Source organism: Papaver somniferum, chromosome 2 (genome assembly GCF_003573695.1).
Source record: "Papaver somniferum cultivar HN1 chromosome 2, ASM357369v1, whole genome shotgun sequence".
Taxonomy (NCBI): Eukaryota; Viridiplantae; Streptophyta; class Magnoliopsida; order Ranunculales; family Papaveraceae; genus Papaver; species Papaver somniferum.
Genome location: NC_039359.1, coordinates 41,442,444 through 41,514,532, shown reverse-complemented (window position 1 = coordinate 41,514,532; position 72,089 = coordinate 41,442,444). Strand labels below are relative to the sequence as shown.

The 72,089-nt window shown below is 40.3% G+C and overlaps 3 protein-coding genes across 3 annotated transcripts; all 3 read left to right on the top strand.

The window, feature by feature from the left end:
• The first annotated feature begins 46,901 nt into the window (after positions 1-46,901).
• Positions 46,902-47,356, top strand: LOC113350880. Its single transcript, XM_026594983.1, has 2 exons — positions 46,902-46,956; positions 47,049-47,356. The coding sequence occupies exons 1-2, from the start codon at positions 46,902-46,904 to the stop codon at positions 47,354-47,356; spliced, it is 363 nt and encodes a 120-aa protein (XP_026450768.1).
• Positions 47,357-51,560: 4,204 nt separating this feature from the next.
• On the top strand, positions 51,561-52,067 carry LOC113350879 (ethylene-responsive transcription factor LEP-like). The gene has a single exon (XM_026594982.1). It carries the CDS (start codon positions 51,561-51,563, stop codon positions 52,065-52,067), a length of 507 nt encoding a protein of 168 aa, XP_026450767.1.
• Positions 52,068-62,437: 10,370 nt separating this feature from the next.
• Positions 62,438-63,253, top strand: LOC113353161 (disease resistance response protein 206-like). The gene has a single exon (XM_026596848.1). It carries the CDS (start codon positions 62,504-62,506, stop codon positions 63,092-63,094), a length of 591 nt encoding a protein of 196 aa, XP_026452633.1. The 5' UTR covers positions 62,438-62,503; the 3' UTR covers positions 63,095-63,253.
• Positions 63,254-72,089: the final 8,836 nt, after the last annotated feature.

The window sequence follows — 72,089 nt, the reverse complement described above, 5'->3', positions numbered from 1 at the left end:
TATTTTGGGGATTTTTGGATATTTGGTTTGCATGTATAAATAGGGTTCTTGGGTGTTGTTTTTGGGCATGCCTGGGCTAGCCAGTGCTTCACCCAAGAGGACTGGAATAGCCAGTGCCTCAAGGGTTAGTTCATAATTTAAATTATTTTGTAAATTTCAATTGTATTTGTTCACCATGTCTAGTATGTTCTAATTTACTTGCCAGGGCTTAGATGAAACTCTTGATTGCATGCTAGGATAGTTAGTATACATGTTATTGTTCTTGTGATGTTTAAACTGAAGTAGGACTGATAATTATCCATTTGAGCTAATTCACCTGTGATCAGCTGTGCTGTAAGAAGACAGCTGATGCTAGGGGTGAAGTTGTGACTGTGGTTAAGAAATCATTCCGTTTGAAGGACTGTATTGAATTGCCTTAGGAATGATAGTTAACTACTTGAGCCAAAATACCTGTGATCAGCTGTGCTGTAAGAAGACAGCTGATGCTAGGGGTAAGTTAGCAAGGTTAGTTAGTAAATCACTCATTGTAGTCTTCTCTGAAAGAATAAGACATAGATTGCATAAGAATTTCCTTAGTTTAGGATCAAGATGTGGAATCAAATGCCTTAGTATCCTCATAGTCTACCATCTGTAGCTGTAATCATCTTCACTGCCTTTGGCTCACTGCCACTGTCACTCTTTGCTTCATTAGTTCACTGCTTAGATAATTAGCTTAGGAAACTTCAACTCACACCCTAGTCCCTGTGGATTCGACCCGTATTTGCACAAGCTACAATAGACACCGTGCACCTGCGGTTAACAAGTAGGCTTCCTCTTTGCTCTTATTTTCTTACATCCTTAAAAGCCTACCATCTATCCTTTGAAAATCAGAGGTTTAATCGACCTCAAACTCCTCCAAATCACGATTGCCAAAACTGTTCTTTAACTGCACTTTTTCCCCGCCAAAATCCTGGTTTTTAAATGTTGAAGATGGTTTCCCCTTATCCAGAGTAGGGGTGCGATTAGAAACTGCCTGGAAATGGGATGCCCCTTAGTAATTAGGTTACCCCTTATCCAAAGTGAGAGTCCGAATAAAAAATGTCCTCAGGGTGCTTTCCGACAACTTTTCGAGCCAATTTTTTCCAAAAATGTTTATTGTCCAAAAATACTTACAAATAAATAAAACACCATAATAAGTACAAAAATGAGCCGTAACAATATATAGAATCGAGACAAATCGGACACAAAAATGTGTCTATCACTTGTGTAGTACATAAGATTTCCTTGCAATTGAACAACTCTCTAACTAGTTCATTTGAGTCATTTGAACTAGTTATGGTGAAGAAGAATATGGTTGATATGAAAGTGATCATATGGCTAATCATTTGGTTAACTATTGTTGAACCAACTAATGTACAAGTTTGGGTACGGTTACACAAGCTTAGAAACGTGCATTTCATTTGTGTATAGCAAGCTATGTTTTCGATCTAACGGTTGATAAATATTAGCTTGAATCTGATCAGGTTTCCATCTAACGGTGAATATTGAATGCTTTGTTACCAAGCTAACATTGATTGCAAACCCTGATTTGAAAGACTTTATAAGGGAGAACTCTAGCAACTGGGACACCTAATCCCCACACATTCTGTGTGATACTAGTTGTGCTAAGCTAGAGTCGATTCTCCTTTAACCTTTGGTTTCTTCTTCTAAACCAGGTTAACGACTTAAAGACTTCATTGGGATTGTGAAACCGGACCGATAATACTTTCTTGTAGTTGTGTGATCTGATCTTGATGTTTCTATCGTACGAGTACAATTGCAATAATTGGCTTGAGATTTCTATCTCCGATAGGCAAGATAAAAAGTAATCACAAACATCTTCGTCTCATCGTTTGTGATTCCACAATATCTTTTTTCGCTGCGTCGATTAAGACTATTGTGTGGTGATTGATAATACTAGGCTATTCTTCGGGAATATAAGTCTGGATTGTCAATTGGTTCTTGTTCACTTTGATTTATCAAAAGACGGAAAAAAACTTATAGGTATATTCATGGGAGACGGATTTATCTATTACTGTAGACTTTTCTGTGTGATACAGATTTGTTTATTAAAGTCTTCGACTTTGGGTCGTAGCAACTCTTAGTTGTAGGTGAGATCATCTAAGGAAATCAAGTACGTAGTATCCTGCTATGATCAGAGACGTAGGAGCATAACTGTACCTTGGATCAGTGTGAGATTGGTTTGGGTTCAACTACAGTCCAGACCGAAGTTAGTTTGGAGTAGGCTAGTGTCTGTAGCGGCTTAATACAGTGTGTGTTCAATCTGGACTAGGTCCTAGAGTTTTTCTGCATTTGCGGTTTCCTCGTTAACAAAATTCTGGTGTCTGTGTTATTTCTATTTCCGCATTATATTGTTTATCTTTATAATTGAAATATCACAGGTTGTGCGTTGTTCAATCAATTAGAATATCCGACCTTTTGGTTGTTGATTTAAATTGATTGACACTTGGATATTGGTCTTTGGTACCATCCAAGTTATCTCTCTTTGATAAAGACTCGCAGATTTCTATTTTCTTGAGTATAGATCAAATCGAGAGATTGAGATATAAAACTCTTTGATGTACTTTTATCTAGATTGAATCTGACTGTCTAGTTGATTCTCTAGAAAGTATATTGGAGTTTTTCCATAAAGATTGCTCAGCGAAAGATTGGGTGTGGTTGTTAGACCCCCGCTTTTTCAACACATATCACTGTTCCAAGCTATTTTCGAATGATAAACTTGAATCATGATTTGGTTCCGAACGATAAATTTTTCTCCAGCAAATTTGATCAAGTATGAACAAATGTTCATTAAGCTTAGTCATTATAAGTCGAGAAATTCGTAAACTAAATAATTAGTTCTCGACTCGAAATTCTTGTTTATGCAAGCTAGTCTAATTAGTTATGCGACAATCTTCTCAAAGATAGTAAAGTGAATATAACTTGAGAAATAGGTGGTTCAGTCTTCACTTACCTTTTGTTTATGAAGTTCTCCAAAATCTTCGGTTGATCTTCGCCTTCAAATGGTAGAACGCAAATGGTGACTGGTTCGTTTCTCAACTCCTCTATCCTAGACCGAGACTTAACTAATTGTATACTAGAAATCAAGATATAGTTTTGATAATTAAATTTGACAACAAGCTTGATATAGAAACACTTGTGAGTTCCACCGAGCAATGCTCTAACAATAGAGATTAAAGTTCACCACTTATTCCCTGGTGGCGATACAATCAAGGAAGTAAGTCGTTCCGAAAAGACATTTTACGGAATCCTGTAGCAATTTATTCACAAAAGTTGTAATCATGGAGAGATCAAAAACTGCATTTCTCAAAATAGTTCACTCATCTTTTGCAAGAGTTAAAGAGCTGAACCTATGATAAAATATGAGATATATATTCTAATTACCAAAGAATGATAACAAAGAACAAATTTCACAAAATAGCAATACATACACACATATATATGTAATCCATGAAGATTACGTATTGCAAGTCTTCTTCCAAAATAAAATTTAATTAATAAACTTTAAGCGTGTAAGGTATGATAATATTTGGAATAGCTAATGTAACACATAAAAACTACTCTAAAAACTAGTGTTCCTCCTTAAAACAATAAGAGTAAAATTCCTACAAGGAGTTAACTAGAGAAAGATAGACCATCTCTAAGAGAATGTGCTAAGAACTTCTTCTCATTGTTGAAGAATTCATTAATGATCGAATAATTCAATTCTGTTGCATCTTTAGAGATATCAGTTAACTCACTAGGCTCAGTTTCAAGACTACACATGGTATTTTTCCACAGATTAAGCTTTTGTTCATAGCGAGATACCTCTTTCAAAGAGTGATAGATCTTTAACAATAAATCGTTTCTCCTGGTCACGAACTCTTTCACCTAGGCTCTAAAATCATTGTCAGGGTAACATATAGACAACAAACATGTAGATGAGCAAGAATCTGCAACTTTTGAAGACTTTATTTTCTTGGTTCTTGATGATGTGATTCCTTCACACGGAATAACATTTACATCTTCAACTACATCCTTCTTCGTAACACCTCTAATAATAGGGGCCAACCTTCTTTGGGAGTTGAAATATATATATATATGTAGAAGAGAATCATAAAATCAAGATTTAAAAAAAAAACTGTTAAAATAAACAAAACATTCCAAAGAAAGTTCGTGACCCAGTATACCATCGGTTCCGGAATTCAGTATTATGCCCTTAATACCTTAGAAACAAAGAACACTGAGAATCTTTACAGTTAAAGAACTGTAAAATACAATATAACACGAAAGATTGTGACAGACTTGAGTAACCGTGACATCTGAAAACATAGTTCTCATGATGCAAATTTGTGTAAACCTCATATTCTCAAGCTAATATTGTGAGGTTGCACTCATCACTAGAATTAAGTAGTGATGGGGTGAGTAGAAAGCCTACCACTGAAGACAATTGACATAACACGGTGTTGATGGTGGTTTTTAGCTTAGGGTTAAAATCGTAAAACCGCACATCTGATATGACGTCACTATGACCATTAGCACATTTATTGAATCGATCAGCATGCCTACGTAAGAATTACCGGGGTACCTTTTTTTTATGTGTCGTGTTCCACGGCAGAACCCTTAACATTGACCGACATCATCTATGCCAAACCCTAATTCTCATGCTACCACGCCAAGGCATGCCAACCATGTCATCCGCACCACTGTGCCAATGGCATGCCATTCCATCCACGTCTACCGCGCCAAGGCATGCCAACCAGGTCATCCGCACCACTGTGCCAATGGCATGCCATGCCAACCACGTCTACCGCGCCAAGGTATGCCAACCATGTCAGTCGTACCACTGTGACAATGGCATGCCATGCCAACCACGTCTACCTCGCCAAGGCATGCCAACCATACTAGCCGCACCACTGTGCCAATGGCATGCCATGCCAGCCACGTCTATCGCGCCAAGGCATGCCAACCATGCCAGCTGCACCACTGTGTCAATGGCATGCCATGCCAGCCACGTCTACCGCGCCAAGGCATGCCAACCATGCCAGCCGCACCACTGTGCCAATGACATGCCATGCCAGCCACGTCTACCGCGCCAAGGCATGCCAACCATGCCAGCCGCACCACTGTGACTATGGAATGCCATGACAGCCACGTTTACCGCGCCAAGGCATGCCAGCCGCACCACTGTGCCAATGGCATGCCATGCCAACCACGTCTACCGCTCCAAGGCATGCCAACCATGCCATCCGCACCACTGTGCCAATGGCATGCCATGCCAGCCACGTCTACCGCGCCAAGGCATGCCAGCCGCACCACTGTGCCAATGGCATGCCATGCCAGCCACACCACGCCATACCATACCATGTCGGCCTTCCCTAGACAGCTACCAAAACGAAGGCGTGCAATGATCAACGTCCACCCTTCCACCTTAGATGCAAATCTTAGCCGTCCAAGGTCGCCAACCAATGCATGGTAACCTTTGGAACCTGACTCATTTTTCGTTAGCAGATCCAAAAAATCGAGTAAGTCCTGCCGAGACAAAATACATGGTTTACTATTTCAAGATTTCACAGGAATGATAAAACCGATAGACATGTTATGTTTCATCCCATGTCATCTACCGACACGTAATGTTCACGTTTCCATATCTTCCCTGGGATGTTTGTGTTACTTACAATCATAACCAAAACATCATTATTCTAAAACAGTTCATTCCAAATAATAATCCAAAACCCTCAGGGGAAATACTTGTCTATCAACCCAAAAATCCAGAAAATCAAAACCGTAAACTAGGCGTTTCATTTTCCTTTCAAAAAAAAACTAAGATAAGAAGTTCAGAAGACAGAAATGCATTCAAGGAAAGTTTTTCAAAACGGCTTGCTCTTCTTAGCGAAAGCCTCCTTCGTACTTTGGAGAGCCGCCCGTTTCAACTTCAGCTTCCTGGACAACTTTTCGACTTCCGCTTCCTGCTGTTTGACCGTATCTGCAGAAGGACCTTCGGCTGTTTCGACCAGCAACTTTTCAACCTCAGAGAAACCCTCGACGAACCAGGGAGCATTGAACTCGAAATTTATGCACATGTCAAGATGGAGCCTCCAGCTTGAGATCACATCCTCAGAAACAGTACAGCCAGTCACGTTGCACATGTCGTCAATTGAAGACAACGCTTCCTCCACACACTTAACCAGCGTAAATCGACTAGTAATTTTCTTGGTCGTGGCGATATGTCCGTAGCTCCCCATATCTTAGTATACAACGCCGCATATTTGGCTGGCACGCTAAATCCCCTAACCAACACATGATCCGGATGAGGAACCAGGTATGGAAGGTTGAAGATGGCCGCGGCTGCATCAGCGACCGGCAAGGGATTCCTAATGACAATTGCATTTGCGAACACTGGGGTGCTCTCCATTGTCTGAGTCACAACGACGTCTTCACCTCGATCAACCTCCATTTCAAGGTCGCCCGGTGCAGCTGCCACAGTTGGAGACAAAGCTGTATTTCCACCAACCTCCGTCTCTGGTTCATCTTCAGAAACGGCTTCCCCCTGTGATATCACGTATTAGATGATTTTCCAAAGAGAAGAAAGAAAGAAGGAAGAAGGAAAAACATGTAGAAGACTCACTGATCCTCTTTCAGACCGGCCAAAAGAAGATTCAGCGCTACTGTTGGAAGAACTAATCTCGTCGTCACTATACTCCAAACTTTCTCCCTTCTCGGATTCCTCTTCACCACGAACAGGTTCAGCACCGCCACTTCCTTCCTCGAGAAACGTTGTTTTCTGACTACTAGCAAGTTTGGTAAAGGCGTTCACGCTGCTGAGACCCTGGGCAAGGCACGAAGACATACACTTAGAAAAGAGACGAGGATATACGCAATCCAACTAAAATCAAAGAGAAAATCATACATACTCGCATATGAGACGAACTAAAAGTCGGAAAAGCCGCTGAATCTGACTGGGAACCATCTTCACGGCTTTTAGACCTTCGCTCCTTCACTTGGGCACTGTCCGCGTCCGGGCTAACGGATTTTCGCTTGGTTGAAGAAGGATCCCTCAGCAATGGGTGCTCCACTAAAACCGCAAGAGAAGGCTTACCGCGACGGTTTTCTACCACATCATTCACAAACCCATGAATAACAAGAAACTCATCATGCCAGAATATGTTATATTTGGAGGTTGTTGATGGATTTCGTTCTGCGAGCAGAAAAGGGAGGCTTTTACCCGACACAAGAACATTAGCATCGAGAACAGTTGGCAACGAGTTTTCTGGAACAACTGGCTGATGAACGAGTGGGACCCCTTGGTCAAAACCCATATGCCGAGCCACCCTATCGATATTGTAAGATACTTCTTTACAAGATCCCCGAAATAATGACGGCACATGACCAGGCGTGCAGCTTCGCATGAACACCATCTCTCCAACACTCATATCCTCTTTATCAGAAGACAAGGACATACTCGGAGTAGGAGCAAAGGTATTTATCTGAGTTATGGACGCATGCACCATAGCCCATGGGCAAAAGTTGACTGTGTGCGAGTTGTCAAGGAATCCAACCCGGTCTGAACCAACCTTTGGGCGCCTATTCGACCAGTGCAGTATCCTAGAGCCACCCAAAGACTCGGGAAGTAAGGCCAACGGTTTTGGAGCATAATTTTCGAAGTGCTCCCACAACCACGCTTGGAGAAAGGCGGCATGAATATACAAATCCACTTTCATGTAGCCATTTGAAGCGCACATGTCCGCGACCAGTTGATCCAAGTGTGTGTACATAGAACCAAGAAACAAGCCGCCAATAGGGAGAACGACATCTTTTGCCAATTTTATGGCAAACTTGATAATTTACTGTCTTATCTCTTTCTTACCAGAGCCGCCATCGAAAATATCCCTGGATAACCAAAGAGCCAAGAACGTCGCGACATGAAGCGTACTATTCTTCTGATTTGGCTCCAACTCATTAGGAAACCACTGAGATACCCACCAGCCATAGAACCACCTCGTCTCGTTTTCTTTTCGGGCAAATCCTTTTGATTTTGCAACCGGAGCGGCGCACATTTCTTCTTCATCTATAGACAATTTGACATCGAGGTTTCCTATTACGGGAAGGTTCAGCAGTATGGCCACGCTCTCTAAGGAAATAGTCATTTTACCCCACCTGCATATGGTCGTGTGAGTGTCCGGACACCATCTGGAAATAAAGAAACCAAGCCTGGAGTATCTTTCCTAATTTGAAGCACTGCGGAAGTCGCGACAACATCAATAATCTGCGCCTTGGTCAAACTGGCTTTTACACATTCCTGGGTCATCATGAATCGCATCCATTGCTCAAAGGGACGCAACGGACTCACACAGATTTTAGAGTCGATGGGAGAAGCAGAATACTCTTTCCTCTGAAGACAAAACCTTATTACACCTCCTGGCCGAACCGACCGGGCCTCTCCTTCACTTTCCAGACCAGTCAGAAAAATTGACACATACTTGGGATGATTCTTCCTAATTGTGTCGGATGTTGTAAAGAACTCATCGTCTATGTTTGGCTTGGAATTGCCAACATCTTTCGCTACGGCAGAAAGTGACATCCTAACGAAAATTCTCTCACGCTACTTTCACCTTAGAGATAACTACAATGGAACAATACGAAGAGAAATTAATACGGAAAGCGCATGGAAATTATTTTATCAGACACAGGAGATCCATCCTGAACGTAAGACAATTTGCTGCAAAGTCATAATGTGCGTAGACAAAGAAATGAAGACTGACAGACCCTGCATCACCACCTCATGCCATGGTCGTACCCCGCAACGGGATGTTGGCGCCCGGCCGAGAAGGCGCGCCCCATTATGGGAACCACGCACACGGACACACGAGGAAAAATGAGAAAACCCTAGAAGCTAGGTTTTCACGGGAAGGGAATGACAATTACTAGCTCATGCATGCCTACTTTGCACAGTAATTATCGCGGCCAACATTACTACGGTATTCACACCTAAATGTTACTACAAGTTCATACAAAGCATATCTACGGCTAGGATTCATACCAACACAGAACAATATTTCCACAAGTTCATGAAAAGGTACGACTACGGATAGGGTTTACACTAACACAAGAAAACAAGAAAAACAAGTTAAAAAGGAAGTGCTGGAAGACATACCTGGGATTCGCTAGTCCGCTTTACTACTACCACATGGCCAGAATATAAAAAAACAAAACAAAGGTGTGAAATAAAAGGAGAGGCCGACCCCTTTTATAGGCATAACACTTAGGAGTTTGAATAAGGAAATGACTTCATATTTGAGTCAAGTAAGGAAAAGAGGCAATCGGGCCCACAGAGACAAATCACCACCGTTCCAAGCCGTTCACGCATGCCTTGCCTCACCGTCCACGCCATTTCCTTGGCCCCACCATTCCAAGCCGTCAGCGCCATTTTTTTGGCCCCACCATGATAAGCCGTCCGTGCCATTGCCTTGGCCCCACCATGCCAAGCCGTCCTCGCCATTTGCCTTGGCCCCACCATGCTAAGCCGTCCGTGCCATTGCCTTGGCCCCACCATGCCAAGACGTCCGCCATGCCTGCCTCACCAAGCCGCGTCATGCCTTGCACCACCGTGTCGTGTCATGACTTGCCGCGCCAACACCAACAACTCGCAAAGCCAGCGTCACGATGTTCCCTAACCCGACCAAGGTGATGCATGGCCAGACTAAGCCGACAATATTCACCTCACCACTTCAAGGTCTACACCACAAATAGAATCTATTCTAGGCCTCCAAACACAAGGATCATGAAGTCTCCTTACCTCTCGAAAAAGGTTGGTCGGACCTTCCTGACCATCTTTTCACGACTTGTCGTTTCGATTTTGTCCTAGCCTGTCACCATCTTATGCTTACCTCGCAACAATGCTCCCGTTCCGAGCTAAGCAGGGGACTTAATGTTGATGGTGGTTTTTAGCTTAGGGTTAAAATCGTAAAACCGCACATTTGATATGACGTCACTATGACCATTAGCACATTTATTGAATCGATCAGCATGCCTACGTAAAAATTACCAGGGTACCTTCTTTTTTTATGTGTCATGTTCCACGGTAGAACCCTTAACATTGACCGACATCATCTATGCCAAACCCTAATTCTCATGCTACCGCGCCAAGGAATGCCAACCATGTCAGCCGCACCACTGTGCCAATGGTATGGCATGCCAGCCACGTCTACCGCGCCAAGGCATGCCAACCATTTCTACCGCGCCAAGGCATGCCAACCATGTCAGCCGCACCACTGTGCCAATGACATGCCATGCCATCTACGTCTACCGCGCCAAGGCATGCCAACCATTTCAGTCGCACCACTATGCCAATGGTATGCCATGTCAGCCATGTCTACCATACCAAGGCATGCCAACCATGCCAGCAACAGCACTGTGTCAATGGCATGCCATGCCAGCCACGTCTACCGCGCCAAGGCAAGCCAATCATGCCAGCCGCACCATTGTGTCAATGGCATGCCATGCTGGCCACGTCTACCGCGCCAAGGCATGCCAACCATGCCAGCCGCACCACTGTGCCAATGACATGCCATGTCATCCACGTATACCGCGCCAAGGCATGCCAACCATGCCAGTCGCACCACTGTGCCAATGGCATGCCATGCCAGCCACGCTGCACCATACCATGCCGGCCTTCCCTATGCGGCTAGCAAAACGAAGGCGTGCGACGATCAACGACCACCCTTCCACCTTAGAGGCAAATCTTAGCCGTCCAAAGTCGCCAACCAATGCATGGTAACCTTTGGCCCAAAACCCTAGTTTTGGCCATGCCAAACCGCGCCAAGGCATGCCATGCCAAACCGCGCCAAGGCATGCCATGCCAGCCACATGTGCCAATGGCATGCCATGCCGGCCTTCCCTATGCGGCTACCAAAACGAAAGCGTGCGATGATCAACGGACGCCCTTCCACCTTAGATGCAAATCTTAACCGTCCAAGGTCGCCAACCAATGCATGGTAACCTTTGGCCCAAAACCCTAGTTTTGGCCACGCCAAACCGCGCCAAGGCATGTCATGCCACATGTGCCAAGGGCATGCCAGCCACCTTGCCGCACCATACCAAGCCGGCCTTCCCTATGCGGCTACCAAAACGAAGGTGTGCGACGATCAACAACCACCCTTCCAACTTAGATGCAAATCTTAGCTGTCCAAGGTCGCCAACCAACGCATAGTAACCTTTGGCCCAAAACCCTAGTTTTGGCCACGCCAAACCGTGCCAAGGCTTTCCATGCCACATCTACCAATGGCATGCCAACCACCTCGCCGCGCCATACCATGCCAGCCTTTCCTATGCGGATACGAAAACAAAGGCGTGCGACGATCAACGACCACCCTTCCACCTTAGATGCAAATCTTAGCCGTCTGAGGTCGCCAACCAACACATGGTAACCTTTGGCCCAAAACCCTAGTTTTGGACACGCAAAACCGCGCCAAGGCTTGCCATGCCACATGGGCCAATGGCATGCCAACCACCTTGCCGGACCATACCATGTCGTCCTTCCCTATGCGGCTACAAAAACGAAGGCGTGCGATGATCAACGACCGCCCTTCCACCTTAGATGCAAATCTTAGACGTCCAAGGTCGCCAACCAATGCATGGTAACCTTTGTCCCAAAACCATAGTTTTGGCCACGCCAAACCGCGCCAAGGCATGCCATGCCATATGTGCCAATGGATGCCAACCACCGTGCCGCACCATACCATGTCGTCCTTCCCTATGCGGCTATCAAAACGAAGACGTGCGACGATCAACAACCACCCTTCCAACTTAGATGCAAATTTTAGCCATCCAAGGTCGCCAACCAACGCATAGTAACCTTTGGCCCAAAACCCTAGTTTTGGCCACGCCAAACCGTGCCGAGGCTTTCCATGCCACATGTGCCAATGGCATGCCAACCACCTTGCCGGACCATACCATGCCGGCCTTCCCTATGCGGCTACCAAAATGAAGGCATGCGACGATCAACGACCACCCTTCCACTTTAGATGCAAATCTTAGCCGTCCAAGGTCCCCAACCAACGCATGGTAACCTTTAGCCAAAAACCCTAGTTGGCCACGCAAAACCGTGCCAAGGCATCCCATGCCACATGTGCCAATGGCATGCCAACCACCTCGACGCGCCATACCATGCCAGCCTTCTCTATGCGGCTACGAAAACAAAGACGTGCGACGATCAACGACCACCCTTCCACCTTAGATGCAAATCCTAGCCGTCTGAGGTCTCCAACCAACACATGGTAACGTTTGTCCCAAAACCCTAGTTTTGGACACGCCTAACCGCGCCAAGGCATTCCATGCCACATGGGCCAATGGCATGCCAACTACCTTGCCGGACCATACCATGCAAGCCTTCTCTATGCGGCTACGAAAACAAAGGCGTGCGACGATCAACGACCACCCGTCCACCTTAGATGCAAATCTTAGCCGTCCGAAATCGCCAACCAACACATGGTAACCTTTGGCCCAAAACCCTAGTTTTGGCCACGCCAAACCGTGCCAAGGCTTTCCATGCCACATGTGCCAATGGCATGCCAACCACCTCACCGCGCCATACCATGCCATCCTTCCCTATGCAGCTACGAAAACAAAGGTGTGCGACGATCAAAGACCACCCTTCCACCTTAGATGCAAATCATAGCCGTCCGAGGTCGCCAACCAACACATGGTAACCTTTGGCCCAAAACCCTAGTTTTGGCCACGCCAAACCGCGCCAAGGCATGCCAACCACCTCGCCGCGCCATACCATGCCGGCCTTCCCTATGCGAGTACCAAAACGAAGGCATGCGACGATCAATGCCCACCCTTCCAACTTAGATGCAAATCATAGCCGTCCAAGGTCCCCAACCAACGCATGGTAACCTTTGGCCCAAAACCCTAGTTTTGGCCACGCAAAATCGTGCCAAGGCATCCCATGCCACATGTGCCAATGACATGCCAACCACCTCGCCGCGCCATACCATGTCGTCCTTCCCTATGCGGCTACCAAAACGAAGGCATGCGACGATCAACGACCACCCTTCCACCTTAGATGCAAATCTTAGCCGTCCGAGGTCGCCAACCAACACATGGTAACCTTTGGCCCAAAACCCTAGTTTTGGCCATGCCAAACTGCTCCAAGGCATGCCATGCCATATTGGACAATGGCATGCCAACCACCTTGTCGGACCATACCATGCCTGGCTTCCCTATGCGGCTACCAAAACGAAGGCATGCAACGATCAACGGCCACCCTTCCACCTTAGATGCAAATCTCAGCCGTCCAAGGTCCCCAACCAACACATGGTAACCTTTGGCCAAAAACCCTAGTTTTGGCCACGCAAAACCGTGCCAAGGCATCCCATGCCAGATGTGCCAATGGCATGCCAACCACCTCGCCGCGCCATACCATGCCGGCCTTCCCTATGCGGCTACCAAAACGAAGGCATGCGACGATCAACGACCACCCTTCCACCTTAGATGCAAATCTTTGCCGTCCGAGGTCGCCAACCAACGCATGGTAACCTTTGGACCAAAACCCTAGTTTTGGCCACGCCAAACCGCGCCAAGGCATGCCATGCCACATGTGCCAATGGCATGCCAACCACCTCGCCGTGCCATACCATGCCATCCTTCCCTATGCGGCTACTAAAACGAATGCGTGCGACGATCAACGACCACCCTTCCACCTTAGATGCAAATCTTAGCCGTCCGAGGTCGCCAACCAACACATGGTAACCTTTGGACCAAAACCCAAGTTTGGCCACGCCAAACCGCGCCAAGACATTCCATCCCACATGTGCCAATGGCATGCCAACCACCTTGCCGCGCCATACCATGCCGTCCTTCCCAATGCGGCTACCAAAACGAAGGCGTGTGATGATCAACGGCCGCCCTTCCACCTTATATGCAAATCTTAGCCGTCCAAGGTCGCCAACCAATGCATGGTAACCTTTGGCCCAAAACCCTAGTTTTGGCCACGCTAAACCGCGCCAAGGCATGCCATTCCACATGTACCAATGGCATGCCAACCACCTTGCCGCACCATACCATGCCGTCCTTCCCTATGCGGCTACCAAAACGAAGGCGTGCGACGATCAACAACCACCCTTCCAACATAGATGCAAATCTTAGCTGTCTAAGGTCGCCAACCAACGCATAGTAACCTTTGGCCCAAAACCCTAATTTTGGCCACGCCAAACCGTGCCAAGGCTTCCCATGTCACATGTGCCAATGGCATGCCAACCACCTCGCCGCGCCATACCATGCCAGCCTTCCCTATGCGGCTACGAAAACAAAGGCGTGAGACGATCAACGACCACCCTTCCACGTTAGATGCAAATCTTAGCCGTCCGAGGTCGCCAACCAACACATGGTAACCTTTGGCCCAAAACCCTAGTTTTGGCCACGCTAAACCGCGCCAAGGCATGCCATGCCACATGGGCCAATGGCATGCCAACCACCTTGCCGGACCATACCATGCCGGCCTTCCCTATGCGGCTACCAAAATGAAGGCATGCAACGATAAACGGCCACCCTTCCACTTTAGATGCAAATCTTAGCCGTCAAGGTCCCCAACCAACGTTTGGTAACCTTTAGCCAAAAACCCTAGTTTTGGCCACGCAAAACCGTGCCAAGGCATCCCATGCCAGATGTGCCAATGGCATGCCAACCACCTCGCCGCGCCATACCATGCCGGCCTTCCCTATGCGGCTACCAAAACGAAGGCATGCGACGATCAACGACCACCCTTCCACCTTAGATGCAAATCTTTGCCGTCCGAGGTCGCCAACCAACGCATGGTAACCTTTGGACCAAAACCCTAGTTTTGGCCACGCCAAACCGCGCCAAGGCATGCCATGCCACATGTGCCAATGGCATGCCAACCACCTCGCCGTGCCATACCATGCCATCCTTCCCTATGCGGCTACTAAAACGAATGCGTGCGACGATCAACGACCACCCTTCCACCTTAGATGCAAATCTTAGCCGTCCGAGGTCGCCAACCAACATATGGTAACCTTTGGCCCAAAACCCTAGTTTTGGCCATGCCAAACCGCGCCAAGGAATTCCATGCCACATGTGCCAATGGCATGCCAACCACCTTGCCGCACCATACCATGTCGGCCTTCCCTATGCGGCTACCTAAACGAAGGCGTGCGACGATCAACGGCCACCCTTCCATCTTAGATGAAAATCTTAGCCGTCCAAGGTAGCCAACCAACGCATGGTAACCTTTGGCCCAAAACCCTAAATTTGGCCACGCCAAACCGTGCTAAGGCATGCCATGCCACATGAGCCAATGGAATTCCCATCATCTCGCCGTTCCATACCATGTCGGCCTTCCATATTCGGCTACCAAAACGAAGGCGTGCGACGATCGACGGCCACCCTTCCACCTTAGATGCAAATCTTAGCCGTCTGAGGTCGCCAACCAACACATGGTAACCTTTGGACCAAAACCCTAGTTTTGGCCACGCCAAACCGCTCCAAGGCATGCCATTCCACATGTGCCAATGGCATGCCATTCCACATGTGCCAATGGCATGCCAACCACCATGCCGCACCATACCACACCGGCCTTGCTTATGCGGCTACCAAAACGAAGGCGTGCGGCGATCAACGACCACCCTTCCACCTTAGATGCAAATTTTAGCCGTCCAAGGTCGCCAACCAACGCATGGTAACCTTTGTCCCAAAACCATAGTTTTGGCTACGCCAAACTGCGTTAAGGCATGCCATGCCACATGTGCCAATGGCATGCCAACCACCTTGCCGCACCATACCATGCCGACCTTCCCTATGCGGCTACCAAAACGAAGGCGTGCGACGATCAACAACCACCCTTCCAACTTAGATGCAAATCTTAGACGTCCAAGGTCGCCAACCAACACATCGTAACCTTTGGCCAAAAACCCTAGTTTTGGCCACGCCAAACCGTGCCAAGGCTTTCCATGCCACATGTGCCAATGACATGCCAACCACCTCGCCGAGCCATACCATGCCATCCTTCCCTATGCGGCTAAGAAAACAAAGGCGTGCGACGATCAACGACCACCCTTCCACCTTAGATGCAAATCTTAGCCGTCCGAGGTCGCCAACCAACACATGCTAACCTTTGGCCCAAAACCCGAGTTTTGGCCACGCCACATGGGCCAATGGCATACCGACCACCTTGCCGGACCATACCATGCCAGCCTTCCCTATGCGGCTACGAAAACAAAGGCGTGCGACGATCAACGACCACCCTTCCACCTTGGATGCAAATCTTAGTCGTCCGACGTCGCCAACCAACACATGGTAACCTTTGGCCCAAAACCCTAGTTTTGGCCACGCCAAACCGTGTCAAGGCTTTCCATGCCACATGTGCCAATGGCATGCCAACCACCTCGTCGCGGCATACCATGCCAGCCTTCCCTATGCGGCTACGAAAACAAAGGTGTGCGACGATCAACGACCACCCTTCCACCTTAGATGCAAATCTTAGCCGTCCGATTTCGCCAACCAACACATGGTAACCTTTGGCCCAAAACCCTAGTTTTGGCCACGCTAAACCGCGCCAAGGCATGCCATGCCACATGGGCCAATGGAATGCCAACCACCTTGCCGGACCATACCATGCCGGCCTTCCCTATGCGGCTACCAAAACGAAGGCATGCGACGATCAATGGCCACCCTTCCACCTTAGATGCAAATCTTAGCCGTCCAAGGTCCCCAACCAACGCAGGGTAACCTTAGGCCCAAAACCCTAGTTTTGGCCACGCAAAACCGTGCCAAGGCATCCCATGCCACATATGCCAATGGCATGACAACCACCTCACCGCGCCATACCATGCCGGCCTTCCCTATGCGGCTACCAAAACGAAGGCATGCGAAAATCAACGACCACCCTTCCACCTTAGATGCAAATCTTAACCGTCCGAGGTCGCCAACCAACACATAGTAACCTTTGGCCCAAAAACCCTAGTTTTGGCCACGCCAAGGCATGTCATGCCACATGGGCCAATGGCATGCCAACCACCTTGCCGGACCATACCATGCTGACCTTCCCTATGCGGCTACCAAAACGAAGGAATGCGACGATCAACGGCCACCCTTCCACCTTAGATGCAAATCTTAGCCGTCCAAGGTCCCCAACCAACGCATGGTAACCTTTGGCACAAACCCTAGTTTTGGCCACGCAAAACCGTGCAAAGGCATCCCATGCCACATGTGCCAATGGCATGCCAACCACCTCGCCGCGCCATACCATGCCGGCCTTCCCTATGCGGCTACCAAAACGAAGGCATGCGACGATCAACGACCACCCTTCCACCTTAGATGCAAATCTTAGTCGTCCGAGGTCGCCAACCAACACATGGTAACCTTTGGACCAAAACCCTAGTTTTGGCCACCCAAACCGCGCCAAGGCATGCCATGCCACATGTGCCAATGGTATTCCAACCACCTTGTCGCGCCATACCATGCCGGCCTTCACTATGCGGCTACCAAAACGAAGGCGTGCGATGATCAACGACCACCCTTCCACCTTAGATGCAAATCTTAGCCATCCAAGGTCGCCAACCAATGCATGGTAACCTTTGGCCCAAAACCCTAGTTTTGGCCACGCCAAACCGCGCCAAGGCATGCCATTCCACATGTGCCAATGGCATGCCAACCACCTCGCCGCGCCATACCATGCCATCCTTCCATATTCGGCTACGAAAACAAAGGCGTGCGACGATCAATGACCACCCTTCCACCTTAGATGCAAAACTTAGCCGTCCGAGGTCTCCAACCAACACATGGTAACCTTTGGCCCAAAACCCTAGTTTTGGCCACGCCAAACCGCGCCAAGGCATGCCAACCACCTTGCCAGACCATACCATGCCGGCCTTCCCTATGCGGCTACCAAAACGAAGGCATGCGACGATCAACGACCACCCTTCCACCTTAGATGCAAATCTTAGCCGTCCAAGGTCCCCAACCAACGCATGGTAACCTTTGGCCCCAAACCCTAGTTTTGGCCACGCAAAACCGTGCCAAGGCATCCCATGCCACATGTGCCAATGACATGCCAACCACCTCGTTGTGCCATACCATGCCGGCCTTCCCTATGCGGCTACCAAAACGAAGGCATGCGACGATCAACGACCACCCTTCCACCTTAGATGCAAATCTTAGCTGTCCTAGGTCGCCAACTAACACATCGTAACCTTTGGACCAAAACCCTAGTTTTGTCCACGCCAAACCGCGCTAAGGCATGCCATGCCACATGTGCCAATGGCATGCCATCCACCTTGTCGCACCATACCACGCCGGCCTTCCTTATGCGGCAACCAAAACGAAGACGTGCGACGATCAACGACCACCCTTCCACCTGAGATGCAAATTTTAGTCGTCCAAGGTCGCCAACCAACGCATGGTAACCTTTGGCCTAAAACCATAGTTTTGGCTACGCCAAACCGCGCCAAGGCATGCCATGCCACATGTGCCAATGGCATGCCAACCACCTTGCCGGACCATACCATGTCGGCCTTCCCTATGCGGCTACCAAAACGAAGGCATGCGACGATCAATGGCCACCCTTCCACCTTAGATGCAAATCTTAGCCGTCCAAGGTCCCCAACCAACGCAGGGTAACCTTTGACCCAAGACCCTAGTTTTGGCCACGCAAAACCGTGCCAAGGCATCCCATGCCACATATGCCAATGACATGCCAACCACCTCGCCGCGCCATACCATGCCGACCTTCCCTATGCGGCTACCAAAACGAAGGCATGCGACGATCAACGACCACCCTTCCACCTTAGATGCAAATCTTAGTCGTCCGAGGTCGCCAACCAACACATGGTAACCTTTGGACCAAAACCCTAGTTTTGTCCACGCCAAACCGCGCCAAGGCATGCCATGCCACATGTGCCAATGGCATGCCAACCACCTTGTCGCACCATACCACGCCGGCCTTCCTTATGCGGCAACCAAAACGAAGGCGTGCGACGATCAACGACCACCCTTCCACCTGAGATGCAAATTTTAGTCGTCCAAGGTCGCCAACCAACGCATGGTAACCTTTGGCCCAAAACCATAGTTTTGGCTACGCCAAACCGCGCCAAGGCATGCCATGCCACATGTGCCAATGGCATGCCAACCACCTTGCCGGACCATACCATGCCGGCCTTCCCTATGCGGCTACCAAAACGAAGGCATGCGACGATCAATGGCCACCCTTCCACCTTAGATGCAAATCTTAGCCGTCCAAGGTCCCCAACCAACGCAGGGTAACCTTTGACCCAAGACCCTAGTTTTGGCCACGCAAAACCGTGCCAAGGCATCCCATGCCACATATGCCAATGGCATGCCAACCACCTCGCCGCGCCATACCATGCCGGCCTTCCCTATGCGGCTACCAAAACGAAGGCATGCGAAAATCAACGACCACCCTTCCACCTTATATGCAAATCTTAACCGTCCGAGGTCGCCAACCAACACATGGTAACCTTTGGCCCAAAACCCTAGTTTTGGCCACGCCAAACCGCGCCAAGGCATGCCATGCCACATGGGCCAATGGCATGCCAACCACCTTGCCGAACCATACCATGCCGGCCTTCTCTATGCGGCTACCAAAACGAAGGAATGCGACGATCAACGGCCACCCTTCCACCTTAGATGCAAATCTTAGCCGTCCAAGGTCCCCAACCAACGCATGGTAACCTTTGGCACAAACCCTAGTTTTAGCCACACAAAACCGTACCAAGGCATCCCATGCCACATGTGCCTATGGCATGCCAACCACCTCGTCGCGCCATACCATGCCGGCCTTCCCTATGCGGCTACCAAAACGAAGGCATGCGACGATCAACGACCACCCTTCCACCTTAGATGCAAATCTTAGCCGTCCGAGGTCGCCAACCAACACATGGTAACCTTTGGACCGAAACCCTAGTTTTGGCCACCCAAACCGCGCCAAAGCATGCCATGCCATATGTGCCAATGGCATTCCAACCACCTTGTCGCGCCATACCATGCCGGCCTTCACTATGCGGCTACCAAAACGAAGGCGTGCGATGATCAACGACCACCCTTCCACCTTAGATGCAAATCTTAGCCGTCCAAGGTCGCCAACCAATGCATGGTAACCTTTGGCCCAAAACCCTAGTTTTGGCCACGCCAAACCGCGCCAAGGCATGCCATGCCACATGTGCCAATGGCATGCCAACCACCTTGCCGCACCATACCATGTCGGCCTTCCCTATGCGGCTACCAAAACGAAGGCGTGCGATGATCAACAACCACCCTTCCAACTTAGATGCAAATCTTAGCCGTCCAAGGTCGTCAACCAACGCATGGTAACCTTTGGCCCAAAACCCTAGTTTTGGCTACGCCAAACCGTGCCAAGGCTTTCCATGCCACATGTACCAATGACATGCCAACCACCTCGCCGCGCCATACCATGCCATCCTTCCCTATGTGGCTACGAAAACAAAGACGTGCGACGATCAACGACCACCCTTCCACCTTAGATGCAAAACTTAGCCGTCCGAGGTCTCCAACCAACACATGGTAACCTTTAGCCCAAAACCCTAGTTTTGGCCACGCCAAACCGCGCCAAGGCATGCCAACCACCTTGCCGGACCACACCATGCCGGCCTTTCCTATGCGGCTACCAAAACGAAGGCATGCGACGATCAACGACCACCCTTCCACCTTAGATGCAAATCTTAGCCGTCCAAGGTCCCCAACCAACGCATGGTAACCTTTGGCCCAAAACCCTAGTTTTGGCCACGCAAAACCGTGCCAAGGCATCCCATGCCACATGTGCCAATGACATGCCAACCACCTCGTTGTGCCATACCATGCCGGCCTTCCCTATGCGGCTACCAAAACGAAGGCATGCGACGATCAACGACCACCCTTCCACCTTAGATGCAAATCTTAGCTGTCCTAGGTCGCCAACCAACACATCGTAACCTTTGGACCAAAACCCTAGTTTTTTCCATGCCAAACCGCGCCAACCACCTTGCCGCACCATACCACGCCGGCCTTCCTTATGCGGCAACCAAAACGAAGGCGTGCGACGATTAACGACCACCCTTCCACCTGATATGCAAATTTTAGTCGTCCAAGGTCGCCAACCAACGCATGGTAATCTTTGGCCCAAAACCATAGTTTTGGCTACGCCAAACCGCGCCAAGGAATGTGCCAATGGCATTCCAACCACCTTGACGCACCATACCATGACGGCCTTCCCTATGCGGATACCAAAACGAAGGCGTGCGACGATCAACGGCCACCCTTCCACCTTAGATGCAAATCTTAGCCGTCCAAGATTACCAGCTAACGCATGGAAAATTTTGGCCCTTGTTTGGTCGCGCCTAAACAAAGCCAAAACCCTGAATTTTGTCCGCGCCTAAACCAGGCCATATTAAAGCCATACCAAGCATGCTTTCATGCCACTGGATACCAAACGAAGGGTTATAATAATCAACGGTTACCTTTCCTCTTAAAATGCATAATCTCGACCGTCGAAGGTCACCACCGAGTCGGCAAGTCACCCAAGCTCAACTTGCCAGACAACAACATCATGCTACATGTTTTCCACGAAAACACTCGAGCATCAACACATGTCACAAACTGGGGGATGCTCATGGGGTATTGGTTTGGCGATTTACAGCGTGTGGCGTACACTACGCCCGTTATAAGACAGTGTCACAAGGATGAGGCGGTTAGTAAATACAGGGGGTAATAGTGAAACGCTTTCTTTTATGGAACATCAATTCCAGGAGTTACCGGTTACCACCTCCTCCCATTTACTCATCCGTTTTCCATTTCTTAATGAGACCAGAGTACGTTTCACTTTGACTCGTATAAATAGGTCTTACGTATTTCCACCGAAAAACAAGTTCAGGTCAGGAGCATACAACACTCAGAAAATATTTGCTAGGTTTCCATCTGTTAGCTTCTCACTTTCTGATACAAGTCGTAAAACAACTACTCTTCCAGAATCAACTATTCTGGTCTCAACACTCTATTCACTTTCCTCTCCAAAACCAACCCTCCTCCTTCACTTTGTGACCGAAGCAAGTGTGGAACGACCATTTCTTGGTTTAGGCCGGATTTGTATAGATTGATCTCTCAAATATAAAGTACTCCCTTGCAGTACATTGTTTAGGGTTTAAACTCATTTCTCACCCACACATCTGAAATTACCAAAATCAGCAGAAACCGTTTTCACCTTCAAACACAAGGCTAGTTGCCTTTTTTTTTACCCTTTATGGGCTTCCTTTTTCTTTTCTCTCATTGAGGAACTGAAGAATCTGTAAGATTTTTCAAAGAAAGACTCATCCTTTCCATATCATTCTGAAGTTTGAAAAACTATTTGTTATTTTTCTTCGATTTCTGACACTTCCCTTTATAATGGACATAACTTCCACAAAAAGTTCAGTTTAAGGCGAGAGAATTTCCAGAAGAAACTGACTCACTTTTACCACCATGAACACTCTCACTCTCCTTGGATCCTGCAAGAATCAATGTATTGTTCATGGTGAATGAGGTATTACTCTTAAAGCCAAATCCACTAATGTTACCAAAATACTTTTGACCAAATAGCATAGCTGGGATCTTATCAGAACTTCCCGAAAGTCTTTGTAAGTCACACTTAAGTAGACCAATCTCTTCTTCCTTAAGAGACATATTTTTAGTGAAATTTTTATTGATTTATCAAACTCTTGAGTTTTCACCTGAAGAGATATTTCAACGTTTTTCAAATTTTTATTTAGACGAAGATTTTCACGACAAATTTCTTCACTCTTATCCAAGAATTCAAGAATCTCTTTACCTGCTTCATCATCTGAATCAGGATTAAGATCTACATGTATTTTTGTAACAAAAGAAGAATTCTCTGTTGAATCTTCAGAGGGAAGCTCATTAGGCATATCATCAATAAAACTATGAGAGCATTATTTCCTTGTGTTGATGGTGGATTTTTGACAAAGGCTAGAATCGTAAAATCATAATTTAGCATATTTCTAACACGGTTTCAGACACGTATGTGAAACTATTTTAGTATTCAATGAGCAACCTCTGGCTGAGCGTACATCCTCTTAGAGATCACAATTTTGCATATTTCTGACACGCATTCAGACATATACGTGAAATTCACGAACAATCGATGACTGAGCGTACACCCTCTCAGAGCTTTATATGAATGTCATTTGTAAAGCCTCCAAGGTGAGATTTTCGACACTTCACATATTTCATCAACACCTCTATATAGAATCGAAATGATTGGACGACTCCTAGACATATTGCATGCTAGTATAAAACGTTAACGTCTTCAGGATGCCACACTGTTCCCTGACTATGTAGAGTGCATATGTATAAGATCTCTTAATGATTGGACGGATCCTACACATATTGCATGCTAGTATAGAGCGTTAACGTCTTCAGGATGCCACATTATTCCCTGACTACGCAGAATCAATATTCAGAACGAGTATGATGCTTCTATCATATCATACCTCGATTCTCGAATAAACTCGACATATTGCATGCTAGTATATATTAATTCATAGATTAAATTCTAGTGCAACATTCATCAATCGAATTCCTAGAAAAATAATCTATTTTATCTCATTACTCCGTTTCATGGCTTATTCCCGGTTAAATTCCATGAATTAGTAATTGATAATCAATCTATCTCATTACTCCGTTTCATGGCTTATTCCCGACTGAATTCCATGAATTAGTAATATATAACCAGTCTATTTTATTACTCCGTTTCATGGCTTATTCCCGACTGAATTCCATGAAATAGATATTCACTGTACGGGCATCTAGGCTGCCACCGAGTAAGCCCCGAGAAAATGGTGCGAGTGTACTTAACAATAATGCACGAACGAGCACCCAGACACTTGAACGAGCATTTAAAAATATGGACGAACGAGGAAACATATGTGAAACAAGAGAGAAATAATAATAAAAAAGAGGCGCGCGAAATCGGGCCCACCGGCCGGCCGATCATGCCGCCGTGGCCGGTCCACGCCTCTCCCCTTTTTATTATTTATTTTATTTTATTACTTTCCTCAACTCATGAAATCTCTCTTGTTTGAGCAAACTTCCTTGTTTGAGCAAACTTCCTCGTTTGAGCAAAACTCCTAGTTTCTCCATATTTACCTCACACGATGAAAACAATAAAAAATAGAGAAGGGTGTCACGGGACCGGGCCTACTAGCCGACCGGTCATTCCCTAGCGGTGGTCGGTCCTGCACCCTATAATCCGTTATTTTATTATTATTATTTCTTCCTTCATCTCATGAAACTCCTTCGTTTGAGCAAAAACCCTGGTTTTTCCATATTTCTCAAATATTGCTCAAGCTACCAAAAAGTCAAATGGTCACTCAAAAGACGAGGGTACCCAAATATACCTCAATCTAAAGATTTTCCACCTATAATTCATTTTCCGAAAGTGATTGTCTATGGACTGAGTCGAGACAATACAACTAATTGGTTCACACTTCGTGTGATCGTCTATGGATACGAGATCGAGACAATACGACAACAAGATAACTTGTGTGATTGACTATGGATACAAGATCGAGACAATACAACAACGAAGTATGATTACTTGATAATAGGTTTGGACTTAACCAAACACTATATGATTGATATCAAGTAATTAGGAATTAACGTTTGTGTATTTTACTTCTAATTATAATAAATCAATTATAATTACAGAAATAGAAAAGTAAAAGACACAGCAAGATTTTGTTAACGAGGAAACCGAAAATGCTGGAAAAACCCCGGGACATTGTCCAGAATTGAATACTCTCAGAATTAAGCCGTTATACAAAATCTATAGTTGAGACCCCGGGACTTCTTATAGTTGAGACCAAGCAACTAAACGTATAGTTCACTTAGTTCCCTCAGTATCCTTGCGCCTCCAACTTGTAATAAGTCACGCACTTGGAACAATTCCTTTGGTTCGTATTCCAAACAGTAAAGGAACAACAAATCTGTTCGGTAACAACTCTTTTCAAACAAGTGATATGAGTTTGAAAAAAGACTCTTCCGGTTATCCCAATAAACTCCTTTGTCAGGTTCTTAGATCAATCTATTTAACAACTACCAAAGTAATTGTTTAGCTATAAATACTATTAATCACCAAGAAATGTATTGATGCCGATCTACTCAACTAATCAATCAAGGTTATCACAAAGATAATCCGATTATAGTTGGATCCCCAGCCGATCAAGTTTTGTGCACACCAAATATTATGAACTCAAATAAGAAATCTTCTTTGTCTTTAAATCTTCTTATATCTTCAATAAACACCTGCACACAAACAACTTGAATCTTCTGTGATCAATCACACACAGAACGGAGTCTGTTAACGATGGATTATCACAAGACGTCTTTAGATCTACAAAGAGTTCTAAAGATCCCCGTCGATACTTCGATCTAGTTTGTGTGAATCTTATATCAGAAGAGAAGATTCTCAAGCATAAACAAACTAGGTGCAATCAAATTTCAAAAATCGTTAGTCAATCAAATCAATCAAAAACCAATAATAAACTGCAATTATCTAGTTTCCCACCAACGGTACTCGTAGAGCTTCTCAATCCCAAAGAAGTCTTTAAAACGAGCGGTCGTAAGAGATTTCGCCTAATTAGGGTACCTTCCTCTCCAATAGACGGCTCCACCAGTAACAAAACAACTAGGTAGTTTTGCTGGCTCTGAGGATTAGTTTTCTCGAAATGCAAACTTCAATATTTATAGATCAAGGAAGTTTGGACACAAAGGAATTTCCAAAACCGAAAATATTCTCAAGATATGCAATATATTTCCAAATTCGGTTTTCATAATTCCTGGAAATGCTCTGTCCAAATATTGACCGAAATCTCAGTAGAAAATCTCCAATTAGTAAATGCACATTACCAATTTTTATTTTCTAAAGATATGCATTTAATTACTGGAAATTAAAAGCATATAAAACTAAAAACCTTAATTAAAAGATTCTCAATTTATTTCGATCCGGGATTCTCCTTTAGTTATTAAGGAATATATTTGAACAATAAAAGATAAGAATTACTGCACATGTTCAAAGTATGTCGACATCTTTACTTTGTAAATCCTTTTTCATATTTACAATCTTGGAACCGATTTGCACACTTCCAAACAAGTTTAGAATTGGTTCATCTGACTTCCAAGAACTATGTGATTGATTATCCTATCAAATCACCATTAATGGGTTTCACGGTTCTACCAAAACATAAGGTTTCGGTTCTACCTCCATGTGGGTACTAGGATCGATCACACTAGCTTTCCAAAAATTGGTTGACTAGGTACTAGGATCGGTTACCACATTATTATGGTATTTTACTTGTGATCGGTTGCACAAGTCATAGGATCGGTTACCAATTGCAAAGACTTATTGTACCTCTTACAAGGATCCATTCCACATACTTGCGATTGGTTGCACCTCTTACTAGGATCGGTTATCCAATGTCTAGAGTTGGTCATACCAATTACAACATATCGATCATACCATCTCAGTTGATTACTTAAGATCGGTTTAGTAATAAAAGTCATACCAATACAAAAGTCAGGCATTGTGAATAGTTTTACCAAGATACAAAAACAAGTTATGAGTGGTTATACTAAACACACATATTGGTAGTCCAAAGATTTGCAATGAATAACAATATCAATAAGCCTAGCGATTTCCCTTTCGATTCACAAAACAAGTTTATGAATTGTACTTCCTTTAAACGAATATAAAACATTGTTTCCTAGGACGAAATCTTCACCCATACCCATACATAATCACAATAGCGTTCATACGATTATGTCGATGTCTTATATAAGAAGTTCAAAAGATAGACGTTGTACTTCGTATTGTAATTCCTTAATACTATGTCTAACTAGAGTATAATCATTCACAGCTTCGCAGTTATGTTTTCAATATGCACGACTTGAAAGATACGTTAAGAATGAAACAATCGAGTCAAATATTACTAACCTCAAGAGGAAGGATGATGTCGTCGTTGTAGCTCTTTACTTCTTCACATTCTTCAAGTCTTCGAGTGATACTTGTAAGTCTCGTATCCTAGTAACTTTCTATCTAACCTATAGGAAGTTGACTCTAGTAAATAATCAAGCGACTCTTTAAATGAGTTTTGATTCACTAAAATATGACAACCAAACTTGACATACCAACGCTTGGTGGGTTCAACCGAGCTGTGCTCTAACAATCTTACCCTTTGTCAATTTTAGTGATAAAACTCTTACATCATATGGATAAACAAATTACAATAATTCATTACACATACGCTTGATCCCAGGTTTCAATAGCACAATAACCTGTATACATTAAATCTATAAATGCCGCTGTTGACATTATAATAACAAAGCTAATACTCCCTAAAGGTAAGATAGGTAGATTTTCAATCTGCACGTCTTTGTTATTTCCTTTGTAGTTAAGATAACCACAACTATCAGTATGATATGTTATTCCCCCTTAGTCTATGCTTTACTCTTTCGTTAGATATAACGTTTAAGAACCGTTGTCCTTTACTTAGTGATACCAAATCACTTGTTTACTCCATATATCCCCCCCCCCTTTTGTCATAAAATGACAAAGGTACGAGCGAATAAAAGAAAAACCGAAAGGATCTTACAAATCTTAAAAGACTTGCAACCTATAAGAGTTAAGCACGAGGGTTCCACACACCATTTTAGATAACCAATATCAAAACCGAAACTACAAAGTAATTTTGTTTTGATATGTTACCAAGGAAACAATTGCCCGAAGAATTTTCCCTAATAGTTTAGCAAATTAAAAATTGACTAAGCACCTTAGTTCTTTTTCTAAACCGATTGTATAAATACAATCGCTTGTTCGATAAGACCAAAATAAAGATCAGAATTAACTTTATTTTTCTCATCAGGTTCTAATTATTCAAATAATAACTTAGATCTTTCACTTTTAAATAAGACAAGTACTAGGTTAGTTAACTAGCATTTCTTCTTAAGGCATTCGATTAGACTTGAATAACCGAAACCCACACTTTGATAAGTCTAACTAAGATTAAAATTAACTTAGTTTTTGTTATCCATAATCGAATTGGACTAAACAATTGATCCCGAAAACCTTTTTGTTAAGCTATAAACAATTCATACAAACCAAATAAATCAACTTGCATAATTATTTACCTCAACCGGAAGCAATTGAAACAAACATAGAAGGTACCGCAATTGCACCGAAATTTTGTAAGCCTAAAGAATTGATACCAAACAATAAAGTAAGATAACAATAGTTTTCATTAACCGGAAACAATTGAATCACACACACATCCATACACAAATAATGGAATAAACATCAATTGCACCGAAATTTTGTTAAGCAAAAGCAATAAATATATATATATATATGCAATAAAAGCAGGCTTTTCTTAAACAAGAAAACGATTAACTAACAAATTCGTTACCTCAAATTTTGCATCCTCTTCTATTTTTCTTCGCATCTTTTCGAGGAGGAATATCACTGTGTTGTCATCCTCTTGCAAGACAAAAGAACAACAATAAAAACCAACCTTTACCAGAGAAAGGTTGAAAATCGGTTTTAACTAACGCGATGCAAAAGTTGAAACCCCGAAACACACATATGCTTTTATGTTAAACCAAATGATTCAACATACTGTGACTTTTTTCACATATTAGTTTCAATCGGGACCCCTTATGATCCTTTGATAAATCCTACCAACATGGGCTAGAACTTAATCCTGCTAAACCAAAGAGTCACCCAAACCATAAGGGTTCACACCATATGAGATCGAATATTAAGGTTATGAAAACCGAAATCAAACATCCATAACGCACATGGCAATAATATAAAGCATTCAAGCACAGGCTATGTAATCGAAAACTATCATAAGAAAATTTATAAAATAATAATTTTATTTATTAATAATAGATAGTTTTATTCAAAATAAACTTTATTGAAATAATCAAAAAACTAATATCTATTTTTCAACAGATTTTTCAAAGATCATCTTCAATTTCCTCAAATTTTTAAGGATCTTCATCAACAACATCTCGAATGATATCTCGGATTCTGCACATAGTACCTTGATTATGTTCACAGGCTAAAGCATTAACCTTTCGATTAATATTCCGAGCATACTCCCTATTACCAATTCCAAGTTTAATCAGCTTTCTTTGGTTACGAATAACAGTTCTTGGTAGTGCTGCCTGTCTATGATGTGTTTCAATAGTACTGAGGAGGACTTGTAGATTGATAATATCAATCTCAGCATCCAAACTGTTTTGGACAAGGAGATGAGTCATATCTTCCTTTTCATTTTCTATATCTTCACAAACAGATTTCTTGAAGGTATCATCAAGATGAACAGTTTCCTTAGAAGTCATTCCACTCAAGGATTTCAGAAGTTTTGCTTGAGATCTGGTTTGAGGATACATCCTGTTACCATAGGTTCTCAAATAATATGAGTTCATGTATTCGAGAAACATTTAACACATTCCAAACATAGGAGTCAGCCTTAAATAAATATTTATGACCAGATTTGAAAAGATTTTCGCACCTAATGTGTTAGAAAATCACAAAGATTCTTTTGAAGAATCAAACTTCAAGATCACGTATCTAAAACTACTTTAGATAGGGAAACTTATCCTGTTTACACAAGTTTTTTATAAGACAGCTTTTTTACACATGGAGACAAATTAAGCATATTCAGGTAGATTGTGTAAACTCTCTATGTTGAATAAGAGATTATTGATAGGATACAGATTTCCAGATATGTGTGCTTCCTTATATCAGTAGATTGGGCATTGTAAGGATACACATTCCAACGCGATTAAGTGTTGAGGTGAGGATCTTCCTCACCAAATACCTTTTGAGGAATTTCTTCCCTCTTACTCTTAGGGACATTATCATGATCCCTTGTGTGGGTTTTGAAACCATCCTCTTCATTAGGAATATTCTGAGATGTTATATCCTTGATTACATCTTGTGCCCAGGATGGTATGTTCCTTGAACTTGAACCCGTGTGATCTTGATATGCCATTAGACAAATTGTTGATGTTTTTGTTCAAGACATTCTATATGTCCTCTTAAGGTATCCATTCCTTGTTGGAAATGTTTTTCTAAACACTTGTCTAGATATACCTTACGAAATGCCTCTGTAAGAAGATCTTATATAAGGACCTTATTCCTTATTTGTGAATGCTCCAGCGATTGAGTAATAATTTCACACTCTGTAGTCTGTTGATGAACTTCGTTGCATATAGCCAATTTTTGTTCCAAATAATCTGCCAAATTATTTTGAAGACCGAGTGTTTCTCGCTTTCCTTCACAAATTCTTACATTCAATTGAACAATAAGTTCTATGACATCATCTAGACTGTCAATGGTTTTTTCCTTTCCGAATAGTTTTCAACATGTTTGAAAAATCTTTCTAACATTTTACGAAAACCATAACTTGGGCAGACTAGTGAATGTAATCTCTTTTCAGACGATTTTTCACTAGAGATTGGAGTCACATCCAAAACATGTTTCTTGAGTTTCAGATTCATTCTTTTCTGATCAGGAACCTGAATCTCAATTAAGTTATTAGTCATAGACTTTTTCTTTGATTTTCGAAAAGAATTACGAGACCAATTTCCATTGACCTTCTCTGAAATATTATTATCATTATCTTGACATACATTAACTGAGTTCTTCATAAGTTTAGATTTTCTTTTCTTATTTTGACTCATATCTTATCGGTTGGATCGCACCAAACACATATTGTTAGATCTTTTCGTGTTTGCCTGCTCTGATACCAATTCAAAAGACGAGGGTACCCAAATATACCTCAATCTAAAACTTTTCCACCTATAAGTCCTTTTTCTGAAAGATATTGTCTATGGACTGAGTCGAGACAATACAACTAATCGGTTCACACTTCTTGTGATCATCTATGGATACGAGATCGAGACAATATGACAACAAGATAACTTGTGTGATTGACTATGGATACAAGATCGAGAAAATATAACAACGGAGTATGATTACTTGATAATAGGTTTGGACTTAACCAAACACTATATGATTGACATCAAGTAATTAGGAATTAACGTTTGTGTATTTTACTTCTAATTATAATAAATCAATTATAATTACAGAAATAGAAAAGTAAAAGACACAGCAGGATTTTGTTAACGAGGAAACCGAAAATGCAGAAAAACCCCGGGACCTTGTCCATAATTGAATACTCTCAGAATTAAGCCGCTATACAAAATATAAACCAACTTCATATAGTTGAGACCAAGCAACTAAACCTATAGTTCACCTAGTTCCCTCGGTATCCCTGCGCCTCCAACTTTTAATAAGTCACGCACTTGGAACAATTCCTTTGGTTCGTATTCCAAACAGTAAAGGAACAACAAATATGTTCGGTAACAACTCTTTTCAAACAAGTGATATGAGTTTGACAAAAGGCTCTTCCGTTTATCCCAATATACTCCTTTGTCAGGTTCTTAGATCAATCTATTTAACAACTACCAAACTAATTGTTTAGACTATGCAATCAACACTATTAATCACCAAGAAATGTAGCGATGCCGATCTACTCAACTAATCAATCAAGGTTATCACAAAGATAATCCGGTTATAGTTGGATCCCCATCCGATCAAGTTTTGTGCACACCAAAGATTATGAACTCAAATAAGAAATCTTCTTTATCTTCAAATATTCTTAGATCTTCAATAAACACCTGCACACAAACAACTTGAATCTCTTGTGATCAATCACACACAGAACGGAGTCTGTTAACGATGGATTATCACAAGACGTCTTTAAATCTACAAACATTTCTAAAGATCCCCGTCGATACTTCGATCTAATTTAAGTGAATCTTATATCATAAGAGAAGATTCTAAAGCATAAACAAACTAGGTGCAATCAAAGTTCAATAACCATTAGTCAATCAAATCAATCAAAAACTAATAATAAAATGCAATTATCTAGTTTCCCACCAACGGTACTCGTAGAGCTTCTCAATCCCAAAGAAGTCTTTAAAACGAGCGGTCATAAGAGATTTCGCCTAATTAGGGTACTTTCCTCTCCGAATTGACGGATCCACCAGTAACAACATAACTAGGTGGTTTTACTGGCTCAGAGGATTAGTTTGCTTGAAATGCAAACTTCAATATTTATAGACCAAGGAAGTTTGGACATAAAGGAATTTCCAAAACCGAAAATATTCTCAAGATATGCAATATATTTCCAAATTCGATTTTCATAATTCCTGGAAATGCTCTGTCCAAATATTGACCGAAATCTCAATAGAAAATCTCCAATTAGTAAATGCACATTACCAATTTTTATTTTATAAAGATATGCATTTAACTGTTGGAAATTAAAAGCATATAAAACTAAAAACCTTAATTAAAAGATTCTCAATTTATTTCGATCCGGGATTTTCCTTTAGTTATTAAGGAATATCGTTGAACAATAAAAGATAAGAATTATTGCACATGTTCAAAGTATGTCAACATCTTTAATTTGTAAATACTTTTTCATATTTACAATCTTGGAACCGATTTGCCACACTTCCAAACAAGTTTGGAATTGGTTCATCTGACTTCCAAGAACTATGTGATTGATTATCCTATCAAATGACCATTAATGGGTTTCACGGTTCTACGAAAACACAAGGCTTCGATTCTACCTCCATGTGGGTACTAGGATCGGTCACACTAGCTTTCCAAAAATTGTTTGACTAGGTACTAGTATAGGTTAGCACATTATTATGGTATTTTACTTGTAATTGGTTGCACAAGTCATAGGATCGGTTACCAATTACTAAGACTTGTTGTACTTCTTACAAGGATCGATTCCACATACTTGTGATCGGTTGAACCTCTTACTAGGATCGGTTACCCAATGTCTAGAGTTGGTCGTACCAATTACAATATATCGACCATACCATCTCAAGAAATTACTTAAAATCGGTTTCACTAATAAAAGTCATACCAATACAAATGTCAGGCATTGTGAATAGTTTTACCAAGATACATAAACAAGTTATGAGCGGTTATACTAAACACACATATTGGTAATCCAAATATTTTCAATGAATAACAATACCAATAAGCATAGCGATTTCCCTTTCGATTCACAAAACAAGTTTATGAATTCTACGTCCTTTAAACGAATGTAAAACATTGTTTCCTAGGACGAAATCTTCACCCATACCCATGCATAATCACAATAGCATTCATACGATTATGTCGATGTCTTATATATGAAGTTCAAAAGATAGACGTTATACTTCGTATTGTAACTCCTTAATACTATGTATAACTAGAATATAATTATTCACAGCTTCGCAGTTATGTTTTCAATATGCACGACTTGAAAGATACGTTAGGAATGAAACGATTCAAGTCAAATATTACTAACCTCAAGAGGAAGGATGATATCGTCATTGTATCTCTTTACTTCTTCACATTCTTCAAGTCTTCACGTAATACTTGTAAGTCTCATATCCTAGTAACTTTCTAGCTAACCCGTACGAAGTTGACTTTAGTAAATAATCAAGCGAATCTTTATATGAGTTTTGATTCACTAAAATATGACAACCAAACTTGACATACCAACGCTTGGTGGGTTCAACCGACCTATGCTCTAACAGTCACACGACCGTCCGGGCTTCTCACGGTACACATTAAAATATCATTATTTTGATATTCTCAAAATATTTGTCGCGAATTCTACTTGCTAACTCAAGCAAAATCGAGAGTTTCGGTCAAGATCTAACTATTCTAAAAATGCAAAATATTGCTCGAACGCGCACCGGAAAATATCAAAATTCTCAAGATCGAGTCACGGACAATGTGGTGACACAGCATGCCACCTTGATCGACCAAGGTCGTCCCTTAGGCTTGCAAGGAGCCGTGCCACATACATTAATGATTTTGACCTAATTAATCTTCAATAGTTCATATTGGGTTCAAACTCTTTCCAATCAACCTGGAACTTGATCAATCCACCACCATCTGGTCCCACAACCACCAGGACCGGTCTCATACCCCTTGTTCGGTCCCTCCTCTATCCATAATTAGGTTTAACCACCTAATGCTCAGACGAGCACTATTTTAATAATGATTAAACGAGCATTTAATCATCCTTTCACCAACTGGTCTACAAAGGACTTTGGTGCATGCTAATTCAAGTACATGGGCGCTACATGGTCGGGACACCATCCTATGTAGTCGGTCCCTCTCTCGTACATTGGTTTATTTTCAGTACACTATCAATTGATCAACAATCGATCAAAAAATAGGGTTTCGAACCAAATTCTGCAAACTATAATTCTGAGCAGGTTCAAACACTAGTAATTTTATGTTGACCCGACAATCAACATCCTAATTAATTATAGAATATTTGGTCCCTCTACCAAGAATTCATGAAACGAGAAATATTTGCTCAAACGAGCAATATTTATTTTGCTCATCTATCAACACTAAATCGCTTAAGATTGCAAAATACACGATCAACTGGGTTCTTGACTCATTGATTCAACTATCAATTGCCCGAACGAGAAATATTCCTCATGTTGATTCAACTATTAACATTCGATAATTCTATTGATCTAACAATCAATATTCTAATTTATATTTAATGTTTGGCCTGCTACCAACATTTTTGATCGACTGAGCAACATGGTTCGATCGGACGACCATCTAATATTTTTGATTCCTACTTTATCATTCGATCACTCATGATATATTAGATCAGAAATGAGCACATGTATAATTAAGCAATATCTTTGATTTCTTATTGAATACTTGACATATCAAAATAAGTCCTTGATCGAGCAATCTCATCGGATGCTCGATCCAAATATCATTATTACTTTGACTGGTAAAATGATATATCATAATTCATCAAGACTCAACGTCTTTCTATTACTGTGTCGCAACAGACACCTTATGACCAATCCATGAGTCTCAAAGCATACCACATTCGTTCATTATGCTCGACTCATCAAGGCTAAGATTCATCTTCTAGTCAAGTCAACAACTGACTAATTAAATACACATCTGCCATGCAGACTCCACATTCATGAGACACCAATGACGTCACATAGGGGGATAATCACTAGGGGTTTGGTCTGGCGGACTACGGAACGTGTGTACACCCACGATAAAAAATGTGAGTAAGTTGTGCAAGCGGTTGAGGAAGTTAGAAAAGTAGTGGATGGACAATCAACCAAGTCTCCGCACGACATGGAACTGGTTTACCACGATTTTCCACTTTCCTACTCTTTCACTCCAACAATCGTCACACTTACTGGGATCAATGTGTCTACTATTCTTGCAATATAAATAAGTTTCTGAATCCACGATTGAACAACCAAGAATCATCGTCTAGCGAAGAATTCTCATCTGAACAAGAACTCTCAACAGAGCAGAATTCAATCAATCAACCCGAACTTATTCGAACCCAGCAGTTCACAAAACTTGCAGAAATCATCAACACATTCATAATCCTTGATCATCATTGATCTCACACACTTCTTGTCTTCCCTCCAACAGATCTACACTCATCCCTTTTTGTGACCGAATTGACCCTGGAACGGCCATTGTCTTGGTTTAGGACGTGGTCCTACAGATTGATCTCTCTAACTCAAAGCACTCCCGTGCAGTGCATCTGTTTGAAAAAGGTTTAGGCAATTTGCTTGTTCGAGGAGTCTCCGTCCGCTCGCTCGAGTCTCCAGTTTCCTAAAAAACCAGCAAATATTTTTTCCCCATCAACACCTTGATAGTATTCCTTACTTGGGAATTCCTTTTGCTTATGTACAAAACCACGACATTTAAAGCATTAAAGTAAATTTTCATCACAAGATGAAGAATTATCTTGAAAGTTTGATATAAGGGGCCTTTTTCCAGAACATCTTTCTCTACGTCTCTTAAGAATATTTCTGACATGTTGTGTAATTAAAGACATGGCACAATAAGAATCTGCCTCATCATGATCATTACAACACCCACCCGTCCCAGGACAAGCTATCCTTTAGAGGAGGAAGGCTTGTTCCAGTCATGAATTCTAGAGCAGGGGATTTCTATTTAGCAGTGAGTCGTTCATGATCATAAATCTTTAACTCTCCAACAAGTATGCTTCTGGAAAATGTAGAAAGATCGTTTCCTTACATAATGGCATGTTTCTTATACTCATATCGAACTGGCAAAGATCTCAGAATTTTTATCACAATATACCGTTCAGGAATAGTCTTTCCTAGTGATAACAAGCGTTCACAATTTCCAAGAATTTGTGATTAAATTCTTCAAATGAATCTTTATCAGTCATACAAACGTTCCCCCAGTCAGAAGTTAGGTTTTGAAGCCTGGCTTCTTTATCTACAGTAATTCCCTTCAAATATGGTTCTAAAATGTTCCAAGCATCTTTTGATCTAGTGTACGTAGACACATGATGTTGAAGATCTTGGCTTATGGCATGGATAATAGCGTTAAATCCATCAGAGTTGTGTTTAGCGTCTTTGATTTCATCATCATCATATGCATCTATGTCTTTAGGAAAAACAACAACTCCTTCTCTAACCACTGGAGCATTGTATCCTCTTACAAAAAGAACCCATGTCTGAAAGTCACGAGCTTGTAAGAAGGAACACATAGCAGTTTTTCACCATAAGTAACTTGTGCCATCGAAGGTTGGCGGTACGTTAATTGAGATTGTACTCTTGTACATAATACATATCGCTTCAAACACAACTTATTAGGTCTAACAATGTTTACCTGCTATGATACCAATTGAAAAAGCAGGGGATACCAAATGCACCCAACTTTTTCGTTTAGAAACATGTATATATAAAACTTAATATAATAGCAAGTAGACCAACTGAATGATCCTTGACAATATGTGTTAGAGCATTTCTCGGTTGAACCTACCAAGTGTTGGTATGTCAAGGTTGGTTGTCATATTTTAGTATAAAAACTCAATTAGAGTCGCTTGATTAAGATTACTAGAGTCAACTTCGTTTAGGTTAGACTGGAAAGTCTAAGAATCTTGAGACATACAAATATTACTCTGAAGACCTGAAGAACGCGAAGACGTATCGACTACAATGAAGACATCATCCTTCCACTTGAGGTTAGTAATACTAACTTGACTTGTTTCCTCTCCTATCGTTTCTTTCAAGTCGTTTAAGATTGAAAAAAATAACATGCAAGGTTATATATATATATATATATATATATGATACTCTAGTGTTAGACTTGGTCATATTATGATCTAAGTTTCAAGGAAGTATATACCACTTGTTGAAAGCTTTGATATGGTATATTGAATTATGAAGTATAACGCTTATCATTTGAACTTCGTAAATGCGATATCGATATAATATATATAACTTGTTCTTTAATTGTGTATTGGATAAAGGTTTGATTTCATTCTAGGAAACTATGTTTTATTACATTGGGTTTAAGGAAGTAGATATACGAACCTGTTTCGTAGTCGAAAAGAAATCAATATGTGTTTTGGTCCGGTTTTCTTTGAAGATCTATTGAATGACAAATTCGTACCTAAGGAGGGAATTAAGGTAGAACCGATCTTAACTTATGTCGAGAGTCAAGGTAGAACTGGTCCCTACCTATCTCGGGATACATGGTGGAACCGATCCTATCTTTTGTTGGGAGTCTTCGTAGAACCGATCCCTACCTATATTGGACTCATGGTATAAACGATTCTATAATTTGATGGGAGTCATGGTAGAACCGATCCCTACCTATATTGGGAGCCATGGTAGAACCGGTCTTAGCCAATGTTAGGATCCATGGTAGAACCAGTCCCAAAGAAAAACCGATTTCCAATATTCACATATACTTTAGGATTTGCGTGATTTTGGAATTAGGGTTTTATAGATAAAAAAGTTCTAGATGTCGACATAATTTGAACCAGGTGCATAATTCTTATTGTTGACTATTCAAAGATATTCCTTGATATTCAAGGTGATCCCAAATCAAAATATTGGAGAATCTTTTAAATAATATTTCGAATTATATGTTTTTGATTTTCCAGCAATCAAAACATATCTCTAGAAAAAACTATATTAGTCAAGTGCTAAACTAATATTAAAATTTTCTTAGAAAGATTTTGGAAATACAGGTTGGATATTATTTGGAAATATGAAAACCAAAATAAGGTACTTCATTGCATATCTTGAGAATCTTTATGGATTTGGAATTTCCTTGTTGTCCAAACTAGGGCTGCACAAGACCGCCCCAACCTGTCTAAGTGAGGGTCGACTATCGGTCACAACATCAAAACCCGCCATATGTTGGGTCGGGTGCGGGTGGTAACTTCGGTCACCCGACCCAACCCGCCACCCGCCCAAAATATCCTGACCCTCATATTATCTAATAATATTCGTTCAGTTGTATTATATAACTAAGACTAAACCTAGTAACTTCTTTCTATATCATCTTCTTTTCTTCAGTCGTCTCTACTTCTTCAGTCTTCTACCACCGTCAAATTACCACCATCAAGATTCAACAACAACAAGCTAACAAGGGAAAGTAAATTTCATTATTATTATTTATTAAGGTTTTCTTTTTGATTTCAATTAGGCCTGGAATTTGGTTATGGAACTGAAACAACTAGTAAACATTATGATCAAATTCGCATGCTTAGTTGTTAATACATATATCAAATTCATTCCCTGGGATGTTATTATGTGTTATTGGGATTTTCATTTTCTTATTCATGGTCGCTTTTGTCAAATATGTTCAGAGCTTGTTCACTAAAGGATGTGTGTTGATTCATATTGTTACTACAATTGAGTGGGTTTATTTGGAAAGAAAACTTGAAGATCTCTTGCTTGGGATCGGCCTAGACAAGTTGTTGGTGAAATAAAATGACAACCTTTGGTTGATATTCTGGTGAATCCAAGTGAGGAAGGGTAATCAAAGTTGAATTTTTGGGAATCATGTTGATAGATTGCAGTTTGGAGTTTTGTGTGAGTAAATTTTGGTTTGAAGAAATACAAACTCTGTAGTTAGGGTTTGGCTTGTTTGTAATGGTTTTCTGTAAATTTCTTCTTTCATTTCAAATAGTAAAAGTTAAAATATTTATTTTCTATGAATTGGTTGATCATCTTATGTATATGTTCTCATAGCAAGAATCTCGTTTATTTGATTGATTTTCTGGGCATATATGTTCAATTGCTCGCAAAGAGTAAAACCTGAATTTACTATTAAATTGGACGGGTATACCCGCCACCCACCGACCCAAACCGCTTTAATTTGGGTCGGGTGAAAACTGACCCGATGTAACGTTGGGTCGAGTGCAGGTGATAATCTATATTATCCGCCATCAACGGATAGGGTGGCGGGTGAGGCCAAATCCAATCCGTCCGACCCGATGTGCATCCCTAGGCTTAACATTCTTGGTCTATAAATAATGAAGGTTGTTCTTCTTTCAAACTATCCTTATCCAGGCAAACTTCATCTTTTTGTTGTTTCTGATGGAGCCGGCAAATAATGTTACTTGGAACACTATTCCGGAGAGGAGAGTACCCTAATTAGGCGAAATCTCTTACATCCGCTCATTTAAAGACTTATGTGGGATCAATAAGCTCTAGAAAGTACCATTGGTTGGAAACTAGATAATTGATTATTGATTTGACTTAATAAGAGTTATTGAACCTTTGATTGCACCTGGATAGTTTGATTATTCTTGATCTTCAAAACCTTTTTTGATCTGAAGGAAACTTGTGATCATCCATTATTAACAGACTCTGTTCTTTGTGTGATCGGTTATAAGTGGAATCAAGTTCTGTGCAGGTACAATTAAAGACAATAGGATTTTTCTTATTAGTTTCGCATCTTGTGATTTTTTGGACACAACTTGATCGGCTGGGATCCGACTAAGATATTATTTATCTTTGGTAGATTTGATCAAGTTGTCGTATAGATCGATAACTATAATTTGATGGTATTCTTCAATATCCGAATTTGATAGCTTGTGAATATGGACTGATTATTTCGGATCTTGATTGGTCTTACCCGACAAAGGAGTTTACTTGTTAAACGGAAATGCCTTTGTCAAATACTCAACATATATTTTATTTAAAGATTGATAGATCGATTACCAAACATTATTGTTACTTTACTGTTTGGAAGACGATCAAAAGGATTTGAGTGTTTAAGACTTTACATCGATCAAGCAACTCAACATAATGGTTTCTGTCTTAGGATTCACGTGCGTCGGCCAGGAGATTGTAGGCGCAGGGATACTGAGGTTGTAGACGTAGGAATACTGAGGGAACTAAGTAACTAGGGGTAGATTACTTGGTCTAAATTGAAAACGCATGGGCTACCAAATACACCCAACTTTTTCGTTTTGATAGGAGTATGAACGTAGTACTTTTAACAATCAAAAGATGCGCAAAAGTAAAAAGCACACACACAAGAATTTTGCTAACGAGGAAGCTGCAATAGCAGAAAAACCCCGGGACCTTGTCCAGATTTGTACACCACATTGTGTTCAGCCGTGACAGACACTAGTCTACTCTCAGACTTCGGGCTGGTAGTTTAGACAGAATCCACCCTCCAAGAGACTCAGTTACATTCGCGCTCCTTACGTCTCTTGAACCTCACAAGGTTCTACGCACTTGATTTCCTTAGCTGACATCCTTTACATCCTAAGAGTTGCTTCAGCCGAAGTGAAGATTTTTTATACCAATCTGCCTCTAGTAGACAAACCTATTTGATTTACGTTTAGATCAAAGATCAAGGTGTGGAAATCTGTTTGCAATAGAAAGCTAGCAAACCTCATAAATCTGGAACTTAGAACTCCCGAAGAGCATCCTAGAGTTCTTAACCACCTCTCAAGAACAATCGTCGAAAGATCAAATAAAATCAGTCTTTAGATATCTATCTTGAGAAATCACAAAGTCCGAGACGAAGAAAACTTTGTGATTGCTATCTATCTTGCCTGAAAGAGATTGCAAAAACCTCGATAACTGAAAAACAAGATCAGGATTCATGAACTATCAAGGTAAAGATAGTCGTACCTAGCTTCCCAAATTCCCAAGAGAAGTCTTTTTAGTCGCAGACCTAAAAGGTCAATAGAGGCGACTCTAGAATCAACTAGGACACAAAGTCTCAGGATTTATTTTCCTAGCTGACAGATATGCTCTATTTATAGTTTTAAAAGACCAGGGTTAGCTTAGAACTCAAGCTAAGATAATTTGAGAATCAAGCAAACAAAATATGTCTTCAAACTACAATAGAAGACTATATACATAGGTTCGGTAACTGAACCGTGTATAATGAATGTTCGGTTTGGAAAGTTATCCAAAAAACTAAAAGCTATTTGATGTTCATTTAAACACCTAAAAATTTAATCATGATACACATACATAAGTATTTAAGTAATCAATGAAGTCTTACAAGTGCTTAAGAGAGTTTTAGTAATGCTAAACATATTATGAAAATAAGTATTTAAGCATATACTAAAATATAAGCTGGGAAAGTTGGTACAACGGCTTATTAATAACTCAATAAAGTCTTACAAGTGTTTAAGAGAGTTCTAACAATCCTAAGCAGATTAAAATAATAAGTCTTTGAGTATCCGCTAAATATTGTTAGGACAATTGGTACAACGGATTGCTAACCATAGGGCTTGTTCACGAGTCAGGGTGTTAAGGTTCTCCAACCCTACTAGACTCTGGAACTCAGTCGACCTCAGTTCGTGAACCGGGTTCCCCAACTGCTATCCACGTAATCCAATTACTTATAAAATCCAGTTCACCATGGTTCGCCAACCAGGTTCGTGAACTGTTTCCAACTGAACTTGTGGTTTGCGACTGGTTTTCCAACCTTCTTGTATTTTTGAATCTCAGATATATATGGTTTGTAAACTGAGTTCGCCAACCTACCCCGAGTAGATATTTAATAAATTCATATTTATCTCTTTTGATGTTTGAAACATTCCCAAGTGATATAATCATTTGCACGGGCTATTTTCAATTGATGCAGAAATTAATTCATAGAATCAATATTGTTGAGGATTTTTAAGTATCAAATCACTAAATCATATTTCGAGATTTTTCACAAGACAAACTTGACTCAAAACATCTTCTTTGTTAATCTACTACAAGTCATACGGCATAGTCTCGGTAGATAACTGATGGTATAGTGAGTAAAATAGAATGGCTCAGTCTTCACATACCTGATACAAAAGTTCTTCAAATGTTTTCGTCGATCTTCAGTCTTCAAGGGTGATCTCTAATACTCAACTACAATTCTAACCTATCCGAAATTGACTTAGTAAATTAGAAATCAAGATATAGTTTTGATCACCTAACATTAACAACAAGATTGAGATAGAAAAACTTGTGGGGTTCAACCAAGCAATGCTCTAACATCAACTATATGAAGTTGGCTTTGTTCTTTGTATATCGTCTTAATTCTGAGAGTATTCAAAACTGGACTAGATCCCGTTTTTTTTTACATTTGCGGTTTCCTCGTTAACAAAATCTTGTTGTGTGATTTACTTTCACTTTCTGCAATTATAATTATTTCATTATAATTAAAAGTAAAAGTAAATACACTTGTATGTTAACTAGGTACTTGATATAATAAAACAATTATAATAAAACCCCGAGACCTCGTCCAGATTGAACAACACACTGTATTAAGCCGCTAGAGACACTAGCCTACTATCAAACTTCGGATTGGAATGTAGTTGAGACCGAACCCACCGTCCAAGATATTCAGTCACAGTCGCGCTCCTTACGTCTCTTGAACCTCACAAGGCTATACGCACTTGATTCCCTTAGCTAACGTATTTTACATCCTAAGAGTTGTTTCAGCCGAAGAGAATACTTTTGATACCAATCTACCTCTAACAAATAAGCCTACTTGATTTTTGTTTAGATCAAAGATCGAGGTGTGGAAGTTTGTTTGGAATAGGTAAAGCTAGAAAACCTCAGACATCCAGAACTTACGACTCCTGAAGGGCAGTCTAGATTCTTAACCACCTCTCAAGAACAATCTTCGAGATATCAACTAAGATCAGTCTTTAGATATCTATCTTGAGAAATCACAAAATCTGATACGAAGAGAACTTTGTCATTACTATCTATCTTGCCTGAAAGAGATCACGAAAACCTCGATAACAGAAAAGAAAGATCATGATTCACGAACTATCAAGGTAAATATATCCGAACATGGCTTCACGAATCCCCAAAGCAAAGTATTTTAGTCGTACACCTAATAATGTTCCATAAAGGAAACCTATGTCAATAGAGGACGAATCTAGAATTAACTAGGACACAAAGTGTCAGGGATTAGTTTTTCCAGTTGAAAGAGCATCTCTATTTATAGTTTTGAAATACCAAGGTTAGCTCAGAATTCAAGTTAAGATAACTTGAAAATCAAGCAAACACTCTAGGTCTTCAAAATACAATAGAAGATCATACACATAGGTTCAGTTACAGAATCGACAAGCTAGCCAAAGAACTAAAAGCTATTTGATGTTCATTTAAACACCTAAAATTTTAATCATGATACACACAAACATAAGTTTTTAAGTAATCAATGAAGTTTTAGAAGTATTTAAGAGAATTCTAGTAATGTTAAACATATTATGAAAATAAGTCTCTATTTGCCAACCCTGCTAGACTACCGAACTCAGTTGACCACAGTTCTTAAAAAACAGAAGATGGGTTCTAATAAGTCTCCTGGTTCATATGGTTCCAATGCTGAATTTTATAAAAGCTGTTGGGAGACTATCTGTTAGAGCACTGCTCGGTCGAACTCACAAGCGTTGATATCTCAAGCTTGTTTTTCAAGTTTAGTTGTCAAAACTATAAGTCTTGATTTCTAGTCTACTTATATTTATGTCTCGAATTAGGATAGAATGTGAAGTTGAGCTTTAGACTTCACGATGTTCATCGATTGAAGACGAAGAACTACTAAGGGGAGCTTGTGTAACTTCATCAACAAAAGGTATGTGGAGACTTGAACTCATCTATCACTCATAAGTCCATTTCTATTCTATCTCCTATTGAGACAAAAGTCGTATAGCTATATAGACTTTATTTTATACACATTTGATATTTCGAGTTGAGTTTAACTCGCTTACATATTTCTCGAAATATGTGTTGGTAAGCTTTCACTTTAACCAAGTTCATCTTTTATTCTTGACGAAAGTCAAAATATGATCATGTGAAAATCACCTGGTAACATCTTACATGATTTGTGTGAGACAGTCATTTGACGTAGACTCGGAATGTTTCATATTGATCTATTGATCACTTGAAAATTGCTTTGAAGCTAATAGTTTGTGTGATACAACTATTCCCGTCTTCTAAAAATGTTTCGATGATTATAATGGAGTTTAAAACGGTTAACCATTGATTGGATATAACATAATATGCGTACTTGTATGCTAACGGTTGCAAGTTACTCCAAATCGGGGAACTATAGTATGCATGCATACTCGTATGCGTACTGGTTTAATAGTTCAAGTCTGGGAATTTAGTATGCATACCCGTATGCGTACTGGATTAATAGTTCAAGTCTGGAAACTTAGTATGTATACCCGTTGGCATACTAAATCAACTGAGTTCGGTCGTGAATGACAGTACGCGTACCCGTTCGCATACTGACGGATAGACCAAGTCCGAAACTCTAAGTATGCGTACCAGTTTGCATACTTGAGTAGGTTAAGTTCTAAAACCGGTTTGTTCATTAACAAATACATTTATATAATAAGGAATGCAATATTTTGCAAACCATGGCTATAATGTTCATGAATTGTTTCGAGTGAATCAAAATCGATTTTGCTTTAATTGTGTCTTGTATACTTCTATGAGAATATAAACAATTGAACAACTCTATACTAGTTTCATTTGAGTCATTTGAACTAGTTGTGTTAAAGATGAAAAAGGTTGATATGAAAGTGTTCATATGGCTAACTTCTGTTAACTATTGTTGAGCCAACCATGTGTACACGTTTAGGAACAGTACCCTATTATAAATGAAGGCACATTTCATTTGTGTGTAACAAGTAAGTTTAATCTAACGGTTGAAATATATTATCTTGACTCTAATCAGGTTTTCATCTAACGGTGAATATTGAATGCTTTGTTACCAAGGTAGCATTGATTGTAAACCCTGATTTGAAGACTATAAGGGAGAACTCTAGCAAATGGGAAACCTAATCCCTACACCTCCAGTGTGATATTAGTTGCGACTAGAGTCGATTCTCCTTTAACCTAGGTTTTTCCTAAAACCATTATAGGTTAACGACTTAAAGACTTCATTGGGATTCTGAAGCCAAACCCAACTATTTTGTCTGTAGTTGCATGTTATGATCTTACTTTGTTATAACGTATTGAGTACTATCTTCTCTAAGATTTTCTAGAGATTTTATCTCTGATAGGTAAGATAAAAAGTAGTCACAAACATCTTCGTCTCATCGTTTGTGATTCCACAATATCTTGTTTCGCCACCATACGATTAAGATTATTGTGAGGTGATTGATATTACTAGTCTGTTCTTCGGGAATATAAGTCGAGTGTATCAATTGGTTCCTGTTCACCTTGATTTATCAAAATACGGAACAAAAACTCATAGCCTGTGGGAGAAAGATTTATCTATTTAATAGACTTTTCTGTGTGAGACATATTTGTTTATCAAGTCTTCGACTTTGGGTCGTAGCAACTCTTAGTTGTGGGTGAGATCAGCTAAAGGAATCAAGAGGCGTAAGAAACGCGACTGTACGTTAATCAGTGTGAGATTGGTTAGGGCTCAACTACATTCCAGTCCGAAGTTAACTTGTAGTAGGCTAGATTCTGTAACGGTTTAATAGAGTGTGGTGTTAAAATCTGGACTAGGTCCGGGGTTTTTCTGCATTTGTGGTTTCATCGTTAATAAAATTTATGGTGTCTGTGTTATTTCTTTTCCGCACTATATTTTTATATAATTGAAATATCACAGGTTGTGCATAGTTCAATCAATTAGTGAATCCAACCTTTGGTTGTTGATTGAAATTGATTGACACTTGGATATTGGTCTTTGGTACCATCCAAGTTATTTCTCATATTAATTCGGCTAACATATTTCTATCTGTTCGATTGCAGTTTGATTTGAGAAATTGAGATATAACTCTTGGATGTATTTTCCTTGATTGAGTCTGATTGTCTAGTTGATTATCTTGGAAATATGGTCCATACTGATTGTCAAAACGAAATATTGGGTGTGGTTGTTAGACCCCCTCTTTTTCACTATCAAACTGGACTTTATGAGGTTTCTCAATGACTTCTACAGGTGTGACTCTATGGATTGGAGAATCAATTGTTCTTTTTTTTTCTTATCCCTAAATAAGAAGATTCATGCACTCCCAAAGACTTTAGGCCTTTAAGTCTCATTGGGAGTGTCTATAATATCATTTCAAAGGTACTTGCAGAAAGACTCAAGACTGTCATGCCAAGGATAACTAATATCTGACTTTCATTGAGCTTTTATACATGAAAACATATTCTTGATGGAGTTCTTGTAGATAATGAATGTATGGATAGCAGACTAAAGTCAAAGATTAGGTATTCTATGTAAGATTGATATTGAGAAAGCCTTTAACAATGTCAATTGGCAAGCTATATTGTGTATTCTACATAAACATATTTTTGGTGAGAAATGGATATCTTAGATACACTGGTGTATATCCTCTGCACATATTTCAGTTCTTATTAATGGTGGTTCTACAAAGAAGTTCAAACTTACAGAGGCTCTTAGATAAGGAGACTCTCATTCTAGTCATCTCTTCTTGTTGGTGGTTGAAATTATATCCAAGCTAATGAATGATGTCGTGGAAAGGAGACAGATCCATTGTTTCAAGGTGGTTGACTCAGGTAGTAATATATCTCATTGGAAGCAAATTATATTCTCATCTTTATTGATACTAATGTTGATGAGGTCACTAGATTGTTTATAATATTATCAGTCTTTGAAGCTCGTACTGGAATAAAACTGAATTTAGACAAGAGTACAATGGTTAGTATAGGAGCTGATGAGGTTGTTGATGTGTTGGCTAAAGAGTTGGGTTATAGAACTGAGAGATTGCCAATAAAATATCTGGAATTACCTATTGGTGCTAGTTTTTGGTGTACTTCAATTTGGGAAACTATTCTTGGGAAAATGGAGATGAAGTTGGCTTCATGGAAAAAGAAATATCTTAATAAAGCTGGGAGATTGATTGATATCAAAAGATTCTTAGTTAGTTTGCATGTTTACTTCCTTTCTCTTTTTTAATTGCCTATGAGTATTGAGAAAATAATGGTAAGACTAATGAGAAACTTTCTGTGGGGAGCTGTGGAAGGAAAGAAGAAAACGTCTTGGGTGTCTTCGACTAAAGTTTGTTTTTCTAAGAAACATCGAGATATAGGTGTGAAAAGTATTAGAGCCACATATAAAGCATTACTAGCAAAATGAGCATGGAGATATACAAAACAGAAAACTGCTTTACGGAGAAGAATTATGCAACAGAAAAGGAGGTAACTGTTATTCTTTTGGAAGATAATTCTCCTCAATGCAGAAGTTTATGGAGGGATGTCATTAGATTTATTCCTCAATTGTAACAATTTATTAAGTTCAAAATCAGAAATGAACAGGGTACAAGATTCTGGCTTGATAAGTGGTTGACTAATGGTTGCTTGAAAGACATGTTTCCTGCTGCTTATAAAGCTAATAGAGATAAAGATGCTTCCGTTGCAGATATGACCAGGAAAGGATGCTGGTATAGAGATTTCAAGAAGCTACTTAACACTAATGAGCAAACAAAGTGGGATTTGCTAAAATAGTATCCGGGAAATATTCTCTCGTTGATGGATGGTGATGATGAAGTTGAGACGTTAGACAATTTTAGCACAAAAGTTTGCTACAAAGCTATTATAGCCGTAATGCCAGTTTGTACTTTTGAAAAGTATCTCTGGAGAAAGGACATTACAAACAAAGTTAGCTTTATATTATGGGTCGTTTTTTATAATTCGCCTCCCACGAGAGAAATGTTAACTTATAGAGGGGTTACTCTAGAAAGTAACAGACGTGTTAAGTGTAATGAGTAAACTGAAACTGCGGACCACCTCCTTTTTCACTGCAGCTTTTCATTTCAGGTATTCAATTATTTTCTTAAAACCTTTCACATTTCAGGGACACTGGCAACAACAGTTCTAGATTTCTTCGAAGCTTGGAATAAGAATGTCTTAACAGGAAGATGCATGGAATTGTGGTGGATCTTTCCTTATGTTTTGATATCGAATGTCTGGAAAGAGAGAAACATTAAAATCTTTTGCCAAAATCAGTGCATGAAATTATTTTTCTTTCTAAACACAAGATGATTTGTGGAGTTGCAATAAAAGAGACTTTTTGGTTCAATAACGGTAACAAAATTTTTCACAACTGAGAATTGGTTTTACGTACGTAACTCATTATTTTTCATTTTAAGAAGATTTTTGTCTTTGTAATCGGTTTTGTTCTTCTTTAAAGAGAGAATTTATAAGAGTTCATTTTGCATTCTCCAATGCAAGTTCTCATTACCTTTCTAATTGTTTATTATTTTTTATATTTTCCAATTCCAATAATTAACTCTTATCTTGTATACAGATGCACATGATAACAAAACCCTTAATTACAAAAAATTTATGTTCGAAAAAAGTTCTTAAAAATACTTCGGCACGATTAAGTTCTCAAAAGGAATAACATGATGTAACCCTTGACTAGGGATTCGTGATATTGGTATTTTTCCTTCCCTCAAAGGTAAATTCATATCTAAATATTTAAATGCCTAGACAAATAAAGCTTCCACGTTGAACAGTGAGCAAATCTTCGCTTCCTATTAGCCGAAGTAAGTCTTTTTTGAGTTTTGTGAAACGAGCGTTTTGGTGAGGACACTTGGCAACATATGGTTGGTTTAAAAGGAATAGGGAAAAAGGTTAAAAAAAGGAAACCAAATTCATTTAGATGAGGACACTTGGAAACGTATGATTGGTTTAATAATTACAAACTTGAAAGGAAAACCTAACTTACCGTATTTGGAATTTTATGGAAGTCCAAATTCAATTTGGAAATCGAGTAACTATTGTATTTTCCGCTAAAATAAAAAGAAATAATAAATAAAATATGTATATATTCTCCACCTATTTAATGTATTAGCCCCGCCACACCAAATAAAAAATGCATCGCCATGGGGCGGGGCGAAGCCCTGCTCTCACCAAACAAAAAATGCATAGCCACAGGGCAGGGCGAAGCCCCGCACACACTAAGTTAAAAGAAAAAAACAAATAAAATCTGCACATATTCTCGATAATTGTCAAGAGGAAAGCCACTTTTACTATAGGGAAAGCCGGGATTTGGGTGGATTTAGAAAAAACTTTCCCCTAGCAATAATCATTTATGGTGCGGTGGAACTCCCCTATGATGGTTGAAGAAATGCTGACATGCCTCTTCTTTTTTTCTGTCGACTTCGTTTTAATCTGAATTTTGCCGCAGTTGCTCATGACATAAGCATGTCTTCTTTACGTGGTTACATGAGCAAAATGAACTGCTCATTATTAGATCTTCAGAATATAAGAGTTTTGTTATTTTGTGCATCCATGCACAAGATAAGAGCCAATCATTGGTAAAGTGTAAAAAACTATAAAATATAAAAGAGAGAGAATGATTCTTTGCATTTGAGAATGCAAAGATTCATGGATTTTTGAACTTCTCTCTCTACAAATGCATTCTCTAATGCAAAGAATCATTCTCTCTTATATTTTATAATTTTTTACACGTTCCCATACCAATGATTGACTCTTATCTTGTGCATCCATGCACAAGATAACAAATCCATCTCGCTTTTTCTTTGTTTAGAAAACGGGAGTTTCACCACTATTAATCTGTGCACCCTTTATGAATGCAATAATTGATAGGCAATTGCTAATTTGAACGCCAATTCTTGCGGAGATTCATTCTGCTCCTGATATCCAGTGGCCTATAAATATTTTCCGCGATGTTTAGGTGTTGATCTACCTTGTACAGCAATACGGCTTTCCATGAAACACTTCTTGGTCACAGTTTCAATTGCGAACATGCCACCTGATGTTGTATCTTTCCTGCAATACTGTGAACAGATGAGTGAATGGTCAGATTCAATTGTGTATCTCCAATTCCATTTAGTTTGCCTACTCCGTCAGAGGTCAATACTCAAGATCAAGGCAAGAAACTTTTTTCTTCATATTCTGGTGCTGACGTTTAAATATATTAGAACTAATGGTCTTTTACTCCATCACGGGAGAATTTATAATCATATAACACATTGGTGTTCTCCTATTAACTATCTATTTTTAATCCATCCCAAAAGCGGCTTTCCCTTTAGTAAAAGTGGCGCCCCCTATTAATTATCATATTCTTCACCTATTTAATGTATTTGTCCCGCCACATCAAATCAAACATTCATCGCCACGCGGCGGGGAGAAGCCACGCACACACTAAATAAAGAATTCAACATACCAGGACGGGGTGAAGCCTCGTGCATAACAAACCAAAAATGGGTTGCCACTGGGGGCAAAGCCCTGTGCTCACCAAATTAAAAGGAAAATATGCTCGATGCGTAGCACGGGCACAAATCTAGTTTGATATAAAAAGTGAAATACAGTATTATTTATCATTACATCATGATTTGTGAATTATTTGCCGGGATTTATAATAAAATACACATAAATACACATAAAATTGGTTAAAAAGACCAAAATCAACAATTCCTGGGCGAAAAGGACATTTGGATTTTGATACCGTTTAAATAGACAAAAATGTAAAAATAGTCAGGATGCATCCGGTTTCATCCTACCCATTTTCAAATACTTTTTCTTATTTTTAATTTACATCAGGATGCATCCAGTTTCATCCATGCTATTTTTTAAGTTTAAGTCAGAATGAATCCAGTTTCATCCTTATTATTTTTTTAGTGTCAATTTCACCCATACTAATTTTTACTCGTCCATTTGAACCATGTTTTAAAAATATTTGGACAAATGATCCATTTTCCGATAAATATAATACATCAAAAGAATAAACTAATTATTACGAGTAAAACATGGAACCTCAACAGAATCTGAAATTAATATCATCAGCTAACCACTATAGGAACACATCACTCAATTATTTGACCACTTCCTCCTGCTTCAGTCTCACCTGCCCTCTACAACAACAACAAATTAAACCCATCTTATTGTTTTACTATCAACACCATATTGAAACCCCTATTTTAATACTCACTTGAGATCCCCATTAGTGAAAATATAATTATTTGATTTAAAAAATCAATCCCAATAAGCTTTTTTATAATGCAACTATCACTAAACCTCATTTTGGGGTTCTTTCTCAATATAAAGTTGTAAACGGCTTCACTGACACAACATTAAACACAAATTCAGTTTCAAGTAAAAACTAGTCCTCTAACAGATACTTTTACAGAATAATGGAAAATTTTCCTCATAATCAACAGGTTCTGCAGCAAGTAGAAAATACCGCAAGGAGGCGATCGAGACAATCCAGTAAGTATCTTGGGTTAAGAAGAAGGCCATGGGGACGATATGCAGCGGAGATTAGAAACCCATTTACTAAAGAAAGGCACTGGTTAGGAACTTTTGATACCGAAGAAGAAGCTGCATTAACTTATGATATTTCAGCTATTTCTATTAGCGGATTAGGTCGAGCTCGTACGAATTTTTATTACCCGTTTCTTGTTCCTCTATCAATATCCACAACTTCACCGCAACCTTCACCAACACCTCCCACTTCTCTTCTCCTTTCTACTCCACCACCGTCGCCACCTCCAACACCAACGTTAGAAGAAGAGACAAGTTACCATCATCATAATCAGCAGCAATCTTATGAGGATTTAGATAATGACATTGATGCTCTAGATAATGATGAATCAATGACTATAGCTGCTATCTTAGAGAGTTTTTGTTCAGGTTTATAAGTATAGATTAATTAGCATTAAATGTTTTACTAGATGCCTTGGCGGCGCCGTTGCTACTTGGTCACTAAGTATTAATTATTTTCATTTCCATTTAATATTGTTAGGAGAACTGTCAAGTGATCTGATGGTTCTCATTAGGGCTGCACAAATCCGATTCAACCCACCGACCCAACCCACACCCACCTGAAATTACCCACGCCCGACCCAACCCATCTAGGAGCGGGTCGACTATGGGTCACAACATCAAAACTCATAGTATTGTGGGTCGATTATGGGTCAAAACTTCCCTCACCCGACCCAACCCACCCACCCACCTAAATATTTCTTAGTTAATATCAACCCTTAGATTACCTATCCTAAATGAATCACAGCCGTTGAAGTAGTGATATATAATGCCTAAACCTAAATCGCTAACTTCACTTCAGTCTTCACTTCTTCAATCACTTCCTTGAATAGTCTTTTATCTTTTGAGCTTCGAACAATTGAACTCATTTCTTGTAATTTGTATGCACTTTGCAACTTTGCACCAACTTCTTACTTCTCTGGATTATAATTATCATTTGTTTACACTTGACTTGGGGTCAGTTCTTTAATTTTCATCTGTAAGAGTCTCAGGTTAGTCTGTAACTTTTTTTTTTTGATGCAATGTAACTGTAATGTGTATTTTATGGTGGGTAACCCACCACCCACCCGACCCGACCCATTGTAATGTGGGTCGGGTGAAAACCGACCCATTGTTATGTTGGGTTGGTTATGGGTGACAACTTCTGCTACCCACCATCAGTGGGTTGGGTGGTGGGTGAGGCCAAACCCGACCCAAACCGACCCATGTGCAACCCTAGTTCTCATACTCCCTCCTATTATGAAGGCCATGGTTCAAACTCTTTTAATTGCTAAAATTTCTAGATGAGTGAGATTTAGGAGTAGTCTAGATACCACTGTACCAATCTATCAAAAAAAAATTGTTAGTTTCTTTTTACGGACGAATTCCATTTAATGTTAGTAACACTGTAACTAGTGTTGCAACTTGCAAGGGATCTTTATTAAATCTAGTACTGTTACTTCTAATGTCCAAGTGTTCGAACTGAAATTACCAGCTAGCAAGCGTTGCATATGCCTAACTCGAGGTGTTTAGCGGCAAGAAATCCCCAAGTTACAACCCACTGATATAATAAATGAGGGAGGATTCCCTCACACTCATATTTTCACATTATCTCACACGTTGAGAGACGTTTTCTCAATCAAAATCAAACGGTGACGTATTTGAAGCTATTATTTTAGGAATATTTTCGTCTTACAAAGCTCTACACACCCATAAAAAATGAGCTCATTCTGAAATACCAAACTTCACCCTCTACCAATCTTAATTTTAATGGTTAGAAATTAGTTGACTTTCGACAGTCAATTTTCAAAATAGTAGATGGTGGAGTTATATGTTTAAGAATGAGCTCATTTTTTATGGGTATGTAGATCTTTGTAAGACGAAAATATCCCTAAAATGTTAACTTCAAATACATCATCGTTTAAGTCTCCAAACGTGTAAGATAGTGTGAAAATAATCGCGTGAGGGAATCCTTCCTCATAACAAATATTTAGAAAATTTATTTTCTAGTTATATATTGCATATTATATGTTAAAAAATCATAGAATAAGAAGAACAACATAACAAACTCACTCTGAAATTTCTCTAGGGGCTGCAAAAAATTGGAGATGAAGTCCAATGTTATACAATTGTGAACAAGAAACAAACAACTTTGAATTCCTATTCTAATAAAATGGCCATAATATTGTTATTATATTGATTATTAATTTATGTATTACAATTATCAATAAACGACCATTGGCATGGAAATTTCAAACACCAACTAAATGCCAACGAATAGTTGGAATGAGATTTGTTGCGTCGAGATATTGGTGATGCTCCTACCTTAGTGGAAGAAGATGATGAGGTTGAATTTAATCCTAACTTCAATAACAAGGTATGTTATGATACCCTTGTTGGTGATGTTCCAGACTGCTCATTTTCAAGATTTCTGTGGAAAAACTATATCCCTCCAAAAGCAAGCTTTCTTCTTTGGGATGTTTTTCACAACTCGCTTCCGACGAGAGCTATGCTTACCCATAGAGGGATTAACTTGGATTGTACTGCTTGTCCTCTCTGCAATGAAGTCTTGGAGACATCTGACCACTTGCTTTTGCACTGTTCATACACCTTCAGACTGTGGGATTATTTCCTAAAGGCAATGCGCATCTCCTGGCCTTTGCTTGGAACTGTTCTTCAATTGTTTGAAGCCTGGGATAATAACGTCTTGAATGGTAAGTGCAAGCATATATGGAATGTTCTTCATTTTTTATTGTTTGGAATGTGTGGAATGAATGAAATCATAGAGTTTTTGGTGGGAGACCTAAAGATGTAGAAGAAGTAATCGTCCAGATTAAACAATTCCTGGTTCTCTGGAGCTGTGATTTGAATACTTTTAAGTATCTAGATAGCAGCCATATTATTCATAACTGGAAAGTTTTTTTACACAACTAACTTCTCTCTGTTTTGGTTTCAGTGACCTTTTTGGCACTGCGTTTGTACTGTATGCCTTTGGCTTATTTTTCTTCTTAATATAAATTTTCAACATTCGAAAAAAATTTATGTATTAGTTGGACCTTATTGGAAACTTACATTTTTTATCATCTTATAAATTTAGCACATTGGCCCAAGTTGGGAATGACAACAAATATTATTTTAGCGAAGTTATTAATTTATCACGGATTAATTTAACAAAGTTTTAGTGTATAGTAAGTTGGTGAAGCGTAAATTTAAAAATACGGTAGAGGAATTTTTTTTCTGATTCATGTCGATTGATCGGAAAATCATTTCTATTAGATGGAAAGATGACTTTGGTCTAGTTTTTAGATTTCGGACCAAAGTAAGACGGATTTTAAATTGAATTCCCCCCTGCAACTTACCTTTAGGTTGTATTTGATAGGGATCAAATTAACTATCTTTCCATGAAATAACGTGTTTTCCGCCATTTCATCAAAAATCTGTTTCCATGAAATTGTAAAAAAAAAAACGTGGTATAAAATATGTTTTGCTTAATTCCATCGAATCTCATAGAAAGTCTTTCCTTGTTGTACCGAGGAAACTAATTCTATGGAATATAAGAATCTATGGAATACATTTTCCATAAATTTGTTTCTTTGTCGGTTATCAATCGTAAACTTAGATTTATTAACGGAATTACCCTGCCACAATCCATTTATGTTTCCATACTGATTTAGAAGGCAGCTCACAACAATGATTTGTTGGCGGATGCCAATATATTTCGTCCATTACAAAGAAACGTTTTTGACTAATGATGACCAATACATCCAGTCGAAGTAGTATTTTTACCAAGCAAGTCGAGGATTGTTTTCGTGAACTCATTCTCTGCATGAATTAAACTTAAACTTAAAGCTGAAAGTAACTATTGTCAGAAAATTCGTTCTTAAATCCATCATGCATTTTCCAAATTTAAATAAGCTAGATCAAGTTTTTCCAACAGAAAAAGCGGCCGGCTTTTCCTTCCATAATTTGTTTACTAAAGCTTAAAACATTCTTCTTTCAGTAATTTAAAAGGGTGACCGTATATGCTTACGTGTCAAAGGTGACTCGATCAATAAATATCATTTAAAAGCAAAAATATGTACAAAGATTAGACCATTCCAATCCAGCTAGCCAATATGGCCATCTAATCTAACACATTATATTTGAAACGATAGTATACTATACAAGGCAATCCACAAACGGAATGAATGTTGTCCTTCCCTTCGTAAATTATATAAATGTCCTCGGCTAAAAAACATGCTTGTTTGGTCAAAGCATGTGCAACAAAATTTGCTTCTCTATAACTATGAACATAACGAATATCATAATAGAAAGCACATGCCATCCTCTACTTTTGAGTCAGTTCCCATGGTAACTCACCCTGTTGTAATGCTTGAATGCAACTCATAGGATCTGATCTAACACAAATATTCTTCAATTTTTATTTTAGATAGCATCAGACTATATATAATAGAACTAACTTCAGCATCAAAATTTGTCTTCCAGCCTAGGCCAACACATAAAGCACCAAGCACGTTTGAGACAACACCTCTGAAGCATACACCTGCACTAGCTTGGCCTGGATTACTACGTGCAGCACCATCACAACACATCATAATTTCACCATGTTCTGGAGGAAACCATCCAATCTCAACAGGTGTGGAACTCTTGCACGCTCCATGTTTATCTTTGAAATAATTCATAATGTGTAAATCCTCCATATTGTTAAACATAGAACCTTTTATTTGAATAGAATTGTTATGAATTACCCGATAAACCCTAACTCCATGCTAATTCCAAGATTTGCAACAAGCCACAAGTCATTAATCATTATGTTTATGCCAGTTACAGCCTTATAAGAAGCCACAATATCTTCACCCGACTGTAGATTAAAAATCCTAGCAGCCTATGCCCATATTCTCCTTGCAAATCAACATTGGCAAATAACATGGCTTAGAGACTCATTGTCCTTCTTGCATATGCGAAAAAAAGTAGGCATATCCTTTCCATCTTCTTAACCATATGATCATCAGTAGTACATCATTCTCTCATCCAAATCTTCCAGTATTGTACGACCAATGTTGGATGCACAGCAGATCGAGAAAAAAGCTTTGCTGTCGGATGTTCTTCATAAGGGATTCAGAATATCTTTAGCATACTTAACCAATAAAACACCCAATCTAAGTCCCAGATTTTATAGTCATCTCCACCAACAATGATAGGGAGAGAATTAATATCAATACCACCATCAAAGTACGAGTTCTAATGGGAATAACCCATTGTCCATCCACAATAAAATCACTCATTTTTTACTTAAAACCATTCCCTCCCAGAGAAGTAATTCTTAGCTTCTTGGAAATTGAGAAATCACCACAATAATTATCAAAACAATAAGTAAGTATTTGTGTCATCACCAATAATACAACGAGTATGTTTCTCAACAAAATAATAGACCCACCTAATTCCAGGAAAAACTGTGGACATCAATTTGTAATCAATCAAGTTGTCATGGATTTTAAAAATACTCGGCCTTAAAAAATCTACCTCAATATCTGAGTCTCTAATACTTACTCATAACTTCATAAGCATGGCCCTATTAACAATGGCCAACCTCTTAATATCCAAGCCACCTTCTCCACGAGGGAAACACATGCTATCATAAGCAACAGTGAAGTACCCACGTTTCTCAACATCACCATACCATAGAAAATTACGAATGACCCTTTTAACTTGTTCAATCATCTTCCTAGGACGTTCATAGACAGCCATAGAATGGATAACATAGCTAGGTATCACGGAACGAACTAACACCAGTCTAGCCTGAAAAGAAAGTAGCTTACCTTTCCAGCCAGCCAACTTGTCCATTATCTTCTCCACTACTTTCCTAACATGAATATGCCTAAAAATGCATGGGTTGAGTTGAATGCCTAAATATCTGTCAGTAATACACAAATAGCTATTCCACGCGAACAAGAGCCACCTACGTGATAAAATTTGCTTTTGGTACGATTCACATATTTTCCATAGGCCCTTTGGTACATACCAAGAATCTCATCCAAATTGTGTAAGAAATGCCAGTTACCTTTGTAAAAATCAAAATATCATCAGTAAAAAGAAGATGAGTAGGCGTAACTCCTTTTTTTCTAACCATAACATGCATACTTTTCTGAGCAAATAGTTTAGAGAGGTTACAGATCAAAACATCTCCAATAAGCACAAAAATCGAAGGCGGTAGAGGATCACTAATCATGTTTTTGATTGTGTTGCAGTAATAGGATTCGAACTCTAAGACTTGTGAAGATTAAATTTAAAGGTTTAAATAAAATAATAAACAAAGGCAAAAGGTACTGGGACTAGGATTCCACCAAATATTCAAATCCATGCGATTCACCTATTTATTCTAAACCATTATAGCTCATTCAATAAGAATTTTGACTCTATTTCTTTGCCTAAGGTAGATTCTTAAAATATTAATTATAAATCTTAAGCATGGCATATCAAAAGAATTAATCCTAAGCATAAACCATCAAATGAAATGACAGTTAATTAAGAAAAATCTTTTTTTTTCTATTTTAATTCAATGCAAATAGTCATATAAAGAATTAAATGAATTTACCACATGATGAATTTTAGTTTCCTCCGTCGTCCCAGAGAAAGGTTTAGCTCCACATAGTGAAAAACACGCTCAAAATATATTTTTATAGCTCAAATGGTGTTTACAAAGAAGAAAAGGGAGGAAAATAATATAAAACAGAAGTTTGCAATGCTTGATGTCGTTACAACTCACTGTTACAACTGTTGCGAAGAACTATAGTTATATGGTGTTGCAGAAGAACTGCCGTTTATGGATTGGATATGTGACGGTCAAGAACGACAGTTCTTATCAGTTTATTGTTCTTCAACTTCTCCTTCTCTGCAGCAGCAGAGAAATCTGCTCTGCAGCTTCTTATTCTTCTCTGTAGCCTATCTCCAACTCTCGATTTTTCTCCCCAAACACTCGATATCCTCTCCTGTGACACCAACATCCTATTTATACATCACTAACACCCTCAACCACTCGATTAATGCAGTATATATTGTCTTTATTCCCTCTGCCAAATCACCGAGATTTCTTTCTCTCTTTAACTTTTCTACGCATTTCTGGGTTGTCAAAATCTCTTTCAATTATTAGAATATAATCCAGAGAATATTACTTCCTTAAACTACCCAAAACAACTTCAACAGAGAGTGATACGAAAATATATTCATTCCATGTTTTAGCTCATCACGCGTCTGTTCAGAGTTGACATACTCCAACATGCATATTTCTCGTAATAGATTGAGTCTAACTCGTGCCAGGATGATATCTTCACGCAGCTTCGACGAATCAACCAAAGGAAATCCCGAGTTTTCCTCTCTTGAAAGTGTGCTCCCCTGTTTTCTTCAAACCTTCGCTGCAGCCCAATTTTTTCGATCCTGATGGACTTGCCAATCCTGTTTGAGTGTAACATGCCCAAAACAAGTTAAATCTTCGATTGAATCCCACCAGAAACTATCCAAACTGAATCAAGAAAATACCGTAGTTTAATAATATTCTTCCCGTGAACTCTGTTTTCTTCACTACCGATTATACAACCAAATCCAAATGATTTTGAAGTCTGTACCATGCCTGTTACGCTCAATCCAGTCATCTCAACCAACTTTAGCCATTGAGTCTCTCTAAAACCACTGTAAATCACGAACCCTAATTCTTGCTGCCATTTTCCCGCCAAAAACCAGGTTTGAATTTTTGAAGATGAAGTCCTCCCCCTAATCATGTACGGATGTCCCTTTAGCACTTTCCTTATGGGGTGTAAATTGTAAAAAGATGCCCCTTATAAATTGAGGTGCCCCTTAGTAATTGAGGTGCCCCTTATCCAAAATGGAGAGTACGAATAACACGTGTCCTCCGGGTGCAAATAACATTTTTCGAGCAACTTTCTCCATAAGAATTTATTTCACAAAAACAACTACAAACAAGTTTATTAGTGATAAAATGAGTCACAACTAATGTATTTATGGGTGAAAATGTGTCGCACTTTCGTGCTCATCAAATTCCCTCACACTTACATTTTGCTAGTCCTCGAGCAAAACAGAAAACTGACCCGCTACACAGCTGGTCATATAATAAGAGAGAAAGAGAGACCCGCTACACAGCTGGTCATATAATAAGATAAAGAGAAAGAGACCCGCTACACAGCTGGTCATATTTATTTTTTTATATATATATTCTTTTTTAGACCCGCTACACAGCTGGTCATATAATGCAAGAAAAAAAGAAAAGACCCGCTACACAGCTGGTCATAACCTTAACAATCAATTTGTTTTCATTTTATATTTTTCAATTTTTTTTAGACCTGCTACACAGCTGGTCATAACATGCAAGAAAAGGGAACAGACCCGCTACACAGCTGGTTATGATTTGCAAGGAATTTCCTGAAAAATAAAGTAAAAAGTTAACCTCTCACCGACACTTAAACATTAGATTGTCCTCAATGTAATTGAGTCATCCAACGCAAATATTAAGATGGAAAACGCAAAAAGTAAACGAAAATATAAAAAATAAAATAAATAAAAAATACACCTACTGGAATATACAAAAAGGATCCCCATAAACTAACAACCTGAAAATTTGGGGATCAACCCAAAATACAACATTTACAAATGACAGCTTCACACTTATGTTATCACGATGCGGAGACACTAAAACTATCAAAAACAGAGACTTACCTCCAAACCAAGTTTTTACAACACAAGGAAGTGTGTAAAGAACATAATATGGGGATATTATTGGGACTGGGAAATTTTTAATTGGCTCATGCACGATATCAGGAATAGGCAAGTCCTCTGGGTACTTAGATGCAAAGTAATCCAACAACACTTTAGAAGCACACAATTCTAACCCTAAATTAGGCAACTTTTGGAAGTCTAGGGGTCTAGAAACAACCTCTAAGTTGGGTGAATTATCTTGCGGGATGGATTCATCTATGAAATTAGGCAAATCATCCACACAATCATCCACAGGGTCATCTATATATTATGTTTGGAACAGAGAATCACTACAAGATTCATCATCATCAGCATATAATCTTTGACATCCAAGAACTCTCAATCTTTGTTCCAAACTAGGCGGTGTGTGTTTGTAATACTTCTCATATATTGTTAAAGGTGATTCTTCACTTACCACATGTGGAGTAGAAACTCCATACTGTTGCCTACGCTTATATTCAGCAAGCGTCATCTCAGATGAGGTTTCCTGATAATTTGACTTTCTACGCTTATATTCCGCCAGCGTCATCTTAGGTGACATCTTCTCGGAAGAAGTCATCATCCTCAAAAAGTCCCTGAAAAGAAATGCAAAAAGAAACGCATAAAAGGAAAAAAAATCTAAAATGAAATGAAAATACTGTACAAAATAAAAATAAACCTAAAAATTAATCTAAAAAACAAATCCGCGTCGGCAGCGCCAAAATGATCATGTTTTTTATTATGTTGCAGTAATAGGATTCGAACTCTAAGACTTGTGAAGTTTAAATTTAAAGGTTTAAATAAAATAATAAACAAAGGAAAGAGGTACTGGGACTATGATTCCACCAAATATTCGTATTCATGTGATTCACCTATTTATTCTAAACCATTATAGCTCATTCAATAAGAATTTTGACTCTATTTCTTTTCCTAAGGTAGATTCTTAAAATATTAATTGTAAATCTTAACCATGGCATATCAAAAGAATTAATCTTAAGCATAAAATTAGGGTCGTCATCTTCAACCTAATACCCTAACGATTTTTCATAGAATCCACATGCAAATGAAAAGTCACTAGGGTTTTCCATTTCGATATTAACAACCCAATCACTGTAATTGCTAATTTTTAGCTACCAAACTCATTTTAACAATCAAAACACAACAAAAAATCGAATAGAAGGTGAGTTTTAGTTCACATACCTTCTAATTGGAGCCATTCCTTTCTTGGGTTTCGATTTTTTGGGTTCGGGAGTTCTTCTCACGTATACCTTTGCTTTTACCGTATCTACGAGATTCTGGATTTGAAGTGTTTTTCGAGTGGTCTGCTTTGTACGAGCCATGTTTGTAGAAGAATCTAATCGTCGATTAAAGTTTTATCATCGACGATTACACAATGAATCGGGTGAAGAAAAAAAAAATTCTTCGGAGGAGTCTTTAATGGTGGTGGTGGAGAAGAGAAAGGGGAGGAGAGAAAGATGAAAAGAAAAAAGAGAAATTGATTTTCTCTTTTGGTTTAGGTTTAGGGTATATGAATTGGGGCCCTAATTAAAGTTAACTGATTTTTAAGATTTAGATTTAATAAAGGGTAAAACAATATTTTCATTATCGGTTTAATACGCCCCTCAAAAATTTGGGGTGTAAATAAAATGTCTAATTTTCATGGCCCCAATCAAACGAGGATTAATAACTCACTTTTTATCCTGGAATTGATATGTTTTGTTAATGCTTTAACTTGTATGTATACGCTAGATACAAGTTAAGAAGACCCAATTGTGAGGTACATAAGCGTTTTGATAAGTATCAATACTGACGATCACTGGGCTTCAACATACCAAGTAACGACAACAATATTAAAAGAAATGATAGGGCCTTTGGAAAGTATCAATGCTAACAATCATAGGGCATCAATATACCAAGTAACGACAAAAGGGACGAAGATAGACTCCAAGTATACGTGAATCGTCCTATATATATAGACTATAGAGGGAGAACGAAATACTATTCATGTAGACTTTCCCAGCACCGCTTCATATATTTCTGAGTCAAGCTTTTCATCTCCTTTATCAAAGGCAAGATAAAAACACTTATAATGGCAGCAAGAATAATCTTGGATTCTTCACATCGCCTCATTCTCGTCATCTCCATCTTCTATATTTGCATCTCTGGCTCTACTTCTGCTGCCATGCGCTATGGCAAACTCAAGCAATACAAACCATGTAAGAGCTTAGTTTTTTACTTCCATGACATTATCTACAACGGCCAAAATGCAGCAAATGCGACATCCGCAATCGTAGCAGCTCCTCAAGGAGCTAATATGACGATTTTAGCTGGTCAGTTTCACTTTGGAAACATTGCAGTTTTCGATGATCCAATTACTTTAGACAACGATCTACATTCTCCACCAGTCGGCCGAGCACAAGGATTTTACATATATGACACGAAGAATACTTACACTGCTTGGTTAGGATTTTCTTTTGTTTTTAATTCTACTGATCATCAAGGCACTATAAATTTCATCGGAACCGATCCTTTAATGAATAAAACTAGGGATATATCGGTGGTTGGTGGTACAGGGGATTTCTTTATGGCTCGTGGGATTGGCACTATAATGACCGATGCTTTTGAAGGTGAGGTATATTTTAGACTAAGGGTGGAAATTAATTTGTACGAGTGTTGGTAAGTAAAAGCTATTCAAGTACGTACAGTTGATTAGCTGGTGATGAAGAAGTTGGGATTATTGTAATGAATGTTTCATTAAATTAAGAGCAACCTTATCTTGGTTAGCAATCTGATTGATCAAGTACCGGAACAAGGTGCTTATTATGTAAGAAGTGAATTTATGAATAAAAAGTGGGATTTTCTTAATTTTCTTTTTCATTATGAGTATTCCCAATTGTCGAAACAGCAGTTTTGTTAACTAAACTTGATAATTTTATTAGGTAAAGACAGCACAACATGTGCCCATTGTGATTCAACATAAATGAGCTATATTCACCCAAATAGAATAATACTCCTTCCATTTTAAAATAATAGGCATATGTATTGGAGGGAGTACCATTCAAGCGCTAGCGCTCAAAATGTCCCCGGTAGCCGTTACAGCACTGTCTACATTAACTGGGATGAATTTTGAACCTTTTGCAGCTATAATTAAGACGCAGAAAGAGGGTGACAATATTTTGAGCAGTTCAAAGATTGTACCAGACTTAGCAATCCGGTGTTCGCAAACCATATGGATTGCACATACTTTGGCTGTATTTTATACTAATTTCGGTTAAGTACTCCAAACAATCCCTCCCATCGTATCGTTCCTTCAAAGTTCGCGCATCAAAATGAAAATGTAGCAGTAGTGCCCTAAGTACCAAATGTTAGGTAAGCGTTTATGGGGTTAGCAGGTTTCCTTTGCGCTTATGAACAATGGACCACAAAGGAAACGTACAGCCCCATCAGGCTTCAACCTTTTACATTTGATATATCTTAAGCATTACTATTATGGACAACATAAAGTCATTTCCAATAGAGATATCTTAGGCGTTACTACTCTGGATATGAACACATAAATCACGAGGCCATTCAAGTGTTCACAAACAATATTCACATACGTCCTAATTCTAGAATCGTACATCGTATACGTAATGGGATGATTATATCGATTCATCGACTCAAAGCCTTCGGGCTTGTCATTGTCTAGTCGATTATTATCATAAATAATGCTCGTGCAAGGAAATAAATCATGAAACTAATATAAATACAATGCATATGAAGTATAACGCAGAATGTAAGACGCAGAAATGTAAATGAGACAGATTTACGTGGTTCGGCACTAAGGCCTACGTCCACGGAGTTTGGTGTTTCACTATGTACTGAATGGTTACAAAGATAGTCGAATGACTTTAGAATATACATGGGTCTGCGGAAGTAAATGGATTACTTACTCTTCCTATTTCTCTCTCCTATATTCTCCTCTAGTTGCTCTCCAAAATCCTCCCCCCCTCTCTCTTATTGGAGAGGGATATTTATAGGGAGAGAACGTGGGTCCCATTTCTGAAGTGCCGTTGTAATCTTATCTTCTTGTGCTTTGTGCCTATTACGCAGAGGTCTTCGGTATATGTCGCGGCCTGAACTTGAACACAAAGGGTTATCCTCGCTTCTTCCACGAGCTGATCGACACGTGTATATCTCTCTTTGGTATTTAATGCGGGCAGATGGATGTCTGCTCGTGTCAGACAAGTGTCTCTTTGTCTGGTCACATCTGTGTCAGCCAAACTTCCTATCGGCCGTTGATCTGGGATCTTCCTCGGGATTGGGTGCGTTAATACCCAAGGGGTATTATCTGGTGCTCCTCCGTGCCATCATACCTCTATGTTCCTCGGTCCCTGATAGTCAGATCTGTTGACTGATGCCATCTTCTGATGAAATGCCTGCTATCATGTTTCGATGTCTCGCTTCACATGCCTTCCACGTGTCTCTTTTCATACACGTGGAGGATGATGAGAAGTGTACATACAATTTTCCCCTCTTCTTTTAACTTGGGAGTATTTCGCAATTTTGAAGAAGAATGGTAGTCCTACACGTTTCCCACTTTGCATTAACTTCTCCCGTAACTGCTCCTTGGTACGAGGAGCAGTTATTGTCTTTTCTAGCTTCATAAATATGAAAGAGAATGTGAAAAAAAACTTTTATCCTCTTCTTGTCAGTGTTCATTCTCTTCTTGTTTTCTTGTTCTTGTTCTTTAGTCATTTACTATCACCGTCCTTGTGAGGAATATAGCATTCAATTTTCTGTTTCTTTCTTCTACTTCTTCTGTTCTTGATTGTTGTTGCCCCTGCATCTGTCGATACCTCCGATCCTCCTTTCCTCAACTGCAATTAGTGCTTGTCGTCCTCTTTTATACAGGTATGGGATTTTCTTATCGGTTGTTCACCATTGTTTTATCCGTATTTTTATTCGTTTGTCTCCTGCTGCTGTGTTCTTGGTTTTGTGATGAAGATCATATATGTCGAAGCATATATGCTTGTCCTTGTTCTTTGTCTACAGCGTCTGTGGGTCTGTGTATGAGTATTATCCCTGGATGGAGTATTTTTTAGTTTCTTAGGGTTTCTCATATTTATTCGAATGAACCATCAATTATGGGTTTTTTTTATCTTTAGTGATCTCCTCGTATTCTTCTCTAAATTGTTTTTGTGTTTCCTTGTAGATATGTCTGATCGTCCGCGGGCTCCTTACCAAACTCCGCCGTCTAGTCCGCCAAGATCCCCCCCGCGTAGAGATCCTGATAGATCTCCACTTGGGGAAGGTCTTCACAAGTGTTCGTTGTCTGATCCTCGGGGTCATAGGGTTTCGTCTTCCTCCGGTGTGAAGATTATGCCTTCTAAAAAAGGGGATATGCCGAAGGGTCCCTCTGGGTCTAGGTATGTTGTTAACCGCGCCTCTTCTCGTCCTCGTGAAGATTCTAGGAGTACGCAGGCTCCTCCTCGTGATGACTCTAGGAGTACGCGGGCTCCTCCTCCTCGTAATGAAGTGGTGGATGCTCCTCCCTCTTCGTTCAATGGCTCCTCCTTCAGTGTCTCCGCATAAATCTCTGCCGCCTCCTCCCGCGGTTTCTTCCAAAGGGAAGTACTCCAAGGGTACATATCGAGAGCTGATCCGTCTACAAATCTTCCTTCTAAAAGGAAAGCTTCGGAATTGGGTCCTACTTCTGATTCCGCAGACGAAAGAAACTGTCCCCGTGATCCGCACATTTCAGTGGTAAGAAGAAGGTCACTTTCAAGCATATTGATCTTGAGATGTTAAGGAAAAACATGAACTCCAAGCTTTTGAGGTTCGCTTCTATGCTCCTGACGATGATATCACCTACGAGCTCCTTGCTAATTATCAGTTTGACGAGTTTCATCTGTTGACTACGGTTGGAGCCTTCGAGGCGGGTCTTATGTTGCCCTTATATAAGTCGGGTGACTCCTTTTATTATGACGTGTTGGCTATCGCGAAGGCTCTTCTACGAACACTCATAATCGTTCCGTATCACAACTATCTGGGAATTATCTTCGTTCACTGAAGGAATGTTATCTGCGGAGCAAGGGAGAGACTATGATGACCTGCTATGTTCCAAATCCGCTGAGAGGAGTGGTACACTCCTCAGAACTTTAACAGTTCTTTTGGGGATTATGTCAACAGAGAAACCGTAAGCCGTGGAGTGTTAGTCTTCGTAATATTGCTGCTCCCCGTGGTGAAATTCGCTCTTGAGTGAGGTGAGTGACGCCAAGCTGAAGTATGTTCCTGGTACTGAGGGATCTGCTAACGGAAACTCTTTCCTGCTCGTGAAAGGATTAAGCGTGACCATGATTATGAATGGCATGCTACTGTTATTGAGGTAGTTGGTCCTTGGGCTTACGGATGGATTCCGGGTCCACGTGGTTGGCGTCCTTCTGAAATAGCAAGCCTCGTGAAACTCCTCCTGCTCGTTATGGAGATTTCTGTCCTTGGCGTCCTAATTTCGCGGGCATGAACTTTCCTTATGCTCTGATGTCGTTGATGGAGATGAGGAGGGTTCTGGTGCTATCCATCATCAAAGAGTGTGCTGCTACTGCCAAGGTATAGTTTCTTCTTGTATTCTCCATCCTTTTGCCCCTTTTTCCTTGCTTGAAATAATTTTCATTTTTGAAGTGAGGGAAAAAATGAGTCTTTGTGGGATGTGTACTGGTTTGTAGGTGTCGAAGAAGAAGAAACTTGGACCCAAGCAATCTTCTACTGCGGTTATCAGTGAGGTTGAGGGTAATGAGGAGGTTACGAGTCCCGTAAACCAAGGGTATGGTGAGGATGAAGAAATGTCCAACGGAGAAGAGCGTACCGACACTTCTTACCCTAATGAAGAAGGCGCTAATGAAGAAGAGGTTGCCGCGGATAGTGATGGTGAGGCTGAAGTTGCCGCAGGTGGTGATGGTGAGGCTGAAGTTGTCGCGGGTGGTGATCTTGAAGAAGAAGCTTCCGCGGGTGGTGATGGTGAGGCTGAGGGTAATTTTACCTTCTGTGGTACTGGTGGGAGTGGATCTGCCCCTGCTGGTGATGACATTGTTGGTGTGGGTACTTTGCCCGTGATTTCCCCAGAATTCTCTTTCGGTAGGATGTATTCCGCGGGGGAATCCTTCGATGTAACTGCTGCCATGGGTCTTGCCGAGGACTTCTCATTGCTTTCCCCACATGATGATTGGGATGTGCTTTGGGACCTTGGAAAAGAATGTACCACTGATCAGCAGGCTGAGAACGCAGGTGGTTGTGCTGAGGTTGGTAATGTCGAGGCTTGCGCAGGTGAGGAGATAACCGCCAAGGGGAAGTCTGCGGTTGAGTCTCCTTCCGAGGATTTTCCTTTCTCGCTAATGCCTGAGGGTGAAGATGCCATTTTGGCTTGGCTAAGGAAGAAAAACCTGATGTTCGTCCCCAACCCTGCCCCCGTGGTCACTGGTGAGAAGAATTCCGACGCTTATACTCGTCGAATGATGCAACTGTCTTCTGAAGCCCGCCTTGCTGAGATGTGGGGGAAAGATCTTAGAGATTCGGAATCTAATTTAGTGGTTGATCCTCCCTCATCTGTTGCTGATATGATGGCCATAGCTGATGGGTACCAGTACGGTTATCCCCAGCAGCGTGTTTTAGAGGTAAATCCTTGTACTCTTTTTATGATATCCGCGCATTGTGTTTTTCGTGATATCTGATTCCATTGGTATAATAATTTTTGTTGATTGTGACGTAGATGATGAGGAGCGAACGTTGTAACCATGTTCTATACCAGTTCTTTAAAGCAAAGTCTCTAAAGTTGGAGTCCAAGCTTCGTCATAGGGAAGAGGAGTTGTCTGCAGGTGAAGCGGAAATAAATGACCTGAGGGGCCGTCTGAAAGAAAATGAACAACTGGGCAATGCTGAGGAGAGTCTTCGTTCAGAGCTTGCTATAGTCCGCAATGAGTTGGAGCAGACTCGTAGAAGTGTCTCGTCCTTCACAGGTTTATATTTTATGGATTCTTTACTCCTTGTGATTCCCTATCTGTATTTTGGTGTTCTGTCTGAGTCTCCCCACCCTATCTTCAGTGGGTGGAGTCCCCGAGTTGATATGGCTTCGGAAAGAAAGGGAACGACAGAAATCCCGTATTGCAGAGTTGGTGGGTAAGTTGAAGAGTGAAGCCGCAAAGTGGAATGCTCGTGATGATGAGCACAACGCCTTAACAGCTGAGTGGCGTGAAAAGCGAACACTGATGGTTGATATGCAAAATAAGTACAATCATGACTGTTGTTTGTTTAATGGTACGCTGCTATGAACGCGTGACAATTTGTGTGATGCTCGAGAACATGCTTCAGACTTAGAGGCTAGAGTGCGCTTTTTAGAAGGAGAGTTACAACAGGCTCGTTCTTTCTTAGGCCCTGGGGATAGGGATAGTATGATGCGCCTTTCCGAGGAAAGAGATAATGCTAGGGCCAAGGTTGGTGCACTTACTAAATCCTTAGCAGCGTCTCGAGCGGATGTTGCTCGCCAAGTGGAGTCTGAAAGAGATCTTGAGATGAATGTGTATCGACTTCATAAAAGGATGGGGGAGGTGAATGATGAAGTCTGAAAGAGATTTAGACGCCAGTCAATTTGCTCTTACGAACCTTCAAACGGATCATGAGAAACTATCCACCGAATATGAATTTCTCTATGAGGCTCGGGACGCAGTTGTCAATGAGTATGAGGAGGCTTCGGCTAATGTCGAAGGTATAACCTCGTTTTATCGAGTGTGATTTTGTTATTTCTTCGTTTTAACCCCTTGGTATTTTTTTTGTTTTCAGCACTCGAGGGACAGCTTCACGCGGCAAATGATGAGCTTAAAAAGACTCAATCTGCCTTAGGGCGGCAGGAAGGACAAACCAATCATTTCAAAGGGTTGGCCGCGTCTCGTGGGGAAGCAGCGGAGATTGCCTCCAAAGAGACGGAACGCCTATCTGTATTGTTGTCTCAAGCCCATCAGCGGACCGCTGTTATCACTTATAAGGCTCGATGTCAGTTGGCTGAAGAGACAAACAAAGTCCTGGATAATATTGAACTTGGCCTTAAATTCGAACATGGACTTGTCAAGAACTATCCGTGCCGTCCCCTCCCCGCGCTGGTTCTTCTGGGCCTTCTTCTGGTGGAAGCGTACCCTCGTCTCACAGAGACAACCCCGCTGATGGAGATGTGTCGTCCAAGTAGATTTCTTTTATTAGTCATAGGAAGTTGATCCTCGTTGATTATATAATTTTGGATCATTTTTTGATTTGTTTCCTGTTTTTCTTTATTTGCCGAGTCTTGTAATCAACTCTTTATGAAATGGATCATCCTTTTGGCGTACCTACGTTGTCAATTCGTCTTTTTATTTTAAAGTACTGTGAAGTGTTAAACTAGAAATAACTGGTTTTGTAAAAAGTTGGGAGTGTTTGAGTGCGACACCGAAGGTAAATACCTTCGTGATCGTCTTGAGACCTGTCACCCCGCTGGCGAACCCTGGGACAGAGGATTCCCGAACGGTGGGGGCCGAGGCAGCGTTCTAGGATATGGAATGCTTAATTGAAAATATTTACATGCACCCATTCCGTCGACCCACTGCCTTAAAATTGGTTGGGTATCTCTTTCTGCCGGGTGCCTTCCCCCTGGTCTTATACTCATAGACACTGATAGGGGAGCCCTGAGAGATTGTAGATTAACTACTTTCCCCAATATTGTTAATAAATTTCGTTTACTTGAAGATTCCCCAAAAAGCTTGTTTGATTGATAGGTTGAGGCCTGCTACTCCTCGTCCAGAGATAGAAACATGTAAAGCGGTTACGCTGCCTTCTTCGTATGGTATTCCCCACGCAGATGCAAAGCTGCGCTGTTCCTATGGGTAGTACGGTTTGAGCCATTTAGCATTCCAAGGGTGTCGGAGGACCTCGCCTTTCAGATTGCGAAGATAGTAGGAACTGTTTCCCCCAATGTCGTGTATTATAAAAGGTCCTCCCCACGTAGGTGCTAACTTTCCCCATTTCTTATGTCGTTGATACTGCGGGATTGTTCTTAGCACATACTGCCCCTCTACAAAATTTCGAAGCTTTACCTTTTTGTTGTACTCCCTCGCTAGTCTCCGTTGATAATTTTCCATCTTCTGCAATGCTGCTTCCCTCCTTCCTTCCAGGTCGTCCAGTCTCTCTAAAATCATGTCTGTTGTGAGGTTTTTCTCCCATGCTTCGGTCTTTGTGGTTGGCATGAGGGTCTCTGTTGGGATGACTGCTTCAGCTCCACAAGTGAGGAGAAACGGGGATTCCCCAGTGGCAGATCTTCGTGTTGTCCTGTATGTCCATAATACATTGTGTAGTTGTTCACACCATCTCCCCTTGTGTTCGTCTAATTGCTTTTTGAGTATAAGGGCGAGGGTCTTGTTGGTAGCTTCCGCTTTTCCGTTGCTTTGAGGGTATATGAGAGTGGACTTGTGGTAGGCTTTTAAGGATGTAAGAAATAAGAGTAAGAGGAAGCCTACTTGTTAACCGCAAGTGCATGGTGTCGATTGTAGCTTGTGCAAGAACGGGTCATTTCCACAGGGACTAGGGTGTGTAAAGTTGAAGTTTCCTAAACTGTTTTCTAAGCTGTGAACTAACTAAACAAGGATATGAAAACTAACCGTGAATTGAACTAACAGAATTAAACAAGACACTAACAGGACATGAAACAGCAAACTAAATGAAGATGAAATAAGTTGTGGATTAAGAAGATCAGTGAAATAAGGGGTTTGATTTCACCCTAGTTCATGCTATGCATTTTCTTATTGAAATGTTAAGCACAACTATAGTTCTTTCCAAAGTACTAGATGTCTTTTTAAGGTACAACTAGTCAAAGGTATGTGAATTCAGCATGAAGTTGCAGCTTAAACTAAGTTCAAGTGTTCCTAAACTTGTTTAACATTCTAAGGATTTTGTCAAATTATTACACAGCAGGGCTAGGGCAAATGAGACTATCCTAAGAACAAATCATAAGAACAAAACATAACATAAACATGAACATGAGCTTGATGTAAATTGTAACAATCACACAATCAAATTCAATACATGTTGGAGTTCTGAACAGCTAAAATTAACAATGCATTTGAATTGAGAATCATGGAATTGAAAAGATTGATAACCCTCAAAGCTAACAGTTCATGGAAATAACAAAACTAAACTATTTTACTGATGCTCTGGCTAATCCAGGCATGCCTTACAAACATCCCACAACATCTATTTATACATATAAGAAAAATCCCAAAAATCCCACAAATCAGTGAAATTAGGGTTTACCCAAAAATCCAAAATTCACTCACCTAACACACTGATAACAACCCTAATACGTGACCCATGCTTCTAATTAGACGTACAATCAATTTCCCCCAAAAATCCGCAATTTATGGAATTAAGGTTCTTATAAAAATTTCTATTAAAATTTACCTAATCACTGATGACACTGGTAGATGTCGACCCATGCCTCCAATTCTTCTCCTGATGCTCTAGCTACGTCCAATTGTCCATCTAACTCAACCTAATTTACCAATTTTCACACGTTAGGGTTTTGGAAGAAAAACGTGTATAAAAATGGGAAATTAGGTGGCTAGATAGGTGGTAATGATGGTAGTGGAGATGGGTTTTGGTGTTTGGTTGATTTGAGAGGAGAT

What these genes read in the sequence shown, in the direction of transcription:
- LOC113350880 (XM_026594983.1), top strand. Translation starts at nt 46,902, where the DNA reads ATGAATGATGTCGTGGAAAGGAGACAGATCCATTGTTTCAAGGTGGTT. An exon ending in TTTCAAGGTGGTTGACTCAG is followed by an intron (nt 46,957 to 47,048) that starts GTAGTAATATAT and finishes TAATATTATCAG; the next exon opens with TCTTTGAAGCTCGTACTGGA.
- LOC113350879 (XM_026594982.1), top strand. Translation starts at nt 51,561, where the DNA reads ATGGAAAATTTTCCTCATAATCAACAGGTTCTGCAGCAAGTAGAAAAT.
- LOC113353161 (XM_026596848.1), top strand. Translation starts at nt 62,504, where the DNA reads ATGGCAGCAAGAATAATCTTGGATTCTTCACATCGCCTCATTCTCGTC.